This window comes from Triticum dicoccoides, chromosome 1A (assembly GCF_002162155.2).
Source record: "Triticum dicoccoides isolate Atlit2015 ecotype Zavitan chromosome 1A, WEW_v2.0, whole genome shotgun sequence".
NCBI lineage: Eukaryota > Viridiplantae > Streptophyta > Magnoliopsida > Poales > Poaceae > Triticum > Triticum dicoccoides.
Window position 1 is genome coordinate 561,372,004 of NC_041380.1, and position 72,089 is coordinate 561,444,092.

At 47.1% G+C, this 72,089-nt stretch overlaps 2 protein-coding genes across 3 annotated transcripts; both read left to right on the forward strand.

Moving 5' to 3' along the window:
• Positions 1–27,886: 27,886 nt before the first annotated feature.
• On the forward strand, positions 27,887–39,100 carry LOC119330951 (transcription factor MYB3R-4-like). Of its 2 annotated transcripts, XM_037604130.1 has the most exons (5): positions 27,887–28,111; positions 29,004–29,279; positions 35,953–37,133; positions 37,272–37,398; positions 38,161–39,100. In XM_037604130.1, the coding sequence occupies exons 3-5, from the start codon at positions 36,730–36,732 to the stop codon at positions 38,815–38,817; spliced, it is 1,188 nt and encodes a 395-aa protein (XP_037460027.1). In that variant the 5' UTR covers positions 27,887–28,111; positions 29,004–29,279; positions 35,953–36,729; the 3' UTR covers positions 38,818–39,100. The 2 variants fall into 2 exon arrangements, with proteins under 2 accessions (XP_037460027.1, XP_037460102.1); XM_037604205.1 differs by lacking the exons at positions 27,887–28,111; positions 29,004–29,279 and having other exon boundaries at positions 35,714–37,133.
• A 12,027-nt stretch (positions 39,101–51,127) lies between these two features.
• Positions 51,128–53,728, forward strand: LOC119331090 (embryonic protein DC-8-like). Its single transcript, XM_037604296.1, has 2 exons — positions 51,128–53,188; positions 53,284–53,728. The coding sequence occupies exons 1-2, from the start codon at positions 51,224–51,226 to the stop codon at positions 53,482–53,484; spliced, it is 2,166 nt and encodes a 721-aa protein (XP_037460193.1). The 5' UTR covers positions 51,128–51,223; the 3' UTR covers positions 53,485–53,728.
• The last annotated feature ends 18,361 nt before the right edge of the window (positions 53,729–72,089 follow it).

A 72,089-nucleotide genomic window follows, 5' to 3' on the forward strand; every position in this document is an offset into this window, starting at 1 on the left:
CGGACGTCACGAGGAGTTCCGGAATGGTCCGGAGGTAAAGATTTATATATGGGAAGTCCTGTTTCGGGCATCGGGACAAGTTTCGGGGTTATCGGTATTGTACCGGGACCACCGGAAGGGTCCCGGGGGTCCACCGGGTGGGTCCACCTGTCCCGGGAGGGCCACATGGGCTGTAGGGGGTGCGCCTTGGCCTAATGGGCCAAGGGCACCAGCCCCACATAGGCCCATGCGCCTAGGGTTTGAAGGGGGAAGAGTCCTAGGAGGGTAAGGCACCTCCTAGGTGCCTTGAGGGGAGGGAAACCCCCTTGGCCGCCGCACCCCCTAGGAGATTGGATCTCCTTGGGCCGGCCACCCCCCCTTGGGCCTCCTATATATAGTGGGGGAGAGGAGGGACTTCATACCTGAATGCCTTGGCCTTTGGTTGCCTCCTTCTGCCTCCCCAACACCTCCTCCACCTCCATAGTGCTTAGCGAAGCTCTGCCGGAGTACTGCAGCTCCATCAACACCATGCCGTCGTGCTGCTGCTGGTGCCATCTCCCTCAACCTCTCCTCCCTCCCTTGCTGGATCAAGAAGGAGGAGACGTGGCTGTTCCGTACGTGTGTTGAACGCGGAGGTGCCGTCCGTTCGGCGCTGGTCATCGGTGATTTGGATCACGTCGAGTACGACTACATCATCACCGTTCTTTTGAACGCTTCCGCTCGCGATCTACAAAGGTATGTAGATGCATCTAATCACTCGTTGCTAGATGAACTCCTAGATGATCTTGGTGAAACGAGTAGGAAATTTTTTGTTTTCTGCAACGTTCCCCAACAGTGGCATCATGAGCTAGGTCTATGCGTAGTTCTTCTTGCGCGAGTAGAACACAATTTGTTGTGGGCGTAGATTTGTCAACTCTCTTGCCGTTACTAGTCCTTTCTTGCTTCAGCGGTATTGTGGGATGAAGCGGCCCGGACCAACCTTACACGTACGCTTACGTGAGACCGGTTCCACCGACTAACATGCACTAGTTGCATAAGGTGGCTAGCGGGTGTCTGTCTCTCCTACTTTAGTTGGAGCGGAATCGATGAACAGGGTCCTTATGAAGGGTAAATAGAAGTTGACAAATCACGTTGTGGCTTTAACGTAGGTAAGAAAACGTTCTTGCTAGAACCCTAATTCAGCCACGTAAAACTTGCAACAACAATTAGAGGACGTCTAACTTGTTTTTGCGGCAAGTGGTTTGTGATATGATATGGCCAAAGTTGTGATGAATGATGAATGATCTATATGTGATGTATGAGATGTTCATGCTATTGTAATAGGAATCACGACTTGCATGTCGATGAGTATGACAACCGGCAGGAGCCATAGGAGTTGTCTTTATTCTTTTATATGACCTGCGTGTCATCAAGAAACGCCATGTAAATTACTTTACTTTATTGCTAAACGCGTTAGCCATAGTAGTAGAAGTAATAGTTGGCGAGCAACTTCATGGAGACACGATGATGGAGATCATGATGATGGAGATCATGGTGTCAAGCTGGTGACAAGATGATCATGGAGCCCCAAGATGGAGATCAAAGGAGCTATGTGATATTGGCCATATCATGTCACGTTTATTATTTGATTGCATGTGATGTTTATCATGTTTTGCATCTTGTTTACTTAGAACGACGGTAGTAAATAAGATGATCCCTCACAATAAATTCAAGAAGTGTTCCCCCTAACTGTGCACCGTTGCGACAGTTTGCTGTTTCAAAACACCACGTGATGATCGGGTGTTTTATTCAGACGTTCACATACAACGGGTGTAAGACAGATTTACACATGCAAACACTTAGGTTGACTTGACGAGCCTAGCATGTACAGACATGGCCTCGGAACACGGAAGACCGAAAGGTCGAGCATGAGTCGTATAGAAGATACGATCAACATAAAGATGTTCACCGATGTTGACTAGTCCGTCTCACGTGATGATCGGACACGGTCTAGTTTAACTCGGATCATGTAATACTTAGATGACTAGAGGGATGTCTAATCTAAGTGGGAGTTCACTAATAATTTGATTAGTTGAACTTAATTATCATGAACTTAGTCTAAAATCTTTGCAATATGTCTTGTAGATCAAATGGCCAACGTAGTCATCAACTTCAACGCGTTCCTAGAGAAAACTAAGCTGAAAGACGATGGCAGCAACTATACGGACTGGGTCCGGAACCTGAGGATCATCCTCATAGCTGCCAAGAAAGATTATGTCCTACAAGCACCGCTTGGTGACGCACCCGTTCTCCCTGCAGAACAAGATGTTATGAACGCTTGGCAGGCACGTTTCGATGACTACTCCCTCGTTCAGTGCGGCATGCTTTACAGCCTAGAGCCGGGGCTCCAAAAGCGTTTTGAGAGACATGGAGCATATGAGATGTTCGAAGAGCTGAAAATGGTTTTCCAAGCTCATGCCCGGGTCGAGAGATATGAAGTCTCTGACAAATTCTTCAGCTGTAAGATGAAGGAAAACAGTTCTGTCAGTGAGCACATACTCACTATGTCTGGGTTGCATAACCGCTTGACTCAGCTGGGAGTTAATCTCCCGGATGATGCGGTCATTGACAGAATCCTCCAGTCGCTTCCACCAAGCTACAAGAGCTTTGTGATGAACTTCAATATGCAGGGGATGGAAAAGACCATTCCTGAAGTATTTGCTATGCTGAAATCAGCAGAGGTAGAAGTCAGGAAGGAACATCAAGTGTTGATCGTCAATAAAACCACTAAGTTCAAGAAAGGCAAGGGTAAAAAGAACTTCAAGAAGGACGGCAAGGAGGTTGCCGCGCCCGGCAAGCAAGCTGCCGGGAAGAAGCCAAAGAATGGACCCAAGCCCGAGACTGAGTGCTTTTATTGCAAGGGAAGCGGTCACTGGAAGCGGAACTGCCCTAAGTACTTAGCGGATAAGAAGGCCGGCAAAACCAAAGGTATATGTGATATACATGTAATTGATGTGTACCTTACTAGTGCCCGTAGTGGCTCCTGGGTATTTGATACCGGTGCAGTTGCTCACATATGTAACTCAAAGCAGGGGCTGCGGAATAAGCGGAAACTGGCAAAGGACGAGGTGACGATGCGCGTCGGGAATGGTTCCAAGGTCAATGTGATCGTCGTCGGCACGCTACCTCTGCATCTCCCTTCGGGATTAGTTTTAAACCTTAATAATTGTTATTTAGTGCCAGCTTTGAGCATGAACATTGTATCAGGATCTCGTTTAATTCGAGATGGCTACTCTTTTAAATCTGAGAATAATGGTTGTTCCATTTTTATGAGAGATATGTTTTATGGTCATGCTCCTATGGTGAATGGTTTATTCTTTATGAATCTCGAACGTGATGCTACACATGTTCATAATGTGAGTACCAAAAGAAGGAAGGTTGATAATGATAGTCCCACATACTTGTGGCACTGCCGCCTTGGTCACATAGGTGTCAAACGCATGAAGAAGCTCCATGCTGATGGACTTTTAGAGTCTCTTGATTATGAATCATTTGACACGTGCGAACCATGCCTTATGGGTAAAATGACCAAGACTCCATTCTCAGGAACAATGGAGCGAGCAACCGACTTATTGGAAATCATACATACTGATGTGTGCGGTCCGATGAGTGTTGAGGCTCGCGGTGGCTATCGTTATGTTCTCACCCTCACTGATGATTTAAGTAGGTATGGGTATATCTAATTAATGAAACACAAGTCTGAAACCTTTGAAAAGTTCAAGGAATTTCAGAGTGAGGTTGAAAATCAACGTGACAGGAAAATCAAGTTTCTACGATCAGATCGTGGAGGAGAATACTTGAGTCACGAGTTTGGGGCACACTTAAGAAAATGTGGAATAGTTTCACAACTCACGCCGCCTGGAACACCTCAGCGTAATGGTGTGTCCGAACGTCGTAATCGCACTCTATTAGATATGGTGCGATCTATGATGTCTCTTACCGATTTACCGCTTTCTTTTTGGGGCTATGCTTTAGAGACTGCCGCATTCACTTTAAATAGGGCTCCGTCGAAATCCGTTGAGACGACACCGTATGAATTGTGGTTTGGGAAGAAACCTAAGCTGTCGTTTCTAAAAGTTTGGGGATGCGATGCTTATGTCAAGAAACTTCAACCTGAAAAGCTCGAACCCAAATCAGAAAAATGCGTCTTCATAGGGTACCCAAAAGAAACTATTGGGTACACCTTCTACCTCAGATCCGAAGGCAAGATCTTTGTTGCCAAGAATGGGTCCTTTCTGGAGAAAGAGTTTCTCTCGAAAGAAGTAAGTGGGAGGAAAGTAGAGCTTGATGAAGTATTACCTCTTGAACCGGAAAATGGCGCGACTCAAGAAAATGTTCCTGAGGTGCCAGCACCGACTAGAGAGGAAGTTAATGATCAAGATACTTCTGATCAAGCCCCTACTGAAATTCGAAGGTCCACAAGGACACATTCCGCACCAGAGTGGTACGGCAACCCTGTCTTGGAAATCATGCTGTTAGACAACGGTGAACCTTCGAACTATGAAGAAGCGATGGCGGGCCCGGATTCCGACAAATGGCTAGAAGCCATGAAATCCGAGATAGGATCCATGTATGAAAACAAAGTATGGACTTTGACTGACTTGCCCGTTGAGCGGCGAGCCATAGAAAATAAGTGGATCTTTAAGAAGAAGACAGACGCGGATGGTAATGTGACCATCTATAAAGCTCGGCTTGTCGCTAAGGGTTATCGACAAGTTCAAGGGGTTGACTACGATGAGACTTTCTCGCCGGTAGCGAAGCTGAAGTCCGTCCGAATCATGTTAGCAATTGCCGCATTCTATGATTACGAAATATGGCAAATGGACGTCAAAACGGCATTCCTTAATGGTTTCCTTAAGGAAGAATTATATATGATACAGCCGGAAGTTTTTGTTGATCGTAAGAATGCTGACAAAGTGTGGAAGCTCCAACGCTCGATTTATGGGCTGGTGCAAGCATCTCGGAGTTGGAACATTCGCTTTGATGAGATGATCAAAGCGTTTGGGTTTACACAGACTTATGGAGAAGCCTGCGTTTACAAGAAAGTGAGTGGGAGCTCTGTAGCATTTCTCATATTATATGTAGATGACATACTTTTGATGGGAAATGATATAGAACTCTTGGACAGCATCAAGGCCTACTTGAATAAAAGTTTTTCAATGAAGGACCTTGGAGAAGCTGCTTATATATTAGGCATCAAAATCTATAGAGATAGATCAAGACGCCTCATAGGTCTTTCACAAAGCACATACCTTGATAAGATATTGAAGAAGTTCAATATGGATCAATCCAAGAAGGGGTTCTTGCCTGTGTTACAAGGTGTGAAATTGAGCTCAGCTCAATGTCCGACCACGGCAGAAGATATAGAAGAGATGAGCGTCATCCCCTATGCCTCAGCCATAGGTTCTATTATGTATGCCATGCTGTGTACCAGACCTGATGTTAACCTTGCCGTCAGTTTGGTAGGAAGGTACCAAAGTAATCCCGGCAAGGAACACTGGACAGCAGTCAAGAATATCCTGAAGTACCTGAAAAGGACTAAGGAAATGTTTCTCGTTTATGGAGGTGACGAAGAGCTCGTCGTAAAGGGTTACGTCGACGCTAGCTTCGACACAGATCTGGATGACTCTAAGTCACAAACCGGATACGTGTATATTTTGAATGGTGGGGCAGTAAGCTGGTGCAGTTGCAAGCAAAGCGTCGTGGCGGGATCTACATGTGAAGCGGAGTACATGGCAGCCTCGGAGGCAGCACATGAAGCAATATGGGTGAAGGAGTTCATCACCGACCTAGGAGTCATACCCAATGCGTCGGGGCCGATCAAGCTCTTCTGTGACAACACTGGCGCTATTGCACTTGCCAAGGAGCCCAGGTTTCACAAGAAGACAAGGCACATCAAGCGTTGCTTCAACTCCATCCGTGAAAATGTTCAAGATGGAGACATAGAGATTTGTAAAGTACATACGGACCTGAATATAGCAGATCCGTTGACTAAACCTCTCCCTAGAGCAAAACATGATCAACACCAGAATTCCATGGGTGTTCGATTCATCACAATGTAACTAGATTATTGACTCTAGTGCAAGTGGGAGACTGTTGGAAATATGCCCTAGAGGCAATAATAAAAACATTATTATTATATTTCCTTGTTCGTGATAATTGTCTTTATTCATGCTATAATTGTGTTGTCCAGAAATCGTAATACATGTGTGAATAACAGACACCAACATGTCCCTAGTGAGCCTCTAGTTGACTAGCTCGTTGATCAACAGATAGTCATGGTTTCCTGGCTATGGACACTGGATGTCATTGATAACGAGATCACATCATTGGGAGAATGATGTGATGGACAAGACCCAATCCTAAACATAGCACAAGATCGTATAGTTCGTTTGCTAGAGTTTTCCAATGTCAAGTATCTTTTCCTTAGACCATGAGACGTGTAACTCCCGGATACCGTAGGAGTGCTTTGGGTATGCCAAACGTCACAACGTAACTGGGTGACTATAAAGGCAGACTACGGGTATCTCCGAAAGTGTCTGTTGGGTGACATGGATCAAGACTGGGATTTGTCACTCCGTATGACGGAGAGGTATCACTGGGCCCACTCGGTAATGCATCATCATAATGAGCTCAGAGTGACCAAGTGTCTGGTCACGGGATCATGCATTACGGTACAAGTAAAGTGGCTTGCCGGTAACGAGATTGAACGAGGTATTGGGATACCGACGATCGAATCTCGGGCAAGTAACATATCGATAGACAAAGGGAATAGCGTACGGGGTTGATAGAATCCTCGACATCGTGGTTCATCCGATGAGATCATCGTGGAGCATGTGGGAGCCAACATGGGTATCCAGATCCCGCTGTTGGTTATTGACCGGAGAGTCGTCTCGGTCATGTCTGCTTGTCTCCCGAACCCGTAGGGTCTACACACTTAAGGTTCAGTTACGCTAGGGTTGTAGGGATATGTATATGCAGTGACCCGAATGTTGTTCGGAGTCCCGGATGAGATCTCGGACGTCACGAGGAGTTCCGGAATGGTCCGGAGGTAAAGATTTATATATGGGAAGTCCTGTTTCGGGCATCGGGACAAGTTTCGGGGTTATCGGTATTGTACCGGGACCACCGGAAGGGTCCCGGGGGTCCACCGGGTGGGTCCACCTGTCCCGGGGGGGCCACATGGGCTGTAGGGGGTGCGCCTTGGCCTAATGGGCCAAGGGCACCAGCCCCACATAGGCCCATGCGCCTAGGGTTTGAAGGGGGAAGAGTCCTAGGAGGGTAAGGCACCTCCTAGGTGCCTTGGGGGGAGGGAAACCCCCTTGGCCGCCGCACCCCCTAGGAGATTGGATCTCCTAGGGCCGGCCACCCCCCTTGGCCCTCCTATATATAGTGGGGGAGAGGAGGGACTTCATACCTGAACGCCTTGGCCTTTGGTTGCCTCCTTCTCCCTCCCCAACACCTCCTCCACCTCCATAGTGCTTAGCGAAGCTCTGCCGGAGTACTGCAGCTCCATCAACACCACGCCGTCGTGCTGCTGCTGGTGCCATCTCCCTCAACCTCTCCTCCCTCCCTTGCTGGATCAAGAAGGAGGAGACGTGGCTGTTCCGTACGTGTGTTGAACGCGGAGGTGCCATCCGTTCGGCGCTGGTCATCGGTGATTTGGATCACGTCGAGTACGACTACATCATCACCGTTCTTTTGAACGCTTCCGCTCGTGATCTACAAAGGTATGTAGATGCATCTAATCACTCGTTGCTAGATGAACTCCTAGATGATCTTGGTGAAACGAGTAGGAAAATTTTTGTTTTCTGCAACGTTCCCCAACACGGATTGCAAACATGCATCCAGTCCCCGGTGAACAAGCCAGTCCGGCTTGTTAATGTAATCCAAGTTATGCTCGTCCGCCGGATCCTCTCGTGCCAACAATGGGATTTTAATCTGTGGGAGTTCGACCCGGCGCAGCATCAAACCCTCAGCAGGCTCTTCGACACGACGTACGAAGACACCTGGAAGATGCTATTCAAGGGCGCCGAGGCTCCCGCATCCGCTCCCGAGGACCGCAGATACAGCTCGCAGCGGCACGCTAGAGAGGTATGCCATCTACACCTTTACAGGATGTTAAGCTTTTTTTCATAGTTTGACTCTATGCGGGATCTAAACTCCCTTACATTTGACAGGCTTGGCGGGCGATATCCGGACTGATTATCTGTCCGGCTCCGCTGCCCGAAGACCCAGCCCCAGCTCTACTAGCAAAGCTGCTAGTTCCGGCGCCTTATGTGGTGCCGGAGAAGAAGGCCAAGAAGAAGAAGATCACGGGGACTCGAAAGAGTGCCCGAACGTGGTGGTGCCGTACTCGTCATCTGACGAGTCCGAGACGCCCTCCTCCCGCGAAAACGATGAGGAGGAAGAAGAAAACTCTCCCCCCAGCGGAGGGAGGAGAGAAGAGGAAGGCCGCCCCAATGGGGGAGGCCGAGGGGTCTAGGAAAAGGAAGACCCCTCCACCGGACTATGCCCCCAAAGCCTAAGAGGGCAAAGAGGAGTGGCCAAACAGGGCCAAGCGTCCGGCGAAAGCGTAAGTTCGGATATCAAAGTAACTCATGATGTTCCTTTGTTGCACAGCTTTCCCTAATGTCGAATGTAATTATGCAGTCCGCCCCGGGCCGAATTTGATGAATCGTCAGGCGGCTCCCTGGACTCATCGGACATGAACTCAGTTCCGCCCGTTGTCTCCCCCCGCACTGCAGACGATGCCGAAGTGGCGTCACGACAAGCTCCGAGGCAGGAGGAGGTGGTCCCGGAGGAGCCGCAAGGCAACCTCCTGGACTCCGGGAGTGAAGGGGATAAGGCTCCCCAGGGCTCTTAGTCCGGCTTTGTGCCGGACACCGCGCCGGAATCTTCCATAGTTCCGAACCGCGGTAGGCGAACTCCTTCCAAGAGGAGCAAGCCTTCTGAGCCGGCGGCCTCCGTCCAACCGGAGGTGCCGGACAATCTGCTGGAGGTGCTTGACGACGCCTCCATCGACGAGGGGCACCGTACTATTATGAGTACGGTGATCCAGAAGGTTCAGTCCGCCAAGAGCGGACTGACTGAAGCTTGCGCTAGCCTTCTAACAGGCTTCGAGGTACGTAAAAATATGTAAAAATATTACCGCATAGACACTAGCCCCTGATGCTCTGTTTGGCGTTTGGAAAGAAAAGCCGAATAGAGGATCTATTAAATTTCGCAGGAGTCTAAAAAAGAGAGTCAATATGCGTATGCAGGCTTCGCTGCTATCCACCGCCACACTAACTGTGGAGGTGGGTGTCCTGAAGCAGGACCTCGAGCGGATCGAGCAAGAGCTCGGCCTTGCCAAGCGGCGGCTCGAGGAGGAAGAAGGTAAGAAATACCTTACAGGGAAAGTGCCTATAAAAAGGCTTGATTGCAAAAAGAGTAACATGATTGTACTGCTTATTGTAGGGGGCCACGACTGAGGTGGCTACCCTTAAGCAGGCGCTGTCTGAGGCTGAAAAGAATACGGCCGTGGAGCGCACCAAGCGAGACAGACTTGGGACTCAGGTCGGCGAGGTGCAACAAGAGCTTCAGGCTCTCATGAAAAAACATGAGAGTTTGGAGCTGGAGTCGAAGGCGCAAGCATCCGAGCTTGCAACGGCCCTAGAGGCTGCCAAGTCTGCCAAGGCCGAAGCCCAAAAGGCCCTCCAAGAGTTGGAGGAGATGAGGAAGATAGCAGCGGGTAAGGCATTCTTTATGCAAAGCAGAAATATAAAAGTGAACTACCTGTTACTTTCCCGAATCTGGAGCTCTCCAGGGGCATTCGCAGATCTTCCCCGCAACGTATCCGACGCCGCCGCATTCTACCGAGCTGAAGAGGGTAGCTCGACGGAGAAGGTGTTCTGATCTCAGTATTCTAAGGCCGGACACCTCGTGCCCTTGAGCGACCAGCTGAAACAGCTGGTCGAGCTCCACAAGGCGGCCGAGCAGGCCATGAAGGGCTTCATAGTTCGGTTGTGGCCCAGAGAGGCCCTGCCTGGGAGTTATTTTGGGCTGGTGCGGCGGCTGGTGGAGGCCTGTCCGAGGCTTGAGGTCATCAAGCGCTCCGTCTGCATCGAAGGTGCCTGTCGGGCCCTTGCCCGTGCAAAGGTGCACTAGGGTAAGCTGGACGGTGAGAAGCTTGTGAAGGACGGGCCGCCGCCGGGGAAGGAGCATTGCAAGCCCGAGAACTACTACAAGGATGTTCTTGCAGGTGCCCGCCTTGTGGCGGATAAATGTACCAAGGATGTGACATTTGAATGAACTTGCTCGTGTTTATCCTGTGCGCTGAAAACTTGTTCATATGCGCTAAGAAATGCTTATTGAATTTAAAATATTACTTTCTGTGCGGCCGTTTATCAAAAATTGAGAGATGGCCAGTCGTCGGCTTCTGCCCCCGTGCCACTAGTGCTGGGGTGTTCGGGATAAACCTGAGCGTTCTTTTTCCCATAGTTGGGTCCTTCGAGGGAGCCGCTCAGCACAACGAACCAGGCAATAGGACTATAATGCTTGAACACTCTCACTTAGCCATAGAACTCTATAATTTTAAATTTCGGCGAAGCCCCTAGTTCGGAAGACCGAGTTTGGGGCGCTATCCACGCCTTGGCCGGACAAAGCCAGCTCCTCGCTCGAAGCGGCATAAGCCTTTAGGGACTCGAAAAACCTCTCGAACAACGACCGGTCTCTCGCCACATCATGACAGTCAGTTTTAGCTTTCTCCACTGAGGTGCTTAACCCAGCTGAACCGGGGCACAATCGCAGTGGTTCTCCTAGTGCTACCTTAGCCGATAGAGCGGAACGTAAGGCACCAAAACATAGGAGCCGGGCAAACCCAACTATTGACCCAAATCATGATTCGGAGCTGATGCATATAGTGCTATAAGTTCGGGGTGCCGCACTTGTGAAAGTGTACGGACTTCTCACACCATTATGAGGGGTACTGAAGCCCCTGGCGTGTTTGCCGTACCATGGTGTACGGGTGCAATCATGTCATTTAATAAACATAAATGTGAAAAGAAGATAATGCAAAAAATAGACAAGAAGCTAAGCATTGTTTATAGAGAGGCTATTTATCAAAGCCGAACGATACAAATAGTGCGGTAAGCAAAAGATATTGGACTATTCAGTATGTCCTGACCAGGGGCAGGCCGTGGAATTGTATTTAAAACAGGTATACCGCTCGTAACAGAGACCACCTGGGAGTTCCATAATGCGGCATGGCTTGTCTGCCTCCCTGGATCTTGCATCGTTTGTGCGGCAGTCGAATTGCCGAACAGGTTGTCCGAAGTATGGAGTCCTGAAAGTAAGAAAAAATTAAAAAAAGAATCCGGCAGCCCCTAGTACGTTTTAAGCCGTATTTTGGGCGTGCCGTTATTGTGCCCCTTCCCCTGTGCCCATGGTATTTCAAGGGCATAGTTATGTACACGAGGTACTGGTTTCGCTATGTCGCGAAAGCTGGGGTTGGGGCCGCATTGCTACGCTTGCTCAGAGTGTGCCAGGCGGTCCTGCTGTGGGTTACTTCGGGCGCGCTTGGCAGTGTCTGGCTTTTTAATGGCCGGACTGGAGAATTGCCTGAGAAGGCTACTTTGTACCTCCGCTGCGAGAGCCGCCGTATGCTCCTCCGTACGGAGGGAGCGTTCGGTGTTTCCGTTGACCGTAATTACTCCTCGAGGGCCTGGCATCTTGAGCTTGAGATATGCGTAGTGCGGCACCGCATTGAAATTTGCGAATGTGGTTCGTCCGAGCAGGGCGTGATAGCCACTGCGAAACGGGACTATATCGAAGATTAACTCTTCGCTTCGGAAATTGTCCGGGGATCCGAAGACCATGTCAAGTGTTACTGAGCCTGTACAGTTGGCTTCTACACCTGGTATAACGCCTTTAAAGGTCGTTCTCGTGGGCTTAATCCTTGAGGGATCTATGCCCATTTTCCGCACTGTATCCTGATAAAGCAGGTTCAGGCTACTGCCGCCGTCCATGAGGACTCTTGTGAGATGAAATCCGTTGATGATTGGGTCGAGAACCAATGCGGCGAAGCCGCCATGACGGATGCTAGTGGGATGGTCCCTTCGATCAAAAGTGATCGGGCAGGAGGACCATGGGTTGAACTTTGGGGCAACTGGCTCCATCGCATATACGTCCCGTAGCGCACGCTTCCGCTCCCGCTTGGGAATGTGGGTTGCGTATATCATGTTCACCGTCCGCACTTGTGGGGGGAAGCCCTTCTGTCCATTGTTGTATGGCGGCTTGGGCTCCTCGTCGTCGCTATGCAGCCCCTTGTCTCTGTTTTCGGCCCTTAACTTGCCTGCCTGCTTGAACACCCAACAATCCCTGTTAGTGTGATTGGCTGGCCTTTCGGGGGTGCCATGTATCTGGCACAAGCGATCGAGTATTCGGTCCAAACTGGACGGGCCCTGAGTATTCTTTTTGAATGGCTTTTTCCGCTGACCGGATTTATAGCCTTTGAATCCGGCATTGACTGCCATGTCTTCATTGCTGTCGCTGCTAACGCGGCATTTTTGCTTATTCCGACGTGTCCTGCCACTTTTGTCCTTGGTATCCGAATTACCAGGGTTCTTTGATGAGTTGTTACTGTGAGCTAGCCAGCTGTCTTCTCCCACGCAAAAGCGGGTCATGAGTGTCGTGAGGGCTGCCATGGATTTCGGCTTTTCCTGTCCCAGGTGCCGGACAAGCCACTCATCGCGGATGTTATGCTTGAAGGCTGCTAGGGCCTCTGCGTCCGGCAGTCGACTATCTGGTTTTCTTTGTTAGAAATCATGTCCAGAATTGTCTGGCCGATTCCTCTGGCTGCTGAATTATGTGGCTTAAGTCGTCGGCATCCGGTGGTCGCACGTAAGTGCCCTGGAAGTTGTCGAGGAATGCGGCTTCCAGGTCCTCCCAAGAACCGATTGAGTCTGCTGGCAAGCCGTTAAGCCAATGCCGGGCCGGTCCTTTAAGTTTGAGCGGGAAGTATTTGATGGCGTGTAGATCATCGCCGCGTGCCATGTGGATGTGAAGGAGATAATCCTCGATCCATACCGCCCGATCTGTTGTGCCATCGTATGATTCGATGTTTACGGGTTTGAAACCCTCTGGGATTTTATGATCCATTACTTCATTCGTGAAGCATAGCGGGTGTGCGGCGCCTCTGTACTGGGCTATATCACGACGCAACTCGGAAGAGCTATGTCTGTTGTGTTCGGCCCGACCGGATTTGTTGTATCCGGAGTGAAGATCATTGTCACATGCCGTAGGGCGCCTGCGTGATCCGTAGATCGATCTTGTTTGTCTTGCCTTATCCTCCAGTATGTCTCGCAGGTCGGGCGCATTTTCTCGTGCCTTAGTTGAGCGACGTCGGGGCATGGGTTGGGTGGAGGGCCGAGAGGCCTCTCTGTCGCGGCCGCGAGGTGGCCGGTCTACCATGTCATGCGCTGGTGATGTAGGTGCTTCCTCCTCTGATCGGGGTAGCGGCCTGCGCTTCGGGTAACTCTTGGAGGGGCGTTTGAGTTCATACTCTTCGGCCGCAAGGACTTCAGTCCATCTGTCAGCTAGCAAATCTTGGGCAGCTCTAAGCTATTGCTGTTTTTTCTTGAGGCTGCTTGCCGTGGCTAAAAGCCTGTGTTTAAAACTCTCTTGTTCGGCGGGGTCTGATGGTATGACGAATTCGTCGTCATCGAGGCTTGCCTCGTCTTCGGAGGGAGGCGTATAGTTATCATCCTCGACCTCTCGGTCTGCCGTTCTCTCATGAGGGCTGGCTTCTCCATCTTCCTGTGCCGAATCTTGCTGAGGTGGGTGTTCTTCGGCGCTATCCGGGGTAGTATTATCTCCCGTGCCGGAATCACCGTTTTTGCTTTGGCGGGATTTAGAGCGGCGCCGCTAACGCCGGCGCTTTGGCTGTTTCTTGGGGGCGTCATCCCCCACTATTCCATCGCCATCTCCATCTTTTGGAGTATCCACCATATATATGTCATATGACGAGGTGGCCTTCCAGCGCCCTACAGGTGCTGGTTCCTGTTCGTCTCCTACATCGTTGTCCATGCCGTCGATGTCTTCGGAGCCGAAGTCAAGCATGTCGGTTAGATCGTCGACAGTGGCTACAAAGTGGGTGGTGGGTGGTCTTTGAATTTCCTCATCATCCGTATCCCACCCTCGCTGACTGTAGTCCGGCCAGGGCTCTCCTGGTGAAGAGAGAGACTTAAGAGAATTCAGGATGTCGCCAAAAGGCGAATGCTGAAAGATGTCTGCGGCGGTGAACTCCATTATCGGCGCCCAATCGGATTCGATTGGCAGGGGCGCGGGGGGGTTCGGAGTCCGGGGAGGAGTCCGGATCCTCGGAGTCATGGGTCGTGCAGAGTGCGGGGCTAGCGTTCGGCTCGATCGCTTTCGGGATCGCAGCCCCCAAGGTGACGTCCAACCGCTCATCCTCGATTGGCGCAATAGGCTCCGAGTTAGGGGTCGGAACCGATGCGGGTGCGGCCTCCAGGACACTGTCCGGGGGCAGAGCTAGATCATGCCCCTCGAGGTAGTGTGGCGCACTTGGCCGTGGCTCGAACCCGTCGAAGATCAAGTCTCCGCGGATGTCAGCCGTGTAGTTTAAGCTTCCAAACCTGACTTGATGGCCAGGGGCGTAGCCTTCGATCTGCTCCAGGTGGCCGAGCGAATTGGCCCGTAGAGCGAAGCCGCCGAAGACGAAGATCTATCCGGGGAGAAAAATCTCACCCTGGACCGCATCGTTGTTGATGATCAAAGGAGCCATCGGGCCTAAAGGCGACGACACAGAGGAACTCTCAACCGGCGGATCTCAGGTAGTGGGTCCCGAACTGTGCGTCTAGGCCGGATGGTAACAGGAGGCAGGGAACACGATGTTTTACCCAGGTTCGGGCCCTCTTGATGGAGGTAAAACCCTATGTCCTGCTTGATTAATATTGATGATATGGGTAGTACAAGAGTAGATCTACCACGAGATCAAGGAGGCTAAACCCTAGAAGCTAGCCTATGGTATGATTGTTGTATATGGAGTTGATTGCCTACGGACTACAACCCTCCGGTTTATATAGACATCGGATAGGGTTTGGGTTACATAGAGTCGGTTACAATGGTAGGAGATCTTGAATATCCGCATCGCCAAGCTTGCCTTCCACGCCAAGGAAAGTTCCATCCGGACACGGGACGAAGTCTTCAATCTTGTATCTTCATAGTCCAGGAGTCCGGCTGAAGGTATAGTCTGGCTACCCGAACACCCTCTAATCCAGGACTCCCTCAGACTCCTTTGCCTGAGCGGCTCGCTCGTTGCTGCGCAATCGAGGAGGCGGGCTCGGGCTCTCTAGATGGCTTGTCCCCAACACCAAGCTCGTGCCACCAATGTTGACATTTGCCATGCACAACTCTCTTCCCATCACTGAATTGGAAAATGTAACGCCGTCGAAAGAATCCACATGCAATTTGCTCATCTGCATTTGTTGGCAATTGGATCAGGGAACACATAAGACGGGAATATGGTTTACAGTCTCAGTGTAGTTTCGTCAAAATTTCAGAAATGTCATTACTTTTGGTACATACTGAAATTATTGCATTTCGGTCAGAATATTCCAGCAATTTCGGTAGTGCACACAAATTAAAGTAAATTTTAAATTATTTTTGAATTTTCAAAATATATGGTCGGATCTTAGTTAAATTCAATTGAAATTTCGGTCCTTTGGCCAAATTAGAGTGAATGACTGAATCAGCAATAGCGAAACTAAAGTTTAAAACCATCACAAGATACACTTCTGGATCTGAAAAGGAAAAATGGTAACAATCCACCATTCATGGATTCAAATCAAACAGCTTTTTCTTAGCAAAATCAAACACCATGCTTCATCATGATTCTCTCCTCGTCTAATCCAAGGTTTGTTAGTGTTAGCAATCTCCACAGGATAGTGACTTAGCTCACGTCAGTGCAATAGTCTTAAAAAAAATACTAAACAAAGTACCAACGGCACGCTGAGATACTAAATATATCAGCATCTTCTCATAAAAAAACACTGTGTCAGGATCAAAACCGTGAAATGGGATGAATTCCAAACATGATTTTGAAACTTAGAGAAGATTATACCTGCATGCAGAAATATGATTTCTCCATATATTATTTTCGTTTCGACAATGGTTTCCCCATATTGGAACCGGCGATGTCCTCCTCCATGTAATATTCCATCTCACATGACATGAAGCATTTGTATTCTGGCCACCAGGCGGATTTTTCCAGAAGCCCATCTATCTCTGGTGTAACCTCCTGCAGACTCACATGAGGCCTGTTCAGAAGAAAAAACAAAAGAAGTAATGGATTGTTTTGACAAATTCTGTACCTGGAGGCATATAAGGTCTGGGCTGTGGTGCTGAATAATATTTCCAAGAGCAAGAATCCTGTTGTGCAGTTCATAATCCTTCCCGAAACACACATTGTACGTCATGATTTTAATGGCCTTGCTACACAAACTTGTCTCAGGATCTCCTGTGGGAAGATATTCACCATTACACTAGAAGCATACGGAAAATCAGTCACAGTTGAAAGATGAAATCAGATTCTAAGTTGCATAGTTGTAAGTGGCTAAACAGCTGCCGCATTTGCTTTGTTAGCCAGTCAAGTGGGTTGGTCCCACCTTAGGCCTTGTTCGTTCAATCCCGTCCCCGCCGGGATCGGGTCAAAACCCGGCCGAACCGTGTGGTTTTAGCCCCGGCCGGGGTTGGATCCCGACCTCCCTCGTATGCACGTTCGGTTGGACCCGGCCGGGTTCATACCCCGTTCAAATCCACTCCGAACCGCCGGGTTTTCGCCGGGATTTAACCCACGCCTCGTCACGCGCGGAACGAAACCGCTCAGCCGAGCCCGTCGAAACAGAAAAGGAGAAGAAGGCGAGAGCGGCGTAGGCGGCGGCGGGCCTGGACAGCGGAGCAGGGGCCGGAGCTCAGCGGCCACTGCAGCCTACTCCGGTCTTCCTCCCCAACATCAGGCCGGTAAGATCCTCTCTCCCCTTTTGATTTCTAGGGTTCCCATCCCCTTTTCCACCGCTGACCATGGTCGTCTTTCCGACGAAGCTCCACGGCTCATCTCTGCTTGCTGCAACTCCCATGTCCAATTGGTCGATGGATCTATCTCTGGAACTAGTGAATTGAATGATTTGATTCTTTGAAATATTATATTTGCTCCATTGGCAAGACTGCAAGAGGTCTAACCGAATGGCATTCTGTGACAGAGATTTTGGTGTGGGAATGAAGTGGGGATCGGGTGACGGGGTGGGAGTCACCCAATCCCTGGATGGATTGAAGCCACTAGGGGATTGCATCTCCACCAACCGAACAAAGCCTTAGTGAATGTCTCCGGTTCAGGAAATTACCCCTGCTAACAATTAAGAGGCTAGCATATTATCTCGACAAAAATTGACCGAACAAAGTGAAGAGGCTAGCGATAGCATCTCGTTTTGTAGACAAAAATTGACTGAAGAAAGTGAATGCATACTGTGTGAACGAGCACTGCATTTAGGCAGGAACTGCAAACTTTGTGTTGTAATTTTCTTTAGCAGCCTTTATGCCATAATAATTAGCAACCAAGATGAAAACATCAATAAATTTACAAGTATATGTTGGAAATATGAGCAATTTACCAAATAATTTTATTAACAGAAATACTAGACAATGCATGACTAATATAGTAGAGATAAAACAAGTCATGCGTTCTGACAAAGAGAAGGTAAATAGCTTCTGCATATATGAACCGTAGCCTATCATATCTAAAGCAGACAGTATAACAAGTAGCATATATGAAGTAGAACCTATCATGTGTAGGACAAGGACTAGAACAAGGAACTGCAGCAGAACCTTTAACAGGAAAGAGAAGAACACGTACGGGACAGCAGCAGTAGAAGCGCTGGACTTGGGGTCGGTGTCCTCGTCTGCCATGTCGTCGAGGAGGTCGTGGACGTCGAGGAAGAAGTCGTCGGCGACCAGATCGTCCGTGATGAAGCAGCCAGTAGTCGCGCTGAGCGCTCCCCAAAAACCTTATCACCCTTCTCCTGTACAGGACTCAAAAGGTGCGGTTTCGGAGGCCTACTGTCCCGACCTGCGGTGCACGCTGCAAGACGGGATGGGGAAGAACGTAGCAGCAGCACAGTGGTCGGAACTTTGTGGTGAGAGGAAGAGGAGGTTCTGTTGTGTCTCTTTGGAGAGGAGCGACCTCTCTTATATAGGCACAGGAGAAGGACGCGAAGAGGCTGCGGCAGGAGGTGAAGCAACAAAGGGAGACGAAGCGAACAGGCAGCGGTCGAAGAGGCGCGCCGTTCGAATTCAGTGTCCACTACAGAAAACGTTTCAACTCCCACATGACCTTTCGTATACCCGTCGTGCGTGGCAAAAATTTAGATATCGGCTCGGCTCATTCCCGCAACTAGCAGCGCGGCGCGTCGTGATGAGGTGAGGCGTGGCGGGCGGCGGAGGAGGAGCGCGCGTGAATATCCCTCTTGTTCTCATGCTCGTACAAGTGGGGAAAGAACCTCCCTTATAAGGAGGTCCAACTCCCACTAAACTAGCAATGTGGGACTAAAATTTAGTAGTATCCCTTGCCTTGCACAAATGGGCTAAGTGGGCCTCTAGGATTTATTAGGAATTTCTGAAATAGTTATTGGGCTGCCCAAAATAGACTAAATTCCAGCAATCCCCCACCAGATCCCAGAGGCACACAAAAATTTGCCTTTGGTTCCAAAACACTATTTTATATACCGGTACTGCAGTGGAGACTGTTAAGTTAAACTTCCACCAAGAACTCTATGCTACACTAGTAAGTAACTTGAACAGTGGACTGGGCCTTGAACTGCAAGTTTTCTGCGAATCTAGCTTCACATAAAGCCTTGACCGATACGTGGCTACCGTGGATCTTCCCCGCGGGTGGAGCTTATGCGTCATACTCCGTGACCTTTCATGAGTTTACTAGAGAGAACCCTACTCTCATAGATTGCGACGTTTGACAATCAGACTCATATAGGTGTGTTCTTCAAAAGATGTTCTGCAGGATAACATCTCTGCTTAAATAAGCCACTTAGAACACATTAAGATATACATCAACCTGCCATGCAGATTAGGAGAGTATTGCATCTTCATGGAGTGGTATTGTGAATAGTAAGGATACTCTCCTCTCAGTTGACCAACAACTTGTCTTCCACATCTAATTAATGGGATCTCCGATCACAAAGAATAGGTTACCACTGTGAACAACTCATATTGTGGGTCTCATACCCATCTCCCTTGATGCATTATCTATCACATTACGTGATAGACCCTTGGTAAAAGGATCTGCCAGATTTTTAGACGTTTGGATATAATCCAACGCAATAACTCCGGAGTTTTTCATTTTTCTGACAAACTTTAACCTTCTCTGAACGTGTCTTGATGACTTCATGGTATCCTTTGAACTGCTCACTTTCGTGATCACAGTTTGATTGTCGCAGTTCATAAGGACATCTGGTACAGGTTTCTCAACAACCGGCAAGTCATTCAAGAGCCGGCGAAGCCAGTCTGCTTCAACCGTAGCTGTATCTAGTGTTGTGAGTTCTGCTTCCATTGTTGACCTCGTTAAGATGGTCTGCTTGCAAGACTTCCAAGAAACAGCGCCACCTCCATGAGTGAATACATAACCGCTCGTGGCCTTTATCTCATTAGCATATGAGATCCAGTTTGAGTCACTATACCCTTCAAGCACCTTTGGATGCCCGGTGTAGTGAATTCCATAATTTGCAGTGCCTTTCAAATAATGCAAAACTCTTTCTAGAGCTTTCCAATGCACATCTCCTGGTTTTGAAACAAACCGACTCAGTTTGCTAACAGCAAAAGAGATGTCAGGTCTTGTAGCACTGGCTAAGTACATAAGCGAGCCAATAATATGAGAATACTTCAATTGGTCTCTAGCAAATCTTCGATTCTTTCGAAGCAACACACTAGCATCATACGGTGTTGGAGAGGGCTTGCAGTCACTATAGCCAAAGCGACTCAAGATCTTTTCCACATAGTGAGATTGAAGCAATGTAATCCCACCATCATCGTCTCTCAACAACTTGATGTTCAGAATGACATCAGCCACTCCTAAATCCTTCATCTCAAAACAACGAGATTAGGAAATCCTTGACCACCTTAATAACATTCAGATTGGTTCCGAAAATCAGTATGTCATCAACATACAAGCACAGGATAACTCCCTTGCCCCCACCATGACGATAGTACACACATTTGTCAGCTACATTCACAACAAAGCCTGCAGCTGTTAAAGTTCTTTCAAACTTCTCATGCCATTGTTTGGGTGCTTGCTTAAGTCCGTACAAAGACTTCAGCAACTTGCACACTTTCCCTTCCTGACCATCTAGTACAAACCCATCTGGTTGTTCCATATAAATTTCCTCGTCCAACTCTCCATTTAGGAAAGCAGTCTTAACATTCATTTGATGAACGAGAAGACCATGCGAGGCAACTAGTGAAAGTAGAACTCGAATAGTGGTCAGTCGAGCCATGGGTGAGTAAGTATCAAGGAAGTCTTCACCTTCCTTTTGGGTATAACCCTTAGCCACGAGCCGAGCCTTGTACTTTTCAATAGTACCATCAAGCCTAAGCTTCTTCTTAAATACCCATTTGCATCCTATAGGTTTGCACCCATAAGGACGATCAGTTATCTCCCAAGTTTCATTTGCCAAGATGGAATCCATCTCGCTACGAACCGCTTCCTTCCAGTAGTCAGCATCTTCTGATGCATAGGCCTCTGAAATAGAACTGGGAGTGTCATCTATGAGGTAAACAAGAAAATCATCACCAAAGGACTTTGCAGTCCTCTGTCTCTTGCTCCTAATAGGAACTTCATTGTTCTCCTCCACAGGACTTTCAAAGTGTTCCATCAAAATTGTAGGTTCGGTAATTGTAACTGGTTCCTGATTCGATGAACTAGGCATCTCCTGATTAGATGAGGTAGCCATATCCTTCATGGGAAAGATATCTTCAAAGAAAGTCGCATCATTCGACTCCATGATCGTACCGACATGCATGTCAGGTACCTCACATTTTACAACCAAGAATCTATAGCCAATGCTATGAAAAGCATATGCCAGGAAAACACAATCCACGGTCTTTGGTCCAAGCTTCCACTTCTTTGAAATTGGAGCATTGACTTTCGCCAAACAACCCCATGTTCGCAGATAAGAGAGTTTTAACCTTTTTTTCTCCCATTCCTCGAATGGAGTTATCTCTTTGTTCTTTGTGGGGACTCGGTTCAGGACATGACATGCTGTCAATATCGCCTCCCCCCACCATGCCTTGGAGAGACCCGATGTATCTAACATGGCGTTAACCATTTGACTGAGGTGAGTAGGGAGGAGTCCTCTCATGGATTATACCATGTTCCGCACAAAAAGCATCAAACTCATTGGAAAAATACTCTCCACCATGGTCGGACCTAAGCCTCTTGATTTTTCGATCAAGTTGGTTTTCCACTTCAGCTTTATAGATCTTGAAAAAGTTCAAAGCCTCATCCTTAGATTTCAGAAGATACACACAGCAGTATCTAGTGGAGTCATCAATTAACATCATGAAATATTTCTTTCCACCTTTTGTCAACACACCATTCATTTCACATAGATCTGAATGTATGAGCTCTAGTGGTGCAAGATTTCTTATTTCTGCAGTCGTGTGAGACTTACGAGGTTGCTTAGCTTGCACACCCACTTGACACTTAGATCCCTTGACGGTGGTGAAACTAGGGATTAAGTTCAACTTCGCTAGTCGCGACATGCAACCAAAGTTAACATGACAAAGACGTGAATGACACACATTGGATTCACTATTGTTGCAAATATGATTAACAACTTTATTGCAAACGTCTGATAAGGATAAACGAAACAAGCCTCCTGACTCATAGCCTTTACCAACAAAGGTTCCATACTTGGATATTACAAATTTATTCGACTCAAAGACAATCTTGTAGCCATCTCTACACATAAGAGATCCGCTAACAAGATTTTTATTGACGGAGGGGACATAATGCACGTTCTTCAATCGCACGATATTCCCCGAAGTAAACTTCAGATCGACCGTGCCAACACCACGAACAGAAGCACTTGAACCATTGCCCATCAGCACGGTTGAAGTCCCTGCAGTCTGATAAGACGAAAACATGGAAATATCACCGCATACATGCACATTAGCATCCGTGTCAATCAACCAGTCAGGAGAATGACATACTGAAAGAATAGTGGGAAATATACCATACCCAGCATCCTTCATGTCAGTGTCTCCAATGACAACATTAGCGGTCTTTCCGCCTTTCCCACGATGACGCTTGTCATAGCGATTAGGGCAACTAGGAGCCCAATGATCAGAATCCCCACACACATGACAAGCACCTTTCTTCTTGCCATTCTTCTTCTTGAAGTTTGTGTGTTGCACAGCCTTGTTCTTCCCATCAAACTTTGCTTTTCCATCAAACTTGCCCTTGTTCTTGAACTTGTGGGGCTGCAAGTTCTGCTTCTGTACCACATTGGCACTAGATCCTTCCTCAATACCTCGAGCACATGTGTCCTTTGCTCTTGCCTTTTCTTCCACATCAAGAGTGCCAATAAGATCCGGGACGGAAAACTCCTGCCTCTTATGCTTCAGCAAGGTAGCAAAGTTCCTCCATGAAGGAGGAATCTTAGTGACGATACCTCCGGCAACAAACTTGTCCGGTAGCATACAACTGAAGTGCTCAAGTTCTCTAGCAAATGACTGTATCTCATGAGCTTGCTCAATCACGGAGCGCTCTTGAGTCATCCTATAATCATAGAATTGCTCCATGATGTACAGCTCAGTGCCAGCATCCGAGACCCCAAACTTGGCCTCGAGTGCATCCCACATATCTTTTCCATTATCAATTGACGCATAAGCATCAACTATGTTCTCACCAAGAACACTCAAGAGAGCAGCCTTAAACAGAGTATCCATTTTCTGAAAAGCTTGTGCCTGTTGAGCATCAAGCTCTCCTTCAGGTTTGCCGTGAGTGGCGTCATAGCAACTCATGGTTTGAAATCATAAGACTGCTCTCACGCGCCACCTCTTATAGTGGATACCCTCAAACATAGGAGGTCTCATGGAAGCAGAAAATCACTTGGGGTAAATTGCCTATAATAAGGTTTTTAGATTGTTGGAAATATGAGCAATTTACCAAATAATTTTATTAACAGAAATACTAGATAACACATGACTAATATAGTAGAGATAAAACAAGTCATGCGTTGTGACAGAGAGAAGGTAAATAACTTCTGCATATATGAACCGTAGCCTATCATATCTAAAGCAAACAGTATAGCAAGTAGCATATATGAAGTAGAACCTATCATGTGTAGGACAAGGACTAGAACAAGGAACTGCGGCAGAACCTTTAACAGGAAAGACAAGAACACGTACGGGACAGCAGCAGCAGAAGCGCTGGACTTGGGGTCGGTGTCCTCGCCTGCCATGTCGTCGAGGAGGTCGTGGACGTCGGGGAAAAAGTCTTCGTCGGGGAAGTAGTCGTCGGCGACCGGATCGTCCGTGATGAAGCAGCCAGTAGTCGCGCTGAGCGCTCCCCAAAAACCTTATCACCCTTCTCCCGTACAGGACTCAAAATGTGCGGTTTCAGAGGCCTACTGTCCCGACCTGCGGTGCACGCTGCAAGACGGGATGGGGAAGAATGTAGCAGCAGCGCAATGGTCGGAACTTTGTGGCGAGAGGAAGAGGAGCTTCTGTTGTGTCTCTCTGGAGAGGAGCGACCTCTCTTATATAGGCACAGGAGAAGGACGCGAAGAGGCTGCGGCAGGAGGTGAAGCAACGAAGGGAGATGCGACGCGGCGCGGCGCGTCGTGCCGAGGCGGACGGCGGAGGAGGAGCGCGCGTGGATATCCCTCTTATTCTCATGCTCGTACAAGTGGGGAAAGAACCTCCCTTATAAGGAGGTCCAACTCCCATTAAACTAGCAATGTGGGAGTAAACTTTAGTAGTATCCCTTTGATATGGCCAACGCTAAAATTGTTTGTATCGACGACCACCATGATGTACAAGACGCTGGTCTGGGTCAAGTTATGGCAGCTCGGCTTGATAATATGATGTATCCTAGTGAGGAGAATATTAAGGTTGAACCAGAGTCATCAGTTGGTATTGTGCAAAATACAAGGCGTGAGAGTCAAACCAGGCTAGAGACATTTATTTTAGCAGATAAACAAACAAGTACTGATCCTTGTGAGGAAGTTAGATTTTTCACGTACATGCATGGTGGATGGAGATACTATTGCTCTGGGGGCCAATTAATTAAAGTGGAGGATGTGTTTGCTGCACGTATATGGTTCAGACGACGGGGGCTGGTCACAATATTTTTGGTCATATTTTTACCTCTCAAGAAACGTACGAGCAAAGGAAGTTGTGCATGTCGTCAACTCTCCTTGAAGGCTGTTGGCTGGGGCCACCGGCAGCGTATACGGCCATGTGGTTACTAAGGTAGAGTCCAAGTAGATTATGCAGGCAAGTTTAAGTCGGTTTATTAAATTTGGTATATTTGCTGAGATGTAAAAGGCAGATGGATGGGTTGAGTTTGCCACGCAAGTTAGATTGGTCGACCACTATAAAAGGTCATATATGTGCACCATGTAAAGCAGGTTATTTGATAAAATAGACACGATGTGTTTTCAAGGGTAGACATCCGTATCAAGTTTTAGAGGGATCTTTAGAAAACCTCTGTGTTGCGATTTCTTTGTAGAAATTGTTTTTGCGCGTGAGTATCATCGTCGAGATTGATTTTCTCGTGCTGGGCCGTAAGGTTCAAACCCTCTATTTCGTGCATATCGCGTGCGCGGATGAGAGGCTACTGCTGCTGAAGGTGGAGTGTCGTGAAAGGTCGGGCCGCAACAACGGATTGAATCTCGCCATCGAGGTTCGGTCTACATCACCCTTGCCTTACACAAATCGGCTAAGTGGCCCTCTAGAATTTATTAGGAATTTCTGAAATAGTTATTGGGCTGCCTAAAATAAACTAAATTCCATTAGTATATCCATTTTCCTTGGTAGTTCACTGTGTAATGCATCTCTGTCAGTGTAACCCTCACCCGTTAAGTGTTAACACGCGACAGATCCAAATGAAAAGACCGCATCCAACACACGAGCGAAGATACTGAAATACAGTATAATGGAGAAGCAATCCTTGGCATTCATCAACGCTAGAACGAAATTTGGAGAGAGAGAGAGAGAGAGAGAGAGAGAGAGAGAGCGATTAAATCTGAGGATGAACCTTCCTTGGCGGCCGCCTGGTGTGCCCCGTTGGCGCCCACGCCCTTGTCGGCGGGCACCTCGGCGACGTCGGTCGACGCCGCGCGACCCCTTCTCATGCGCAACGGGAGGGACGACGCGCCTGGAGCAGCGGCCAGGCCAGCGTCGCAGGTCCCGGAGTTCTGAGGGTTGGAGTGTGTCCATAGGGCGCGGTGCCGGTGCCACTGCCACTGCGGCGGCGCACTCCATCCCGGCGGCGGAATCCTCGCCGGGAGATCGTGGGGAGGGGAAGACGAGGTCAATGCCGGGGAGAGTAGGGTTTGGGGTTTGAGGAAGCGGAGGAGGCGCCGAGGCGAACGGGAAAGGAGCGTGGCCATTGGCAATGTTTTCTTCTTTCTACGGAAATGTTTGACATCTGGTTCGGTCGGGCTGTAGGTCTTCCATAAATACAACCGGACTCATCCAAACCCTTCTAAACAGCTAGGCAGACTTGCGGTCGTTTACCTAGGCACACTGCTCAGTCACAAAATTATCATCCAACCGGAACCTTCTAAATTCACCCCAAATGTCTGGGCTGTCTAACACTTTTTAACTTCAGCTTATATGTGGAGTGAATATGAGACGCACGGACACATTGTCATCTTAGACCGGCCCACTCCGACCTCAAAATATTCCGTTCCTATCCACAATCTGAACCCCCCTCGAAAGAAAATCCCATCTCGTACCAACCCTAGCCATTTGCCACCTCATTCCATTTTCAGTCCGCTCAGCCTCCCAGTAGCTCTCCGATGATTTCCGGCCTTCTCCAACATAGCAGGCACCAGATCCGAGTCCAACAGCTCCAGATTCATCGACTGGGACCTCATCCCCTGTGGAGATGAGGAGGAGTTAGTCGTCTGAGTGGCTCTCCGTCGGTCCTGGGAGGTAACCCGAGCTCCATTGTTGTAGTTACTCCAGTAGGAATCCACTGCCTCCGTGCAACTGGGCTTGGAAGGCTTGGATCCAACTGCGCCAGTGACACGAGGCGTGTGACCGCGGCGGATCCACAGATGGCGAGCGACTCGAGGTACATGCACGCCCAACCGGACGGGCCCGGACTGGCCGCACAACCCCTGCCATGGCTCCTCGCCCCCATAATGTCAAACTCCAATTGAAGGTGACGATGTACATGAGGCTGAAGATGAAGAGTTTGATCATCTTTCCCTTGATGATCCAATTGGGCAAGCTAGAGTACATACAAGAGCATGAGCATAATCCGTATGTTCGTGCTCAAGACCCCGATGTTGATCGTTGCTTCCGGAATCAGTTTCAACATAGGAAATATGAAGAGATTCTCAAAGTAAAGAAGTTCAAGGTGGCTGCTCATCGCAATTTGTACCTTGATTATGTGTGTTTCCACACTGAGCTGTATCCTGATGTGCACTCACCAAGACGGGGTTGACTCCATTTTTGCAGTTCAACAATACCTATAATGAAGACCTTGTTCTCTAGTTATTTCCCATAGTGTTCTTGAAGACCGATGAGGCTCGCTCATTTTGTTGCATGTTTGGCACTACCCGTATGAGTGCATCTATGGTTGATTTTGTTTGATCAAGACGAGGCTCATGATCTTGATCCCCATCAAGTTGTATGGGCCACCAACGACGGATTCAAATACGACAGATCTCGGGCAGAGGGGTCCAAGCTAAGTGTCTTGACACGATGGTGACATTTTTTCAATGCACATTTAACATTTTTTTAATGCTTTATTAATATTTTTAAATGCAATATAAACATTTTTCGAACACATGGTCAACATTTTTTCCATAAACATTTAACATTTTTCCAAAATGCTTGATTATCATTTTTCAAATACTTGTTCAACATTTTTTTAAATGCTTGATTTACATTTTTTATATACATAAAAAATTCATCATTTTTAAAACATGGTCAACATTTTTTTTATACACATTTAACATTTTTTAAATGCTTGATCAACATTTTTTAGGTACTTGTATATTTTTTTAAAATCTTTATTAATATTTTTATATACATGATAAAAATTCATCATTTTTTAATACATGGTCAACATTTTCTATACACATTTAACATTTTTTAAAATGCTTGATCAGCATTTTTCATATACTCCTTAAAAATTCAAATGGTTGATTAACATTTTAAAATACATTGTAAAAAATTTGTTGGTATACGTGATAAACATTTTCTCTATGCACATTTAACATGTTTTAAATGCTTGGTCAACATTTTTAAATGTTTTTATAGATTTTTTTTGTAATATAGGAGTATATATTTAGAATATGTTAAAGTACAAACAAAAGTAAAAATAAAGAAAAAACGAAAACAGAAAACATAAAGAAAGCAGAAAAAAGAGGCTGTGGCGGCCTGGACACCAAAATAAAGAAAAAATAAAGAAAAAAGAGGCTCCCCTGGATACCAAAATGGCCCAGCCCAGGAGCGTACGATGGAAAACACGATACAGGGGCGCAGCGAGCGTCACATAGGAGGTCCCGAGCTCTTCTAAAAAAAGGAGGTTCCGAGCTCATCGTCCTCGTCTCCGCCCTTTCGCGCAGGTGTGCTCAGCCCGAGCCCCAGATTGGAGCCACGCCACCGGCGGCTGGCCGGCAACCCCCTCCGTAAGGTTCTTCTACATCCATCCGGGATCTCCCTTCTTCGCGCCACCGCGGAGTGGCCGGGCAGGGAGCAGCCTGTCCTGGCGCCCGAGACGGGAGGGGAATTGCCGGCGACCGGAGAGGAGAATGGAGGCGCTCATCGGAGACGGGCCTCTCCGGTAAGTGCGCGCGCGACTGTACGCTACCGTTCCAGATTTTTAGTCCCATTGCCACTTTAGCTGCGATTCCACCGTTTTATAGGGCTATCACCAAGTAGTAGAAGTACTATAGAAGACAAGTAGAGAGTATAGAGTAGAGGTAGTGTGTATGCGGTAGAGCTACAGTATAATGATGTTCGTCCATAAGGAAGAATGTATTATTGATAATATTGTTCTTTTTCTACTCCGATTATACTTTTTATTTGCTTTTAGAAGTCTGTCAGACAGTTATGCAAAACAGAAAAACATCATTGCAGTAAAGCATTACTCGGAGACCATTATCAGATAACTCAAGTGAAACAGTTATGCAAATAAACAACTAAGATTCGTCACCTTTTTCAGAAAATATCTTACAATTGGATTCTCTAGGCTGTGATCAAGTCCCACAGCTTAAAGCCGTAAAATCACTTCGAATGAAGATGCGTATATGACTTAAGTCTTAGATAGCCTACTGAAATCAGATGGAAGAGCAAACTTAGGTAGCGTAAAGTCGCTCTCCCTGGTGCGGCACCATGTTGCTCAGCTCATGGATGGTTGATTTCGCATTATGAAGAGCCTCAGCTCTCTGCGTGTAACTACCCTGCTCCACTACCAACTGCTGCTGCTACTAAAGATGATTTCAGACATAAGTGGTGATACGACAATGTTCTCCTCCAAGTAACTACAGATGCAACACCTACATAGTCTAGCGGCTCAGTGCGTATGTTAGTGTTGTGCAGTTTAGCTATCAATCTGATACTCGCTCCTCATATATACAAGAATGAAAAATCCTGTCAATCAGTAGTTTATAGTCAAGTGCAGAGAGGTCTAGAACGATCTAAGACAAGTGATGTATTTCCTGATTCTGTTGCAGGTCACCATTCTTCAGTATGCTCCTCAAGATGGCGATGGTGGATGTCAGGGGCGACGATGTTAGCTCATGGCTGCAAGCAAGAGCATCTCTGTCTGGGATCAAGTATGGCAGCCCAGGCAGCAGTGGTCGTCACTTTCATGCCCGTCAGAGCTCGTGCGGTGTGCGGAAGGCGATGGCGCCGCTGACGCCGACGACACGCACAGTGAGGTCGTTGCCACTTGCCAAGTTCGCCGGGCAGGAGTGCTCTGTTTTCTTCGAGCTGCTTGCAGACACTCAGTATGATCGTCTTCCTGCTTCTCTTCCCAGTTGAATAATCTGAACCTATGTAGTTGATTGTTCGTTTTTGTTCGCCTTACAAGCATTTGACTTAAAATTATATTTACATGTACAATAAAATTTTGTGCAATTAATTGATCCTACATGCAAATGCATACATAATTACTTTGTTTGCTAAGTAGCTGTGCTTACTTTTGATCACATGGAAAACGAAACCATTAATAGTATCATATGACATGCACTCCAATGCTAATATGTGCATGACCAACATGCTGCAGTGGATGGGGTGTGTCCCACGTTTGGGAGTAATGCATGCTTTATTACTAGTTCTCTTGCATGCAGTAATCTATTTATGATAGTAAATGTTTCATTAACGATGCCAATTTATAAAGCTATAAAACTAGAGATTTTTTACGGTGCATCATACTACCCAAAATAGTGGGTAGTATTTAGTTTTTTTTTTTGAGAAAGACAGTACTTCATAGATTAAGGAACATCAGAATACAGTTCGTCCCGGATGCAATCCGGAGCCACACCACGGTAAAAGCAGTTTACAGCTAGCTCACAGCTCCGTGCTAGTTTATGTGCCGCTACATTCAGTCCACGCTTGACATGTGAGAAAGTACAGTGGGTAAAACTAACAGCCAGAGACTTGATGTCGGAGACAACGGCGCCCACACTCGAACGATCTTGGACAGGAGACCTGATCTTGTTCACCATAGAGAGGCAATCTGACACTAGACTGATATGCATGAAGCCTTCAGCTTGGCAGATGTTCAAAGCGTGCCGAATGGCAAGAGCCTCAGCAAGCTCTGGTTCAGTAATACCAGGAAACACTTTGTTGCAAGCAACAAGACAGTCCCCACTGTGATTTCGAACGACGACACCAATACCCATCCGTCGAGTCGAGGGGAACAAGGCGGCATCAACATTGACAGCAACCGTGCCTGCAAGTGGTGGAGTCCACCGGAGAGTTGAAGAAGAGGACTCACGCCTAGCAACAGGCCCGGGTTTTATGCAGTGTTGTCTCACCATTTCCACATAAGCTCGAATTTTAGCAGCAACTCTCCTAGGCTGCAAAAAAATACCATTGTTACGAGCGTCATTCCTCGCTTCCCAGATGTGCCAAAGGGTAATAGCCATAACTGTAGCATGAAGCTGGGATTCACGGGTGAGGAAATCAAACAGCCATTGACGGGCATTCCGAAGGTCTTTTCTACACAGCCGGAGTCCAAAGCTTTCTTTAACACAGCTCCAGATTGAACAAGCAAAAGGGCACATCAGAAAGAGGTGCTCCACACGCTCAGTTCGGTTGCAGAAAATACAACCGTCATCGGCTGGGATGTGGCGATGCACTAGCTGGTGCCCAGTAGGTAGACAATCATGCGCGACGCGCCACAGAACAATCTTCATTTTGTTTGGGCAAATGACAGCCCAAAGGGCCTTCCAGTTTTTCTCTTGCAACTGTAGGTTGGAAGCCAGCCCCTGGTCCTTTCCACTTTTAGAGGAGAAGAAGATCTCACTTCGAGCCAGATTGTACCCAGATTTGACCGTGAAGATGCCGAGTTTATGATGTGGCCAAGATAAAAAATCCTCTCCACCATGTTGGCTGATCGGGACTTGCAGGATTTGGTCAGCAACAGCGTCCGAAAAGAAACTCCGCACGGTCTCCTCATCCCACGCCATCAAGGAGTCCGTCATAAGGAACTGAACTGTAGTAGTAGCAGTTAAAGGGAGTTTGCTGCTGAAAGTTCCAGAGGGGAAGCCCGGAATCCAGTTGTCTACCATGATCTTGATCCTGGCTCCATTGCCGACACTCCATCGAACCCCTTTCCGAATTAGCTCTCTCCCAAACAGAAGGCTCCGCCATGTGAAAGAGGAAGACCTTGGCTTGGTGGCTTCCCAGAACTCACCACCAGGGAAATAACGCCCCTTCAACACCCTTGAGCACAGAGATCCAGGTTCGGTGAGAAGACGCCAACACTGACGAGCTAACATCGCCTGGTTGAACAACACCAAGTCACGGAAGCCCATACCACCGAGGAACTTCGGAGTTGAGATCCAATCCCACGAACGCCAATGCATCTTCTTATGGCCGTCTTCGACACCCCACCAATGGTTGGCGATGTTGGTCTTCATTTGCTCACAAATGGAGACAGGGAGTTGGAAACAACTCATAACATAGGTTGGAATAGCTTGAGCAACGGATTTCAGCAAAATTTCCTTTCCAGCACGCGACATCGGTCTATCATTGCATCCATTGATCCTCTTCCAGACCCGGTCAGGCAAGAAACTGAAAGAGTTGGTGGCTGCCCGACCAATCTCAGTGGGCATACCGAGGTATGAGTCATGCAGAATTTCATTGTCAACCCCAAGTTACCCCTTCACAGTTCCCTTGACACCATCAGGGCAATGCTTCCCAAAGAAAATTGAAGACTTCTGCAAATTGATCTTTTGCCCAGAAGCATCACAATATTGCTGGAGAGCAGATTTGAGAGCTTCCACACTTCTATTATCACTGCGTGCAAAGAAGATGCTGTCATCTGCAAAAAGCAAGTGGGAAATAGGGGGGCCTTGCATACCATTTCGGATCCCTTCTAGCTCGCCAAGGCTCTCCCTCTTTTGCAGTAAACTAGACAAACCTTCAGTACACAGTAAGAACAGATATTGACTGATGGGGTCTCCTTGACGGATCCCCCGGGACGGCACCACCGCAGATGTAAGCTCTCCGTTGATCTTCACCGCGTATCTTGCCGAGGTAACGCAGCGCATCACAGTTTGTATCCAAACAGGAGCAAAACCCAACTTTTGCAGACACCCATGGAGGTATGACCACTCAATGCGATCGTACGCCTTCATCATATCCACTTTGAGAGCAAAGAAGGGCCTCTTGGCATGTTGCTTTCGAACCGTATGCAAACATTCATACGCCACTAGAACACTGTCCGGGATCAAGCGGCCTGGCACAAATGCACTCTGAAACTCCGAGACAATATCAGTCAAAAAAACCTTCAGCCTATTGGCAAGAACTTTAGATGCAAGTTTGTACAACACGTTGCACAAGCTAATAGGACGGAACTTGGAGAGGTGCTGGGCGTTTTATACCTTAGGGATTAAGACAATGATAGAGTCGCATAGTCCTTCAGGTATAGCCTCACCACTCAAGAAAGAGCGAATAGTATCGCAAATATCATGCTGGAGCAGATCCCAGTGAGTTTGATAGAACATAGCCGGTAGACCATCCGGTCCAGGGGCCTTTGTAGGCCCCATCTGAAAGAGAGCCACTCTGATCTCCTCATTACTATAAGGTTTGCACAGCTCAGCGTTCATGTTGTCATCAACCTTCCTTGGGATAGCATCCAAAACACTCTCCATAGAGAAGCAGTCCTCGGCGGAGAAGAGATTCTTATAAAACTCATGTACCATCTCTTTCATCCCAGCCTGTGAGACACATTTTGACCCGTCCTCCCGCACAAGGGCCTTGATACGATTGGTGCGTCGTCGAGCAGAGGCCCGAGCATGAAAGAATTCCGTATTACGATCTCCCGCCCGGAGCCAGTCGATCCGAGACCGTTGGCGAGCCATGATTTCCTCACGCTCAAACAATTCACATAGCTGACATTCCAGCTCGCGCTCTTCCTTCAGCACAGCCGCATTCACTGGTGACATGCGCAGAGTCTTGAGTCTCCTTTCGGCCCTCTGGATAGCACGACGAACACAGCCAAAGGACACCTTGCTCCATTCCTTCAGAGCACCGGACACATATTTCAAACCAGACCATGTCTCCCGCAGTGAGTGAGCTCCAGTACCTTGAGCCCTCCAAGCGTTCTCCACCACCTCAGTGTAGTCTTCAGCCCGACGCCACATAGCCTCATAGCGGAACCCATGCTGCACAGGAGGCCGGTCCGCCAACACACGTTGGGAGTCGAGGGAGATGGCCACCGCATAGTGGTCAGAGGTCGTAGTAATAATGTTCTCCACTTGATAAAACTCAAACCGTGCAGTAAAATCTCCATTAGCCACGGCGCGATCAAGTCTGACACGCACATTACATTGCGCGTCTTGCCGATTTGTCCAGGTGAATTTCGGTCCAGAAAAACCAAGGTCCACCAGCCCGCAGTCATCAAGACAATTTCGAAAAAGCTCCATCTGAGCATCAGATCGATCACGAGCACCAAAGTGCTCATCATGGCAAAGAGCCTCATTGAAGTCACCGCAGCAAATCCATGGGCCCTTCCACTGCCGGGACAGCCTCCGCATCAAACTCCAAAATTCATGACGGAGCTCACGCTTAGGTTCCCCATAAACAAAGGTCAGCCGCCAAGGAGCCAGGTCGTCCGATGAGACAATCACATCAATACAGTGTGAGTTGAAACCCTTCAGCGAGACTGAATATGGCAAAGACCAAAAAAGAGCCAAGCCTCCACTGAGGCCCTCAGAACTAACAGCAAAGGAACTAGAGTGGCCTAACGACCACATAAAATTCATTGCTTTACGATCCACCATCTTGGTCTCCGACAAGAAGAGGATCGAGGGTCGGTAAGTCTTCACTAACCAGCGAAGCTCGCCTACTGTCGCGTCCGACCCCAAGCCGCGGCAGTTCCAGCACATAAGGCTCATTGCGTCTGGCGGGGCTGCTCCGCAGCCGCCGCCTGATCCGCCGATCGAGAGGGTGTGGGTCTCAGTTTCTTGTTGGTGTCACTGGATTGGTTCTCCCAGGTTTCCAGAGTCCCATCAATTGCTTTGGCTGAGATCACCAAAGCAAGGGCATTATCCACACTAGGCAGCTGCTCATCTGCCCCAGAAGTGGACGGCTGGTCCTTCACCTTCTTTCTTTTCTGCCCAGTCATTCCTTTCTTGGATTTCGGACCTGGAAACAACTCCTTTCCCGGGCCATCAGAACGACCCCTGCCTCGGCCACGATTGGAGCGTCCCCGACCCTGGGTGGACATCCGACCACCTTTGATGGGGGAGGAGACCTCCCCCTCCTCATCCCCCCTAGTGGTCGTACCAAAGTCCTTGGCTTTACTACCAGCCGCAGAAGAACGAGAGCCCCCTGAAGGGACCCTGTGACTAGGAGGCTGGGAATCAAAACCAGCCGACGAGGAGGCATTGCCTGACCTAGCTCCGTTTGATTTCCGTAGCTGGTCATCGATAGCACACAGTTTCTTTGCTGCATAAGGCAGCTCACCATTAGCATCACGCTCCGCGGGGGTAGGACACAAGATTGAGGAGTGCCCGAGCAACCCACACGAGAAACAGTAGAAAGGAAGTCGCTCATACATCACGGCATAAGTTTCAGTTGTCTTGAGCTTAGCTGAAGTTACTGTCACATAGCGCACCAAAGGTTCCTGCACGACCACTTCGGCTCTGACCCGCATAAAAGCACCCCAGCAGCGCCCACCTGAGTCTGCCTCGACCCGGAGGATAGTTCCGATTGGCTTGGCAAACTCCATGCCCAACTTTGAGTTCATCAGTCTTGGTGGGAGTGCCATAATCCTGGCCCAAATGGCCAGCCGGTCAAAATTAACCTGCATCGGCTGCACGTCCGCATTATAATTCTTGAGCAGGACGGCGTGCTTGCCGACCACCCATGGTGAGTTTTCCATCACACGCACACGGTCCTCTCTTGTATCGAATTCTGCAACGAACAGATTGTCCCCTGCGGGGTGGAACAGCAGCCCTTTCGGATTGCCCCAAGCCGGCCTCATCGCCGACGCAATCGTCTGAATGTGAAGAACACCAAGAGAAAGTACCTTCCCCACCAGCGCACAATCGGAGTCAACCAGATCGGCGTCGTCTTCATCGTCCAGCAACACAGGTTGTGCCTCGACTGCTGTCAGCCGCAAGCGCTCCAGCAGATCTTCTACAGGTGCACTGGAGCCGGAACCACCCGTCTCCCGCACCGGTTCAGAGAGCGCCGCAACCTTCCCCAAGCTGGAAAGCAGCGGCCCCGACGGGGCACCGCCGCTGCACGGGGTCAATCTGGCGGCCGCCTCACCACTCTTCCCCTTCTCCTCTGTAGCCCCCGCCATGAGCACGCCGGCAGATCCCAGTCAGCAATGGCCAAGGGTGGGCAGCAATGCAAGGATTGCCCCGAAATCACCCCGAACCACGACCAGCTAGAAATCTAACCGCCGCACCGAACAGCTAAAGAAATAACAGATGGAGATGGGGGAGCAAAGAAGGAGATCGCAGACCATGTGCAATCCCAGGCGGAGATCACCTCCAGGGGGCGCTAATCGCCGGCGCACAGCGACCCGAGGAGAGCCATCAGATCCATCCGCCGCCCAAGCACGAGCGCCGGCGGGGATCGAAGATTCGGCCCCAAAATCGCCTCACAGTACTGTAGCGAGGGGATAGCTCATATCCTCGTGGGGGAGCACTCGGGTAGTATTTAGTTGATCCAACGGTTAGTATGGAGGATATATTGGTAATTCTCTGTCAGGATAGATTTTTTCCTTAATTTTAATCATAATGATTAATCTAATTAACTAAATTAATCTCATCGCATCTAACGCCGCCTGCGTATGTTCTCGAGATCGGATCAGTGTATGTTCTCGACGCGGCCTTGCGATTTGCTTGCATCTCCGGCCGGCGGAATCAGTACGTACATATATGTGTATCAATCAACCTGCTTGTCCTCACTTCGTGTACATGCGTTCTTTGGCAGAAAGAATTTGCCTCGATGAGTAGGGCCTGCGCCAACGCTCAGTTCTTCCCCGGCAACATCGTAAGCTACAGCCAGACGCCGAGCCCATGGAGTTCGCCGCTGACATGCATGCAGACCCTTCTTGGTCGGCCAGGCATGGACGACGGCAACGAGGGCGATCTGTTTTGTATCGAGTTGGGCCTCATCCAGCCAATGAACGTAGACGGCACGGCAGGTCGAGCTTGAGATCGACGCCATGCTATTGTGCGGCCTCCACAGAAGGAGTCCAGCGTGTCCGGCCGGCGACATGCGTGACGTTGACTTCGACTTCAGCTCACCTCAGTCCACATCGTACTAGAACGCGGTAAGCAGTAAGCAGCGGTGCTAATGCCGAGTGTCGATGTTCAGTTCCTCCCAAGGAGCCTCGCCGTGGCCGACGACGTGATGTCGCACGTCAAGGTTGATGATTGTTGGCCATAGAACTGCTACTCGTTGAGGATTGATGAATAGAGTGAACTACCTAAAATGCCCTTAATTGATCAATATACTGCTGAAAATCTGTTGTAGTATTGGCTGATCTGGACCCTCCAATCACAAAAATGAACGGCTCCAATAGACTTGATGCATCGTAAAAGGTCTCTAAAACTAACTTAACTTGTGGTCTTTAAGGGTCATATGTTCTTGTTTAGATATAATGTGACATGCTGCGCCAATGTCTCCTCCTCAGGGAGATGCAGGTAAAGAGGAAGCATCATCCAATCTCTCGCTCCCCCTAGTTAGCTTCTGAAACACCCTCCCATGGGTTTCAGTTGCTTCCAGCTCCATTCAGGGAGCTGTGATGACGTGCCAATTGATTTCCATGTGCAGCAAAATGGCCACTGTGAGCTCCATTCTGTTGATCGCTCATTTGAACCTGCCACTGGATCGATAGTTCCGTTTGCAACCTTCTATCATGAGTCCTATCCACAAGGCATAACCAAGAAAGACGTCGCTGACGGTGCTTCATCGATCATTCATAATCCTGGACCTCACTTGCCTCTCTTGTCGCCAAAACCTGAGATTTCACATCTCATAGGAGGTGGAATGGGATCATACAAGACGTATGATATGAGCGGCAGGTTTATTCCAAGAAGGAAGGCCTCGAGTAAGGCTGTCAAGAAGGCTAATGTTGTCAAAGGGCAATGGACACCGGAAGAAGACAGGTAAATTGGAACAGTTTATGCATGCTTTGTTAAATATTGCCTCCACCAAAAGTTAAAAAATCGTCGCATTACTGTAAGTTATGCTATTAGTTGCTTTCTGCATGTTATCAATCAGTTTGTTCTTGCGAATTTTAACAGGAAGTTAGTAAAGTTAGTGGAGCAGTTTGGACTGAGGAAGTGGTCTCAGATGGCGCAAATGCTGCCTGCAAGAGTAGGAAAGCAATGCAGAGAAAGATGGCACAACCATTTGAGACCTAACATCAAGGTTTGTTCCTCTAAATTCTGTTTGTAGGACCAAATGGTTCCGTAAATAGTTAAATAGAGATAACAATCAACTTTGGAAGAAGCAAAAGGGGTAAAAGTAAGTTATACTAGTCCTGTATCTGCTGTACGCCTGTATCTGTTGATTGGTACGAAGAGGCTCTTTGAGGTCCCTGTCTGAAGTTCCATCTCTTCAGAGTCATTAGTTGCTGCCAATTTGAGCTGCTCCAGTGGTGCCAAAACCTGCTCCCACCAGTTTGGATTCACTCTTCTCTGGACAATACTGTACCATTGCAAGCAATGCCCTTAAAACATGATTGTTAAAACCAGCTTGTGAAGAATTGTTTTGTACACGTAGTACATGGCCAAGGCAGCACCAACTTATGGAAAAGATCCTCATAATTTCTTGTTTAGGTTGTTCATGATTTAAATTGGGTAGATATTTCTTAGCTTAGGCCTTTGCCCATAAGCAAATTAGACAGAAGATATATGATTTGTTATTTTGTTTGGACAGTCAGGTGTCTATGAGAAATTAACTGAGTGAGTACTCTCTGCCCCTATTAACTTAAAAAGTCCACACAAAGTTTAATGGTAAATAACCATAATGGGGAAATTTCATGGCAGAACACAAAAATTGGGCATCAATATTGTCCAAATTCTGAAATAAGTTTTTGTGAAGTCCTTTGTTTTCCTGAAAACACATCATATTGTCTGTGTAGTATTCATGCTTCCACTGAACTTTTTGTGCATGCAACCAAAAATGCAGAAAGATACTTGGAGTGAGGAGGAAGACATGGTTCTGATACAAACACACAAGGAGGTCGGCAACAAATGGGCGGAGATAGCTAAGCGCCTCCCTGGAAGAACAGAAACCATAAAAAATCATTGGAATGCAACAAAGAGAAAGCAATCTGCGCGGAGGCGGGCCCGCAGTAGAGTCAAGAATCCCAAATCAGGGACCCTTCTACAAAACTACATCAAAAGCCTTGGGATTGCCTGTAGCAAGGGCATTGCTCCTCAAGATCCGAAGGAATCTCCATTGTCAGCATCTTCACCAGCACCCCCAACACAAAATCGGGCGCATGTGAATGATAATTGGCCAGAATCCAACCCATCCAACATAATGGTCACCCAAGGAATATTCAGCACAGATGACAGACAGATTCACTCATGTGAAGAAATTCTAGTTCCCACATCTGATGACTTTTCTGTCGACATGTTTGATGGTTTATTTAACGCAGAGGAGGTGCAATACCAGGCTTACAACATAGATGATGATGTTGACATGGACTATATCATCAACCATACTGATTATGCTATTAAGATTGACAATCATATTGATTATGCTATTAAGATTGACCATGAGATAGATATGAATATGACATGGGATGACGATGCGCTCGTAAACATTGAATCTGGATGATCGCCATTGGTGATGCCGACAGGCCCACCAGAAATCAAAACCGTGTATATGAAGGAGGAGGAGATGGATCTAGTTGAGTTGGTCACACATCCACAAACTTGCAGCTAGTGGACAAGAAAATAACCAGTGATATTATTACATATGTGTGCTATTTATACGGAATATGACGAACTTCTGGATGTACTATGGGACATCCTATTTATAGATGATATGACGACCTTCTGAATGCTTTCTACAGGCAATAGAATGACCTATGAATGTATTATGAGAATCCATATTGAGAACAGACGGTGGTAAATAAGACCATGTGTATGTACATGGGCTAAAAATAAAGTGTTTGATTACATATTGAGTCAGTGTTCTAAACTTGTTTCTCATTTTATTATGGTACATTTGTCTATGTAATCTTGATTTTCTATTTCAATTTCGTGCTTGTAAGCAAAACAATTTCTAAACATCAAAAGACAAGAGAACCTAAGCAGAATATTACCGTAAAATTGAGTTAAAAGGAAAACATTACCACTCAATATATAATGTCAAGCAAGCAGAGGATATGCCCAAAAGAACATGCCTATGTTTTCAGACATCTCGACATATTCAGACGACAGGCCACATGTACACACAGGCTTTCTGCTATTTCATACTCCCTTCGTTTCAAAATAGATGATCCAACTTTGTACTAACTTTGGAACGGAGGGAGTAGAAGCGAGCTCACGGTACAGGGAGCTAGCAGCTGCTACCAGTTATCACTCAAAAAAAGAGTTGCTACCATTTTATTTTTGAGGAAACACCGGGGAGCGAGCAGCCCCACCTGAATATATATTTTTCAAAGCTGCAAAATACAGCGAGCCCACGGTGCAGGGAGACCATAAAGAGATTGGAGGACCTGATTACAGGAGAATCACGGGGAAAGAGCCATCAAATACGGGGCCCAGGCTAGCAAGGCAAGGCGTGTCTATCTTCAGGTTTGAGCTTGTACGCCCACAACTTCAGATTGTCAGCCGCTGCACGCACGGCCCGGCTGATGGCTGGACGCTTTTCAGCGAAACACGACGCCGTGGCGGTGGTTCCAGACACACCAGAGAAGCAGGAGCCTGACTCTGTTCCAGTGCTTGTCCGGGGCCGGCGCTGGGGGCTTGAAGTTCGAGATTGGGCGGCAGTCTTCGCTACCAGTTACAGTACTAAAAAGTACTCTCTTCAGTGTTAAAAATGCTTTCATAGTACAACTTCAATTTATCTTCGCAAGTTTGAGCGGCAGGATGCATGTCAGATTGTTTTTTAGAAAAGGAGAATGTACCCTGGCTCTGCATCTTAACGATGCATGCAGCCATATTATTAATTATTCAAAAAGATCATATAAGATGATACATCAATAAGTCTGAAGCCACCATCTTGAAAACACAGTTGTATTCCTATCCCTTTGATAAAGACGTGCCGAATGTCTGTGCCTAATATCAAACAGAGATCGCACTAAAGCTTAACATCTAAAGCCGGGTGTCCTCTCCAAGCCACTACCTCGATTGGATCCCACACCGGTCAGGCACACTCCCAGTGAGCACCGCACGCTGCAAGGGCTGTCACCTCCATCATCCCTCGGTCCATCCTCAGAGAAAAACTGTTGCACCGACCTTGCCAGGCCTCTCTGCCATCAATGCTACCATGACGCCAGACAATTTCCTCCTCTTGCGCGAGTCCATCTCCAAACGCGCCCTTCACCGAACCTCCGCGGCGCCATGCCACGAGGATCCACTGTTGGCCTCGCGGTAGAAGTAACACCGCTCCTTCTCTTGTCCCCTCCAGCCAGCGCGTGCTCCAAAACGATGCCCCCAGTAGGGACAACGACATCGAAGGTGCCATCATCGTCCGATCCGGTAGACCCAAATCTAGGGTTTCCTTCGGAGCTCACACCGTCGCCGCTGCTGGATCCACGCGGCGCCCACCACCCATAGCATCTCTCGCTTGACCATCTGAGCCTCCCAAGACGGTGCCTCCATGGAGGTTACGACGCGCGGGGCGTTGCCGCCGCCCAATCCAGATTGAATTTCTGACTTTCGTCCAGAGGGATTCTGATGTGGATAGGAGGGACCTCGGCTTCACCTTCAGGGATGGTAACGGCGTCGACGGACGCCGCCGATGCCGGGCCAGACCAGCCGGCCAAAGTTTCCTCCGGTCCCCAACCTATACCACCAAACCTCTGACAGTTCCAGATCCGACAGCGAGACGAACGGAGACCAGCAGAGATACAAGTGCCATGGGGCTGAACCAACTAGGAAGGAGGATCGAGAAGGACAGCCGCCGCGATCCGGCGAGGACAGCGGCGTAGACCACCACCCTGCGCCGGCCGACAACATCCAAGCGCCAGATCCAGATGGATCCGGCCTGAACATGGCGGCGCCCGCGACCAGCCGATCTGAACCACGCAACCACCACCTCACTGTGGAGTTGCACCCAAGTCGCAGCTATCGCGCCGCGTCGCCGGCGCCGCAACGCGCTGCCGCCAAGATGCTCGCCTGCCGCGCCGCTAGACCCCGCGCTAGCCCGACACCTCTTCACGATCTGGTCGTTCCACGCCGCCCAAGACGCTCCAAGGGGGAGAGATGCCCCGCCGCCGCCCAGCCGGCCAAGCTTTGCCGAGCTACGCTGCGGACGGCGACGAGGAGAGGTGGAGGCGGAGGAGGACAGAGAGGACGACAACTAGGGTTCCCCCTGGGTCGCCCGCGTGGGCGACACGAGGGGGACGAGACGGGCAAATCATTCATGTATTATACGTCCGCATGTCAAATTGTTGAGGAAGGGTTTCACTGAAAGTCCTTATTTGGAGCAAAGAACACACTTACAAAAAAAATTGCCGTACTCAAAAGATCGAGTCACCAGGAGAACAAACAGCCCCAATATGTTCATCCATGTAAAACAATAGGCTTTGGGGGGGACCGGCACAACCCTCTAGGGGTGGCCTATCACATATATATATATAATGAGGTGGTATACAACGTTACAATATACACATGCAAATACAGTCTAACACCCTCCCTCAATCTTAGCCACTTTCTAATGAATCTAGAAGGGTAAGATTGCGCCTGCAAGTCTCAAACTGTGGCAAAGGCAATGGCTTGGTGAAGATGTCAGCAAGTTGATCCTTGGAAGAAATAAACTTGATCTGTAGTTGCTTCTGAGAGACACGTTCACGCACAAAGTGATAGTCAACTTCAATGTGTTTCGTTCGGGCATGGAATACCGGATTTGCAGAAAGGTATGTAGCACCGATGTTATCACACCAAAGAACAGGAGGCTGTGATTGGGGTATACTTAACTCCTGAAGCAAGGACTGTACCCAGATGATCTCTGATGTGGCATTGGCCACAGCCTTATACTCAGCCTCAGTACTGCTACGCGAGACAGTAGCCTGTTTCCGAGCACTCCAGGCAATCATGTTAGAGCCAAAGAAGACAGCATAACCCCCCGTGGATCGCCTGTCATCCGGATTGCCAGCCCAGTCTGCATCAGAATATGCTGAAAGACAACCAGAGTCAGACGGCCGAATATGCAAACCATGAGCCACCGTGAAACGAATATAGCGCAAAATCCGCTTAACAGCAGACCAATGAGTGTCACGGGGTGACTGCAGATACTGGCAGACTCGGTTAACAGCATAGGAAATGTCTGGTCGCGTGATCGTCAAGTACTGGAGCCCACCAACAATACTCCTGTACTCTGTCGCATCAGAAGAAGAAAGAAGCACACCATCAACAGCATTGAGCTTATCAGTGGTAGACATGGGTGTAGTCGTCGGTTTGCACTTAAGCATCCCAGCTCGCTGCAACAAATCAAGAGAGTACTTCTTCTGCGTCATAACAAGGCCAGCAACACGAGAAGTAACCTCCACACCAAGAAAGTAATGAAGCTTCCCAAGGTCCTTGACCGCAAAATCAGCACCAAGTGAGCGAACAAGCGCAGTAGCAGCCGACTGAGAGGAGCTGACCAAAATGATATCATCTACATAGACCAACAAGTACATAGTAACCTCAGGCCTTTGAAGAAGAAACAATGAGGAGTCAGCAGTTGATGATGCAAAACCATGAGCACGAAGAGCCATTGCAAGACGAGCATGCCAAGCACGAGGAGCCTGCTTCAGACCATAAATTGCCTTAGACAGACGACAGAGATGATCAGGGCGATCCGGATCAGAGAAACCCGGAGGCTGGCGCATGTAAACCTCCTCCGCCAAGACACCATGAAGAAAAGCATTTTGAACATCAAGCTGACGAAGAAACCAACCTTGAGTAACAGCCAGAGAGAGAAGAAGTCTGATGGTAGTAGGCTTGACCACTGGACTGAAGGTGTCTTCATAGTCAAGTCCAAAACGCTGTCGAAAACCACGAGCAACCAGACGAGCCTTATAGCGCTCAATGGACCCATCAGAATGCCTCTTCACTTTGAAAACCCATTTGGAATCAATGACATTTACCCGTGATTGTGGAGGAACAAGAGTCCATGTCTGATTGCGAAGAAGCGCTTGATACTCCTGCTCCATGGCCTCTCTCCAATGAGGAATGCACATAGCAGCTTGATACGTGCGTGGCTCAGAGGATGGATCTGCGAGAGCAGCAGACATGCATGCCGCTAACCAAGCAACTGTGCCATCGTGACGTTGCTTAGGCTGAAAAATGCCACTCCGACTGCGCGTATGTGGACGTAGAGCAGCAGCAGGAGTCGGCGGAGGCGAAGGTGACGGAGACGTGACGGTCGCCGGAGATGCAGGAATCACCTCAGGCGAGCTCGGGACAGACGACTCCGGGCTGCATGGCGAAGACTGGCCCGACGACAGGGGCTCAGAGGCCATGGGCGAACCGAGAGTGGGCGAGGCCAGCTCCGGTGACACCGGCCCAGACGGCCTTGGCGAGGCGAGAGCAGGCGAGGCCGGCCCTGGCGAGAAGGGCCCAGACACCCTGGGCGAGGCAGGGGCGGGCGAGGCCAGGCCTGGTGATGACTGCCCCGACACCCTGGGCGAGACGGGGACCGAGGAGGCCGGCCCAGTCGGCGGGGTTGCAGGGCGCGACGATGGCGAAGGCAGCCCAGAAGCCAGAGGCGACCGGGCCAGGACGTCGATCGGCCGTGCATGAGCACGGAAACCGAGGCCATGCAGGGGCGCCATGTGCTCCTCATGCACAACAGAAGGTGCCGAGGATGAAGGTGATGGCGACGAAGAGGAAGAGGGCACTTCCAGAATCTCCAAACGAGCCCCACGACCAGTGCCTGCACCATGGTTAGGCAACAATAGAGGAGAATATGCAACATCATCAAATTGGTCAGAAGCAACAGAGGATGAATGCATGACAGGTGGCTCGGTAGTGGACACAGGGAGTTTGGCAAAGGGAAAAACATGCTCATCAAACACAACATCCCGAGAGATGTAGACACGATTAGTGGGCACATGAAGACATTTGTATCCTTTATGAAGAGAGCTATAACCAAGAAAAACACACTTCTTGGAACGAAACTCGAGCTTACGCTTGTTATATGGACGGAGATGGGGCCAGCAAGCACACCCAAACACCTTGAGAAAGGTGTAGTCCGGTTGTTCATTAATGAGAACTTCAATGGGAGTCTTCATATTCAAAACACGAGTGGGATTACGATTGATGAGAAAACATGCAGTGGTGAAAGCATCACTCCAAAAACGAAACGGAACAGATGCATGGGCCAAAAGAGTCAGACCAGCTTCAACAATGTAACGATGCCTACGTTCTACTGAACCATTCTGCTGATGTGTATGTGGACATGCTAAACGGTGAGTGATCCCAAGCGACTGAAAGAAGGAGTTGAGGTTGCGATACTCGCCACCCCAGTCCGACTGAACATGAACAATTTTGTGCTTGAGAAGGCGTTCAACATGTTTTTGGAACTGAACAAAAATGTCAAACACATCAGATTTACGTTTGATAAGATAAAGCCAGGTAAAGCGGTTGTAAGCATCAACAAAACTGATATAGTAATTATGACCACTAACAGAAGTCTGAGCAGGACCCCATACATCTGAAAACACAAGTTCTAAAGGATGTTTCACCTCACGACTGGACTCCGAAAAAGGAAGTTGATGACTCTTCCCCTGCTGACAAGCATCACACACTGCTACATCTTTATTACTAGACACACTAGGAAGCTCATGACGACGCAAAACATGCCGAACAATAGGTGTGGCCGGGTGACCAAGACGAGCATGCCACTGTGACGGAGATACCCGAACTCCACTGAAGACGCGAGCGACGCTAGGATGCTCCAGACGATAGAGACCTTGGCAGAGACGCCCACTAAGAAGAATGTCCCTCGTGCCCCGATCCTTAATAAAAAGATCAAAAGGATGAAATTCACAAATCACATTATTATCACGAGTGAGTTTAGGAACTGAAAGAAGATTACGTGTCACAGATGGAACTCGAAGAACATTGCGAAGTTGAAGACTCCTATTGGCATGTCTAGTGAGAAGTGATGCTTGACCAATATGAGAGATGTGCATACCTGCTCCATTGGCGGTGTGGATCTTGTCGGAGCCATGGTAGGGTTCACGAGTGTGAAGCTTCCCCATCTCACTGGTCAGGTGCTCTGTCGCCCCAGAGTCCATGTACCAGTGGGGATCAATGGAGTAGGACTGAGTGTGTCCCTGTGGCTTCTGCGGCGGCGGACGATCAGCCATGGCGACCTGACGAGCAAAGTTGCGTGTATCCTTCCTGTCATTGCCGAGACCAAGAAAACCCCGCTGGAAGCGCTTGTGACACTTCGAGGCCCAGTGCCCATCGCGACCACAAAGCTGGCACACACGTGGACCGCCAGCCCCTGGTAGCGTCGCAGTAGGAGGAGGGGCCGAGGCGGGTGGTGGTGACTGCCCCGAAGGAGCCCTGGATGAAGCAGAGGAGCGACCACCCTTGGTGGCGGCGTTTGCCGAGAGGGCGCCGTTGCCCCTGGATCGGCGCGTCTCGACTCGTTGCTCAGTAAGCAGGAGGCGTGAAAAGACCTCGTGTGCTGGCATGGGCGTGGAGTTGCCCCTCTCATTGATGATCTCGACTAGGGCGTCATACTCCTCATCAAGACCATTGACAATAAACGAGTTGAACTCGGAGTCGGTGAGGGGCTGTCCAATGGAGGCCAGCGTGTCGGCGAGACTCTTGACTTTGTTGTAGAACTCAGTAACGGTGGAGTCAAGCTTCTGACACTCCCCAAGTTGGCGACGGAGCCCAGATACACGAGCCTGCGACTGTGCCGCAAACGAGCGCTTAAGAATAGTCCATGCCTCGTGGGACGTCTTGGCGAAGACAACAAGCCCAGCAACGGCCGGAGAGAGCGACCCCTGGATGGAGGAGAGGTTCGCCTGATCCTGCCCTGTCCAGACACGGTGAGCCGGATTATAGACCGGACCGTGCACACTGTCAACCAGCGCAGGAGGGCAAGGGAGAGAGCCGTTGACATAGCCAAGCAGATAGTGACTCCCAAGAAGCGGAAGAACCTGCGCGCGCCAGAAGATGTAATTGTCCGACGACAACTTGATGGTGATGAGATGGCCGAAGTGAAACGGCGGCGGCGGCTGCGATCCCATCGAGGAGACTGGCTGAGGTGAGACCACCGTGGAGACAGTCAGAGGGGCAGCCGGCGCGGTGACAGAGGGCGCGATGGCCGCGGTTGACGCCGCGAAGCCTGCCAGCGCGACGTCCTCCGCCACCAGCGGCGCAGTGGCCGAGGGCGCGACAGCCGCGGTTGACGGGGCGGCGGCGGTGTGGGCCACAAGCGCCTGCCCGGGCGAAGTAGCAGCCGGCGGGAGCGCGAAGAGGGAGCCGACGCTCCGTGTCCCGATCGGCGCCTGAAGGGAGGCGGCATCCAGCGGCCTCGAGAGAAGTGCCGCGAGGGAGGCCGGCAGAAAACCGGTGGCGGTGGAGTCGGACGCAGCGGCGGACGTCATTGCAGTCGGGCGACGGCGACGGCGGGCGCGGCGGCGGTGGCGGCGGCGGCGGCTTAGGGTTTTTAGGCGGAAGCGGACGTAACCTAGCGTGATACCATGTAAAACAATAGGCTTTGGGGGGAACCGGCACAACCCTCTAGGGGTGGCCTATCACATATATATATAATGAGGTGGTATATAATGTTACAATATACACATGCAAATACAGTCTAACAATCCATATGTAAAAGCTTGAATCTCTAGCTCGGCGTACGTGGAGGGTAGCCGCTTGTCAGATGATCCGTTCCCTCTGTTTTTGACCCATAGGTCGACTGTAAGCCGGTTTTCTTCGATTCTTCCTCTCTCTCTCCCCCAACCCACCGACTATAAGCAATTCCCATGGAGGCAAGCACACTCCCTTCTCGTGCCGGCCTATGGAGGCAGCCAAGAATTCCACGACGGTATCAATGGTGGCAACACTACAATGCCACTTGCAGATGTGTCAAACACCGCCCGTGCACACTCCATCCCAAGATGGTACGCCTGAACCGTAGGTTTGGAGACATTCCATTCCCAGGCCAGAGGGTTATTCTGTTCAGGGAGTAAATGCGCGCCCTCTCCTCCATTGCTCGATGTCACGTCCCTCTTCGCCTTGGCGTCCTGTGATTCAAGAGGAGGCCGGACACGCGGTGGTTTCCTTGGAAGGGAACTCCTAGTGTATAGCTAGTCTCCAAAAGTGACTCTAGCGTTTCCCAGGGCAGCTCTAGCTCTTTGCTAGTTTTCGGAGGCAACTCTATAGCGTGGAGCTACTTTCCAATGGAAACTCTTGTGCTAGTTTCCAATGGCCACTCAGCTATAATTTCTTATCATGATCAAAAGGTGGTGTACACCTCCACAGTACGATTGCATGCTAATTAGGTTCAAAGAAGTGTTCAACCAAAATATTTCAAATATGACAAGTGTTCAAATATATTGTTAGGTCCAAAGAAGGGTTTAAGGAAATGTTGCAAGTTTTCTCTTTTGTTTACCACCATTCGGCAAGAGATCAACGGAGGGAGATCCTCACTCCACTTCAATTGCTTCACCTCATGGCGTCAGCACGAACAAAGCCACAACGAATGTGTCAGTGACCACATATGCAAAGCCGAGCCTAGAGAAATAGGGAACGGCATAGTGCCTTTTAGCCCATATCTCTATCTCTACTACTATAATGTGTCAGTTTAAAATTTGGATTTACCACGTCTGTCTTGGCTTTCCTGCCAAAACAGCACTCGAGTGATTGCAGCCGTTGATTTGCCAAGATGGACTAACAGCGACCGTTCATCCATCATCAAAGCTAAGAATCCAACGGCTAGCGTGCACTGGATTCGCCAGTCCTGTCACACACATCTGCCCCCGCAACACGTTGCGTGCCTGGGAGCTACGCGACATTTCTAGAGCCCTGTCCGTTTGAGGACTTGTCACTTGTGGGCCGAGTGAATTTTTTGCCTGGCCCAGCCGGAGTGGATGTATCACTGCAACCAAGATTACATAGCAATATACCTCTAAAAAAGATTACGTACCAATATACCCAACCAAACCCCAAGCAACGTAGAAGAAAACTAAATCTGAAGCTTCACATTCTATTGCACACCATCTTTGCATTTTATATGATGAACGTTTCTTTAGTCCACTAAAGCATTTATTTTTAACTGGAGTTTACAAGTAAAACCAACTAATAGGAAAGTGCAATAACAAAAAACGTCAATAGTTGAGAGGTTAATTTGTCTAAACTGCACCATCAATGAACATTTCCATTCTTAAAGAAAACTGTACCATTCCATCAATGAATATCTTAGTTCTGAAACACATGTTGAGACATCAAAAAGAAAATAACTTGTGTCTATATCAAACTCATTTAGCTTGACCTAGAACATGTTTTCCAGAAAAATCAATAGAGTAGATTCTGTTATCACAATTTCAGATTTCTTATGTACATATAATTTTATTGGTATTGGACATTTGGCAATTGGAATAGTCTGGAACTATTCAAGCTGTTTTTATTTGCATTTTCCAAAATTTATACAACAGTCATATTAATACCAAAATTTCACAAGAATATGCCAATTGTAAAGTTTATGAAAAAAACTTATGCCTGATTTGAAAATAACATTACTTCAGAATAAATTATTTGCTTGACCGTCTTATCTTTATATCTTACTATATAAGCATATTCAATTTCTGATAACAGTCGTATTACTCCCTCCCTTCTGGTTTAAAAGGTCCAATTCAAAAAACTCTCAAACCAAGGTAGATGGTGGGTGATGTAATAAACTTCATATTTTGTGAAAGTACTCAATTAGCATACTCATTTTCCTCAAGAATGGAGTTCATCGACACGTTAATTTGAATTAATTGCAATGCATGCATGTGTGACCACTAAATGGCCAGAGACTTCTACATACATTTGTGAGTTTTCTTTTAATTCTTGCATGCAACGATTTAACGTGACTCGAAATCTAAAAAGGTGACCGAGAACAATAAAGCAAGACTTACAAAGCAAAAAAGGAAAAAAGTGAGATAGACTTTTGAAACCGAATGAATGGAATATGTTTTTATATGCCTCTCAACGTGCAGAGCACGGGCTACTTACTAGTCTAACATAATACCCTGGAATAACCCCCTCAACTCTGTTCATGCCCCTTTAGGCAAATCTATAATCCTATTGAAGCACGGCCGTCATAGAGAAGCTAGGTAGGGGTAGAGAGACTCACTAATCTCAGTATCTCTATCATTGTTGTTTACGAATGCAAACATATCTATGTGGTAAATTATCTTAGTGGCTAAAATTGCATGAATGGCAAAAAAGTAAAATGAACATGAGGTATTTATATGAAACCCTATATATCTAATAGATTGATCCCCACTATTTCTACCTATCTTAACATGTGTGTTTTCACATCATCGGAATTGTTGTAGTTGTTAAATTTACTAGTTTGATCTACTAGCATCCGCAGATCTACACATGAGAATCTTTGTGATGCAACATGCCTTTGCATGCTAAAAGGGTTTTAAATCACATTTGCATTTATTTGTGATATACACAACCTTTCATATTAAGATATTCCGCTAACATCCGTGTGATCTATGCATGAGAATCATCTACCATGCAACATGCATTAGTGCATTCTAAATGGGTTTATTTTATTTAACTGTGACATGCACAACTTTTCATATTAAGATTTGCTTATGTAGAAATTTTTCACATAGTGAAAAGTGCAAGGACAGATATTCTATAGAATATTTAAAAACTATATATCCAATTATGTGCAATGGCCGAGACATCCCTTGCTTGGCCGACAATTAGGAGAAAAATAGATCCCTACAAATATATAAATACAGACTAGTTAGGCATATTTTATAATCTTGTCTAGCTTGTTCAGTTATATTTTTCTTTCTAACATAGTTTTGATCTCAGGTTTAGATCAAAACTAACTTCACATTTTTTGCAGGGTTTTATTAAACTTCACATATTTTATTGTAACTTTTAGATCAAAACAAGGCCCAAAACTAAGTTAAGAAAATGCTAGGAGTGCTCATGTGATTCATCTAGATCTATATAGCCACACGAACACACGAGCGTGAGTACACCTTCAAGTTTCTTCTCCCATGTTTAAATGCATCCTTTTTTGCGTGTTTAAATGCATCCTTGTGATAGTAAAATTAAAAAATAGCTATTTTAAAAAAAATTCTGAACTGTTTACGTATGTCTAAATTTCTGTGAAGAATAACAGGTAGATGCTCCAAAAAGATTTTCTGAAAAGCATTTTTAATGGCAATTTTTAAAAGTGTTTATTTTGTTAGTTTTGCCCATACCTCCACAAACGTCATTTCTTTACTAAAATTTGTACGCTGACAAAAACTAAGCAACATTTTTTGTAAAAAAAAAGAATCTGATTTTGTATTTTATTTCTATTTCCCCCTAGTTTAATATTGAGCATTTGAGGTCGAAATTGGAAGAACCATTTCGCTAAAAAATAGACGCACTGTTCGTGCTGCCATATCCGCATGGCCACCGACCTAGGTTGTCCTTGGGTTCGGCCACGTACCCTGATCCGTGGCAGAGCGCTCGGGTGCCTTAGCCATGGCGGCTTGGCACGTGGACTCGATCTCACGTGAGCCGCCCTCGTGTCCTCTCGCCGCTCAGTGCCTTCGCCCCCGATGAGACCCCGCCGCTCCGCGCAGTTCTCTATATCCTCTCTGCTCCGCACGTGTCGCCCTGTCATGCTCCGTACGCCGCGTCGACCTCGACCGACCCCCGACAAGCCGCCGCTCAGCGGCACCATTTTAAGCGGACCTCGCCACGGTCGTCTGCCGATCATCAGGAAAGAACTGACAAAGCCACTCACTCACCAGACAGCAGTCACCACGTCCAGCTCCACACACCAGCGTCCGAGCTAGCACGCACTCGATCGCGTCTGTCTCGCTGAGCCACTGACAATGGCGTCGCAGCAGCAGAGCAGGAAGGAGGCCGCCTCGAAGCGGGAGGAAGGCGGCCAGGGCGGCGTCAGCCTGGAGGAGATCGGCAAGTTCCGCGCGGAGGCGCAGCAGAACTCGGCGGACGCCATCCGCGCCGCCCAGGAGCGGTACAACCAGAACCTGCAGCACGGCGGCGGCAGCGCCGCTAGGGGGGCGGTGACCGTCACCCAGGCGCCCGGCGCCACGGTCGTCTCCTACCAGGAGCACAAGGCCCTTCCCGAGGGCGCCCAGCAGGGCCGCGCCCCTGCCGCGGCGCAGGGTCACGGCACCAACGCGCCGGCAGGGGGCACGATGGCTTCGTCTCGGGGCACCGAGAAGCAGCACGCCACGAAGCAGGAGGAGGGCCGTGGCCATGGCACGGCCCACAAGGAGCACAAGGGCTCGGCGGCGGTCAGCCGTGCCGCCGAGGGCGGCCACGACAAGCAGGGCAGAGAGAGCGCCGCGCGCGGCACCAACGCGCCGGCAGGCGCTACGGTGGCGTCATCTCGGGGCGCTGAGAAGCAGCACCACACGAAGCAGGAGGAGGGCCGTGGGCATGGCGCGGGCCACAAGGAGCAGAAGGGCTCGGCGGCGGTCACCCACGCCACCGAGGACAGGGGCAAAGAGGGCGACTCCGCGCGCAGCGCCAAGGACGCGGCCATGCAAGCGCGCGGAATCACGGGAGACCAAACTGTGGCCAAGGGCGCCGGAACCAAGGACGCCGGTGCGCATGGCGCGCAGGTCCGTGGGCATGACACGGGCCACAAGGATCAGAAGGGCTCAGACACGGCCGCGCGCAAGCTCGGCTCCACTGGAGACTACGCTGCGGCCAAGGGAGCCCAGGCCAAGGACGCCGGCGCGCATGGCGCGCAGGTCACCGCGGAAGGCACGGAGGAGGCCACGGCTACCGCCGCCGAGTACGCCAAACAGGCTGCAGCAAAGGCGAAGGAGGTCACGCTCACCACGGGCGAGATGACGGCGGAGTACGCGAAGCAGGCCGCCGTGAAGGCCAAGGACGTCACGGTGAGCACCGGCGGGACGGCAGCGGAGTACGCCAAGACGGCCGCCGAGAAGGCGAGGGAGGCGGCGCTGGCGGCTGGCAAGACGACGGCCGAGTACACGCAGCAGGCGGCGGTGAAGGGCAAGGACGTCACGGTCTCCACCGGCGGGACGGCCGCGGAGTACGCCAAGACAGCCGCCGAGAAGGCCAAGGACACCGCGCTGGCGGCCGGCAAGACGACGGCAGATTACACTCAGCAGGCGGCGGTGAAAACCAAGGACGTGACGCTGTCGACCGCCGCGCAAGCGGCGCAGAAGGCCAAGGAGGTGACCGCGGTCACGGCGCAGAAGGTGGCGGAGTACACGAAGGAGATGGCAGAGCAAGGGAAGAACGCTGCCGCCCAGGCCGAGGAGAAGGCGAAGGAGGCCGCAGCCCGCGCCGCCGACAAGGCGGAGGAGCCGAGCTTCGACACGAGCACGCAGACCAAGCGCTCGGCCGCAGGGGCAGCGGACAAGACCCGCGACATGACCGAACAAACCATGAACAAGGCCAAGGACACGACCGGAGCCATGGCGCAGAAGGCCACTGACACGGCTGCGTACGTCAAGGACTCGGTGATGGGCGCAGCAGGAGGCACGGCGGACAAGACCCGCGACACCACTGAACAAACAATGGGCAGGGCCAAGGAGGCTACCGGAGACGCAGGGAATAGGACCGGGAGCATGGCCGCCCAGGTGAAGGACGCGACCGGAGCCATGGCGCAGAAGGCCGGCCACACGGCCGCGTACATCAAGGACTCGGTGATGGGCGCGGCCGGAGGCGCCGTGGACAAGACCCGGGACGCCACGTCGCAGGTCGCGCAGAAGACAGGGGAGGCGACGAACAGAGTGGTGGAGACCGGCAAAAGCGCCACCGGCGGCGGCATGACCAGGACGGCCAAGGCGAAGGTACGTGCACCGTCGTGTCCCTCCACGAGTATCTGATTCTACGGTAAGTGTGATGTATCCATAGTTGATGGCTCAGCTATGACGTGTGCATGCAGGGTGAAGGCACAGAAGACACCAAGATCGTGGAAGACGTGCTGGAGGTGGTGGGCGCGGGCATGGAGGCGGTGGGCGCGACGGTGTACGGGATAGCGCAGCACACCAAGGGGATCGTCGCCGGCGAAGAAGAGCTCATCCCGGTCGAAGGGGAGGCCGGGAAGGTCGCCGGAGCCGGCGAGGGCAGGAAGAAATCCGAGTGAGCAGACCCACGCGTACGTCGCACCAAAAATGTTAAGAGAATGTTGGTTGTGCAGTCACTTTGATCAGACACGTTTAAAGCGGTGTTGTATATAGTTGTAGTAATAATAAGTAGTGCACTATATGGAGTGCTCAGGTGAGCTGAATAATGGTCGTTTATAGTTAAGAGGGACTATATGTCCAGATGTTGAATCTGCTGCTACTAGTACGTTTGGAAGCGCTCAGCTAGTAGAATGCTCAAATCTTATGGAACTAGGTAAATGTTCGTGTAAATCTGAAGTGATACTTGTCCACTTCAATATTAGAATCATCAAGCTCTATAGGGGGAAACATATCACCTTGGGCTTAAGAGCATCTCTAGCTCTAAAACAGTAACAGTTCCGAGCAGTTTTACGCCTCCTTTGGTTCTAACTAGGAAATATGCCCGTTGCAAAAAAAAGTATCACACAGTTCTAACTAGGAAATATGCCGCTGCCTCTTTAGTTCTAACTAGGAAATATGCCCGTGCGTTGCAAAAAAAAAAATATCACACACCTTCCCACGGGTCTACAGCTGCCTCTATTTCAAAGTGACATCTTTTTTTAAAGTAGTAGCTAATCTAAAGTAATTTATTCAGATACTAACTCATTAGTTCCTCCTAAAAAATTAGGATATTAGTTCTATTTCTATCTTCTTCTGCCTAACTTCTACCCATTCGCTAGTATCGTGATACTAAAATAATGACAAAACTATCAAGCTACTGGATGAGTTGAATTATCAGAAAATCTAGGAAGAACTATTCCAATGAAGCTATTCTCGTTGTTTATTCTCAACTCAGATACCAAAACAGCAAAAACTCTACAGAAGAATGTAAGACTATGTCTTCTTTTGATTACAGATATCCTACTAAATAGCAGATTAAATTATCGTGACCGTCTTCTTCTCTCCTCGGTCGCCTCGCGGCGCCCCTGCTCGACCGACCTCGGCCCGCTGTTGCGCCCCGCTTCACCGTCCATGCATCCGAGCAAGTTTTCTTCCTTCATGTGATTTCTTCACATCGATAGCAATCTGCGTATGTACGTCCGTTCTCTTGTAGGAATCATCTTGCAGCCAGCTTCTGATATGTGCAAGTTTTGCACGTATATTAACTGGTGTGGTTTGATAGAAGAAGTCGAGGTGGGACTATTTGAAGATTAGGAAACCCTCTGTCAAAGCATGAATAAATCCTAGCTGCACGTATATTAACTGGTGTGGTTTGATAGAAGAAGTCGAGATGGGACTATTCAAGATTAGGAAACCCTCTTTCAAAGCACGAACAAATCCTAGCTCTGCTGGTTGCAGCGAATTAGGTTCGTGCCAGAGGTTGTGAGTTGGATCCTGCTTTCTGCCATCTATTTTTTGCGTTCTTTCATATAGTAGATGGACCGGCAAAGTTGAGCCACAGTGACGACGGACGAAAATCTGGCCCACAGCGGATAGCCTGGCTCAGACAACGGATGAAAATCATCGTAAATATGGGCAGGGATATATAGATAGATTATAGTACCACCTCACCTATATGTTTTAAATTTAAACTGAAATTGTAAATTCACGTGAAGAAGCGTGTTGTGACGGTGAACCCGACAAAGTTAATCCGTGCTTTATTATTAGGGATAGATTCATAGGAATTACTAGCCTATTTGCGCGCGGCGGCACGCCACGCCTGTGAGAGTGAAAGCGCGTTTAAAGATGCATTAGTTTCTCTTTTTGAAATTTGAGAGAAAGTATGGTTAATTTTGGTACATCTTGTCGTGTGTTGATTTCAGCAGCGACGTAGAAAAAACAGAACTTGCATTTGCCTCATAAAGTACACAAAGGTTACAATGTCAAGGAGGTATTTATTCCTCATAGTGCTAGCATGAAAATGTGTTGCCAACACCTCATTAAGATGCACTCAAAGTACCAACTCGGAAACGGTGGATTCTTTGGTATACAACTTTTTTAGTACATGCCAAAATAGTTACATCATACAACTACCCACTAAGAAAGCAAAAGGTGATATGCATACTGAAACAAAAGAGTAAGACGTCCTACAGACGACAAATTATTTCTTTGTAAACTACATTCCTGGTTTCAGAAGTGGAACAACCATTACCATCCTCTATAAGAAACTTAAGTCCATTCCGAGAGGTAACACGGGACCATGACAAAAAACGGGCTCTCGAAGATAGACACAAACTTTCGATGGTGTTTGACCTTGGCTCTTGTTGATTGTCATCACATAACACAATCGAACTGGAAATTGACACCTTCTCAATGTGAATGGCCATTTGCACCCTGCCGAATTAAGAACTATCCGCGGAATGCACACACGTTGACCCTTGTTTATACCAGTAATAATTTCTCCTTCCAATACTTTGTCACCTAATCGGGTGATAATCAACCGCGTACCATTACACATGCCCGATGACTGGTTAATATTCCGAAGAAGCATGACAGGAGCACCAACTTTAAGTCCAATTTTGTGTCGTGGAAAATTGTTGATAACTATAGAATTCAATAATTCAGGCGGATAAAATAACTCCATTTCATCGATAGGATCTGTAGATTTTGATATTGAATCACAACTTAAATAATCAGTGCAATCTCCTGGAACACGGACGAAAACTACATCGTTTAGTTCATCCACAACATTATTGGTGGGACATACAATAGCACGTTGTGATAAATAATCACCATTATCATGATTCAAGTGGAAATCATCATATATATTGTTAACAACAGCATGCATATGATCTCCCATGGGGTTTAACACCAAATCCTCAGAAATGGAAATCCAAGACGGTGTAGTCTCATCATTCTTGCAATGCATAGCAATGGAGCCATTACCAATATTTTGCACCCAATCAGAAAAACCTGCTAACTCAGCATGTTCATCTCAGCACAAATTAGGATTTGATAGCCGCATATTGATATGCAACTTGAAAACTTTCATATGAGCCCATAACGGCGAGCTCATCAATGAGGCACCTATAATGTCGTCTCTTGTTCCACCTTAAACGACTTGGTAAAATTTGTCTAAAATCACCGCCGAATAAAAATGTCTTTCCTCCGAATGGTAACAACCGATTTTCTTCATTCTCAGCTGAAAGAACATCCCTCAATGTTCTATCCAAAGCTTCAAAACAACAACGATGAGTCATTGGAGCTTCTTCCCATAGAATAAGACATGCCCTCTGGCATAACCTGGCCAACATAGAACTTCTTGATATACCACATTGACTTTGTTCATGAACGTCAAGTGGAATTTTAAACCTTGAGTGTCCAGTTCGGCCACCTGGTAATAGAAGAGATGCCACTCCAGATGAGGCAACGGCGAGCACTATTTGCTTTTCAGACCTAAGGGCAGCAATAATTGAATTCCAAAGGAAAGTTTTCCCAGTGCCACCATGTCCAGAAACAAAAAATACTCCTCCTTTTTTGCATGAACAACACCTAGTATTTCAAAGTATATATTTCTTTGTTCATCATTCAATTTTTGATACAGTGATTCTAATTCGATAGCCAACTTAGCTGCATCATAGCTTAACTCTTCAAGAATCAACCTGTTTAAGCATTCATTCTTGATAGGTATCTTGCGCGAGGTTAAGTTGAAAGAAGCAAGGTACGATCCATTTTTAATAAACATAGAAGATAACTCACAAAGGAGTTCATCTTGTAGATAATCTTCCGGCACTTTATACCTAGGATTATCCAAAGTTCTGGACAACCTAAATGATATATCTTTGGCTATACTTGGTCAAAACCAATCGAAAAGAGCATGACCATTTCCAACTTCACAGTGAAGAAGAATGGTCATAAAAAGATGCGTCAACTGAAATGCACTTGCCCATACGATAGCTTCATCAAATAACTTAAACCATTCGTTATCGTCACCTACTAATCCTCTGGATTGACATGCTTCCTTAAAAGTATCATAAAGTCGACCATTGTGTGTTCTAAAATCCTCATAGCAAGTAGCACCAGGAACAACCATGAGCAACATCCAAAGAAAGAACAATTCGCCAATACCAGGATGTACATGATAAATATGACCTATCTTGCTGCCAAGCTTTTTGTTGTTGTTTTCTCTTTGTCCATAGCTTGTCGCTAGCATTCCAAACCCATTGAGTTGGAAATTCCAAATACGTAAGCGATCTAGCAGACCTGTGCTTATGATTTGCAACAAACCATTCAGTCAGCATTGTCTTCAAAGCAGATGGATTATTTAATACTCCATCAAGATTGGCTTCCTCACTGAAAATAACTCTGTTCATATTAGGAAGATGAACAACTAATCTCTCAACTGAAGGTTGTCGTCCATGAATATCATAGGCAAACATTCTCCAAAGAGCTTCACATGCAGATAGGTACCTTGGCACAAGAGTAACAAAAACAATTTTAACAACTCAATATACATAAAATAAAAAAGCACAAATAAAAGAAAAAATAACAAAATTTAATTGCACAAAAAAGTAAAATATCAATACGAACCTGCATTTGATGTAATCGGCAATCTCATTTCTACCAATAGGAAATGGAACAATAAAAACACCTCTTCGTTCATTGATGGTTTCAATACGCATTCGTACAACATCATGCCCCTTTGTAAGATACTTGAACAAATATTTTAAAAGATTTGTTTTGTTGCACCATTCAACATTTATATGAGCTTCAAAACGTTTAAGCAGCTTCATATTATAGGGAACAACCCACTCATTTCCAAGCTGTAGAGTGCCCTTCTTTCTGAGCACATAACGACCATCGTGGCGACGAGGGTAAACAGGAAATCCGACGTCATCAACCATTGTTTCATCACTAGAAGGTTTTGGAAACCTTTTGGAACAACTATTATTCTTCATGCATGCACATTTATCATTGTGCACTCCACATGGACCATGTACCATAAATTCGTCCACAAGAGCATATCCAAGAGGATCCACCAAAGGGTCTGGTAATTCAGCACAAATCAGCTCATTGATAAAAGATGGAGAAGGATCCTTGGTACTGGCCTTCAACCAAACTAATGTATGAGTATGAGGAAGACCTCTCTTCTGAAATTCTACAACATACAAATCTACATGAAACAAAATAAATGTATCAAATATTTTGCTGAAAAAACAGAATCCAAGTCATGAAGCTAGACTGGATGGCATTAAATATCAAAATAAATAAGTAAAAAAGTAAGATTTTAAAAATTAGCATGGAAATGTATCTTACATGCTTGAATAGGACCGAAAAGCAAACCATTTTTCACATCAGTTAGAAATTCAGCAAACTTCATGTTGAAAACACATGTAACAATATCAAGTCGATCAGCAGGAACGTGTCCAGGCTCGGAAGAAAGAGCGTCAACAATTTCTTGCCACTTTGGATTACATGCATATTCACGACAAATAGCCATTCCATCATGATAATTTAAAACCATATACCGACCATATACCGGCGCTCACCAGTAAAACTTCCATGCAGTATAAATTGCACACCAACATTCTTTCCAGTAGAACTACCTTCTCCAATTGCATCAGATATTCCCTGGTAAGTCTCGGATCGTAAATTGTCCTGATTCCAAAAATGATACTCCAAACGGTCCGACTCAACACAAGAATAAGCATTGACAGCCACCTGTTGACTGAGTCGCCCACAACTGGTATAAGGATTTGGTTCCCCCTCACGATAATGAAGATAATAACCATAATATTCCAACATAGAAACTTGGCTCCGTGGCACTTTAGAACGCAGAGGCACAATAGCACCAGTATCAGGTGTCTCTTCAAACAGAACACCACGTGCATTCACATTGGAAGAATCATCATCATTGTTGACATATTTAATACCCAAATGATAACTTTTGTCCCCATATGGGAAAAGCAAGGGGTACTGTAGAGCCATAAGGTTAGAATTGAGAGAAGACAAATTTTGGCGAGCAATTCTATATTTGTGTACCAAATGATGATGCCTATTCAACATATATATCAATGAGGCTCGCTACTATCTCTTGATCAGGCTCAAGAGAACTATCGCCTTCACGATCGAACACATTAATTCTACTTTTGACTTCATCAGCTGAATCAACAATATATAGCTGTGCAAACTTAGGGCTTTCATCTTCAGAAGGAAGAAGAGGACCGATCCTGTGATAAACGACCCCGTTCATTTTAAATACATATGGACCACCCCCAACGTTAACACTGTGATCAATTTGAGCATCAAGAGATGTGAAACAAAACATAGAATTATGATGTCTAATCAAGTGCATGAAACAGGCACAAACAGGGCCACCATTGAAACGAAGTAAATCCTTCAACGGATAGGGCCAATCAGCAAACTTTGGCAAAGAAATCTTGCCATCTCGGCAGCAACCGGTATAAATAGGCTGTCGAGGATTATCATCCTTATGACGTGTGGACCCTTCATGAAACCAATAAAATGCCCCACATTTCTGACAGGTAAAACCTGGCGCACCATAATAAGACCTCCCCCGTGAAACAGCTGGCAAAAGTTATAAATTAGTACATTTAATAAATTAGAACAACCGAGGAGACCCATATAAAAAAAGTGAAGCAAACACAAAATATTACCTTTAAGTAAACAAATATACTCCTTAGGAAAAGGCGGCTGCATCGGTCGAACAGTAATAAAAAACATAAGCATGCGAAAACCATAAAGTAATTAAACATCGTTTACAGATCAGTAGTAGAGAACATTGTAGCAGTAAATGGATACCTTTTTTTCTTCCTGATCGAAAATCACAAATCAACTTGCGTTTGCACCGATTGTACAAAGTATCCAAGCGATCCAAAATAGGTGTGCCTAGGACTAAATATAACAAAAGTATCACTAATGAATCACATGAACAGATAGCAAAAATATTAAAAAAACACAAACACCATTATATAATGAAACAAACCTAAAGGGGTTGGCCTGTCATGAGGACCCATGCTCAACAATGGGACAACACGTGGAGGAACAACTATCAACTACCAACTCACAGAACTGGCGCACATGCATGAATCCCACACATGCACGTATGCACATCATGAATGGAAAACACAAAACCCACCCAAAGAAGCTACACCTTCATATCCCCAGATTTACACGTGTCGTCCATTGATTTATCAGTTGATATCTGCCCAAATATCCCCAAAAAACATGAAAAAAGATCTTGGCTGACAAATAGACAAGTTAGTATATAGGAGGATCTTCAAAGACATTTTTTCTTTGAAGCCCTTTGGTTTATAACAGGAACCAATCTTTTGAAGGAATGGATTTCTACTGTGTAGGATAGGAACCGATCTTTTAAAGGAACAACATTAGCTAAGACTCAATTAGGAACCAATCTTTTGAAGGAAAAACATTAGCTAAGACTCAATGGAAAAATTTCTATCCTATACATCAAAGGAATTGAAATGCAGGTCATCTCACTTCTTACAATTTTCTTATTCCTATACCATTTCTATCCTATAAAACCAAGGGAGGCTAACATGCTCCCTCTTACCTTATCTTTTCACATGAAGATAAGAGTATATAATAGATCTGAGTCATTTATCTCATTAATTAGTGGTCTTCCTCTAATGCAATGTCGCAATATTGGTGGGGTGACGAGGAGAACCAAAAGAGGATGCACTGGTTTGCTTGATGGAAAATGTGTGTGCCAAAAGAGAGAGGTGGAATGGGATTCCGAGATGTTCATAGTTTTAACTTGGCAATGCTAGCGAAGCAATGTTCGAGGTTGATTGAGAACTACGAATCACTTTGTGCACGTGTGTTGAGAGCGAGGTATTATCCCAGCGGAGACTTATTGAATTGTGAGTTGAAAAAAGGGTCCTCTTATGTGTGGTAAAGTATTTGGGCTGGTATCCAAACCTTCAAGAAAGGATGTATCTGGAGAGTGGGAAATGGTTCAAAGAGTGGGAAATGGAACTCGGAGGTGCCGTAGTTTCGGTGCTTGATCGGTCGGGCCGTGAAGACGTACGACTACATCAACCGCGTTATCATAACGCTTCCGCTGTCGGTCTACGAGGGTACGTAGACAACACTCTCCCCTCTCGTTGCTATACATCACCATGATCTTGCGTGTGCGTAGATTTTTTTTTGAAATTACTACGTTCCCCAACAGTGGTATCAGAGCCTAGGTTTTATGTGTTGATGTTATATGCACGAGTAGAACACAAGTGAGTTGTGGGTGATATAAGCCATACTGCTTACCAGCATGTCATACTTTGGTTCGGCGGTATTGTTGGATGAAGCGGCCCGGACCGAAATTACGCGTACGCTTACGCGAGACTGGTTCTACTGACATGCTTTGCACATAGGTGGCTGGTGGGTGTCAGTTTCTTCAACTTTAGTTAAACCAAGTGTGGCTACGCCCGGTCCTTACGAAGGTTAAAACAGCACCAACTTGACAAACTATCGTTGTGGTTTTGATGCGTAGGTAAGATTGGTTCTTGCTTAAGCCCGTAGCAGCCACGTAAAACTTGCAACAAACAAAGTAGAGGACGTCTAACTTGTTTTTGTAGGGCATGTTGTGATGTGATATGGTCAAGACATGATGCTAAATTTTATATGAGATGATCATGTTTTGTAACCGAGTTATCGGCAACTGACAGGAGCCATATGATTGTCGCTTTATTGTATGCAATGCAATCGCGCTGTAATGCTCTACTTTATCACTAAATGGTAGCGATAGTCGTGGAAGCATAAGATTGGCGATACGACAACGATGCAACAATGGAGATCAAGGTGTCGCGCCGGTGACGATGATGATCATGACGGTACTTCGGAGATGGAGATCACAAGTACAAGATGATGATGGCCATATCATATCACTTATATTGATTGCATGTGATGTTTATCTTTTATGCATCTTATCTTACTTTGATTGACGGTAGCATTATAAGATGATCTCTCACTAAATTTCAAGATAAAAGTGTTCTCCCTGATTATGCACCGTTGCCAAAGTTCGTCGTGCCCAGACACCACGTGATGATCGGGTGTGATAAGCTCTACGTCCATCTACAATGGGTGCAAGCCAGTTTTTGCACACGCAGAATACTCAGGTTAAACTTGACGAGCCTAGCATATGCAGATATGGCCTCGGAACACTGAGACCGAAAGGTCGAGCGTGAATCATATAGTAGATATGATCAACATAGCAATGTTCACCATTGAAAACTACTCCATTTCACGTGATGATCAGTTATGGTTTAGTTGATATGGATCACGTGATCACTTAGAAGATTAGAGGGATGTCTATCTAAGTGGGAGTTCTTAAGTAATATGATAATTGAACTTAAATTTATTATGAACTTAGTCCTGGTAGTATTTTGCAAATTATGTTGTAGATCAATAGCTCGCGTTGTTGCTTTCATATGTTTATTTTGATATGTTCCTAGAGAAAATTGTGTTGAAAGATGTTAATAGCAATGATGCGGATTGGATCCGTGATCTGAGGTTTATCCTCATTGCTGCACAGAAGAATTATGTTCTTGATGCACTGCTAGGTGACAGACCTATTGCAGGAGCATATGCAGACGTCACTACTAGAAATCCCCACATTTCCGACGGTGAAATATAATAGCCGACGGGCCGTCGGCCTTTACAATAATAACCGACGGTGGTGGTAGTGGCCGACGGTTTTTGTCAACTCACATACATGGCTGCTAATAACCGACGGTGCACTATATTTCCCAACGGGGAAAATCCAACCCTCGGATATCCAATATAATGCCCGACGGTTTATTGTAATATTCGACAGTTATGGCTATACCCTCAGGGATTACATGTGATACCCGACGGTGAAATTTAATAGCCTAAGGTCGAATCAAAACTCTCGGCTATGAGGAGAAATGGCCGACGGGTAATACTAATAACCGACGGTGTATTTTCACCCTCGGTGATATGTTTCAATAGACGACAACAATAAACATGTAGAATGGCCGATTGTTATATTGCAGATAATTTATGTACAAGTAAATTTCCAACAATTAGGTTCTAGCACTGCTATTTGTAAGTGCATTACTGTTTTTCATTAATTGGATGGTTAAACACTGAGCTGAAACAATACAAATATGATGGTTTTTCAAACTGACATGTGTGAAAATATGCACTTACAAAGTATCATTAGGTAGAGCCCATTGAGAGTTGAGAAGTTGTCGTCCCTAGCCCGATCCCTGGTTTTCTCTGAACAACAGAGAAGTCAAAGATACACTCATCGAAGTCTTGTATGCACAATGTTTATGTTTAGGTTTCATTGTCACCGTGTGGTACATGGCGTCGGAGTGTATTGTCGTCGTGATGACACATGGCATCTCGACAAAGTGGAGTGTGTTGCTGTCGTATCCGAGGAGTGGCCAGTGGCTCACGGATGCTCGTCGTACTAGTTGCTAGTTGCTGGCCAGCTACTTCAAACTATATCATCGATGGAATCTCCTTAGCCACCAAGGGATAGGGAGGGCGAGAGAAACCCTAGATGTGTATTAAACTGTGATAATTCACCGTCGCTCTCGCTACATGACTAGGTTGTAAGACTAGATATTGACCAAGTTGATGATGAAAGCTAGTCAACCTTGACCCAAATTAATGGTGCTTGTAGAACAACAAATATATTCTTAATGCACTAATGGAATCTAATAGGGGTAATTAATATATTTTTAATATTGTTTTGAATTAATGTATGAATTAAAGAAAATATAAGTATAGAATAAGCATTAGAAAAGTGAGAATTTCAGATCCACGGTAGCGGAAGTCCAAGATCCGATCGGCCTGAATGTTTTACTTTCACAACGGTTATACTCCATGTTTGATGGGGTCCTTCACGCAGTCGCCTCCTCCCCAAACAAATTTAGGGTTTCTCCGCCTTCCGCTGACGCTGCCATCATTCCACATCGTCTCCGGTGGCCTTATTGCCATGGCAACATGGTGGATCCCGACACTTGCCGATGTAGGGCTTCATTTTTATATGTTTCTTCGAATTTTGTTAGGGTTTGTGCACGACTCAAGAAGACGAGATGGTGACGGCTCTCTGAAGATTGAATAAGGTTCTCGCCGTCTAGCCCCCGTCCCGGTTGTGCATCTAGTATGGTCGGTGGGCGTATGGAGGTGTGTCTCCAGCGGATCTGTCATTGGTGGATTTGCTCGGATCTGTTCGTAGTTCGTATACGTTCGTGTCTTCAGGTTGGATCCTTACGGTCAACCCTACTCTTCAACGGTGGCGATTGCTGTTGTGGCGCATTGGTCCTCTGGGGTCTTAGCACGACGACTTCCCAAACAAGCTTTGCCTGGCTCCGGTGAGGGAGGGGCGATGACGAGGGCGCACCTTCGGCTCGCTTCAGTGCTCGTAGTCGTCGCTAGATGGTCTATGGATTTAGACATAGTTTTTTTTGTGTTCGTTATACCACCATGATTGAAAAGGAATAAATCAGAAGTTTTCCCGCAGACGAAAATATAAGCCTTAAAAAAGGTATGTTTCTCACTGGATTGCATTATTTTCTTTTTCTGTTAATTTCGCACAAAGAAAAAAAGTGAATAACTCATCCGTATAAATGTTTTGAATATTTTCCCCCTAAAAAAGGACTTCACCACAACGGAAGTCAAAATGTTAGGAAAGCGCGCGGGCATTCCAGATTTTCCCGCGAAAAAGAAAAATAAAATTTCGGAGTCCAGCGGGTTCTTCCTTTTGGCCAACCGCACCCTGCACCTTGTCCGGTCACTCCCCACCACCTCGTCCTCTCTTGTCAAAGGAAGAAAAAAAACTCCTCCTCAACCCTCCCGGCCGGCACGGCGGCACCGGCTCTCCTAGATCCACCTCCGCCTTGACCTGCCATCCCCTCGAAACAGCACCGCCGCTCCTCTCGCCTATCTTCGTTGCCTTCCTCCTCTCTCCTCCAGCCGCTCTAGAACCACCTCTCCTAGATCCCTGCACCACCTTCCCTGATTCAAGTCTCTGAATCCCACCTCCGAGCGCCTCCACTACCCTCTACCCTCGACCAAAGTTTTAAATAGCGCGCTAAGCATCTTAGCGCCGGACCTCTTTCAAATGCTATAGCGTGCTATAGCGGAGCTATAGCGCGCTATTTAAAATGTTTGTTCATTTGTTTGGACCAAAGTCTCTTAGCGCAAGACCTTTTGTAAACGCTATAGCGTGCTATAGCGGAGCTATAGCGGGCTATTTGAAACAGTGCCCTCGACTCCTCCGACGTGCGTCTCACTCTCAGCTTCATCGATCGATATGTATTGTAGCTCATCTAGTTATTGTCGGCAATGCATAATTTCTATTTTTGTTCTTGCATGTATAATTGTCATGACGACATTCGTTGATCTCTGTATTTATTCTCAAATCATCTAGCTTTATGAATTTTCTAAAATTTGGGCCTAATTTTGAGTATCGTCCCGGGGCCCCAAATGTCTGAAGACGGCCCTGCTCGTTGCGCAGAGCGGGTTCTTCACCGCCAAGCACTCAGACCGCTGGTCCAATCAGCTGTGGACATTGTCTCACATCAACCAGATATCTGACTGCAACAACGTGGAGGTATACGTCGATACTATGTGCCTCATACGCTGCAAGGATCTCACAGGAGGCTGATGAGGAATGTACGACCCATTCATTTTCCTTTAGCAGATAGACACGGCGGCGGCTCCGTCCCCTGCTCGACACCTTGCTGGTGCTGACAGGCGCACTCTGTGTCGCTGCAGCAGAGCGGTGCCATACACAATTCCCCACCTTGGCCGCCCTCACTCTGCTTAACGCCCCCCTGCTTTTGCAATGTACAGCAACAACAGGTGGACTAAATTGCTTGACATTTAATGCAGCGAGTTGATACCATCCACGTTTGATACAGGTAGATGTATATCAGCTATAACTTCTCTTGCCAATTTAGTAAACAAATCTATTATTTTGTATACTCTCTTGAGCACTGCATTGCAGAATCGTGGGAGAGTTTAGGTTTGAAGCATCCCCTCAATCGTACTGTATCTATATCATGAAGATCACGGGTGTGTTCTCTCTAATATACTTCCGTGTATATGCAAGTTTGTGAATTTCTAAGAGATACACTTGGTCTACAATATTACCAGATGTAGTAGGAGACCATTTTAAAGTGTCAATGTCATGATGCACTAATTAGTGACAGAATGGTTGCATTTTCCACCAATTTCCTGATAATAGTTTATTTGATTATTCTTTTTTCAGCAGAACTAATGTAGATGTGTTGAAGTAATCTTACGTTGCCTGTTATAGATTATCCATTTTGGTTATCTTGACTACGAAGCATCGAGTACTGTTACATGATTCCAAAATTCATACTTTATGCAAAGAGGAAATGTTCCAATTCCTTGTGGAACAAAGGCAGTTGTGGAGAAAGTAGCTTTTCCAATTTGTCTTGAAACCTCATAATAATTACTAGATTATTAGTATTCACTTATAGTATTCATGCAGGTAAGGGTGCCATTGCCTGAGATTAACTGATGGTTGTGCCACTTAACTATTCTTCAGGTTATTGATATATCTACGGTTCACGACTCCTGTATGCCCAGTGAAGGACATGATAAGTGCAGTGCTTAGTGTTTGCTTTCATTTTGTCTTTGGATTTGTGGAGTTTATTCGCCGTGTTGAACATTTCAATATGCGGCTTGATGTCTTGGTTTTATGTAACAGACCATTGTCTTGGTCCTTTCTACTACTTCACAACGTCAACGTCATTGTCCAAATAATGAAAACCACGACTGAAATTAGCAAGCAATTGACTTCAGACATGCACTAAGACACACCTTTAAGACTAGTACCATGAGAACTGGCACTGCTGTTTTGTGTGAATAGTGTGCTCCAATTTAGTCGTTAAACATTTATTTAGTACTCCTTAAGAATAACATGAAACTGTGTACTCTTATATGTTCAATATTGTGTCAGGACAAGCCTCTGTCTGCTGAGGTAATGGCATACACTTGTTTGTTTGTTTTTTTCGAAAGAACATACACTTGTTAACAGTATGTGTTCAACCTGAACTTGTGTACAGGTGATGACACAACAATTACTTTATTTTTGTTCCAGTGACCAGAAAAGATGGCTTAAAAATGAGATATCATTACGTGCACAGGTATGCATCTTTTGCTTATCTAGGTATGCCCTTTTCTAAATAGATTTTCTTAATCGTGGTAACTAAACAGTGTGCTATTCTATGTTTAGGATTCTTGTTTCCTTAAGATATGTTGCCACTTTTTATGCCTTAGCATTCTTCTGTGTGTACTGCAGATTGTCTGTTAAGTAAAACCAGCGGTTTAGAACAAAAACAGAACATTAACATTTAACTAAGCAATGCTATCTCTTTTTAGTTTCATGCGTCCCTTCAAATGATGTCCAGTCATTATATACATAAAAAGATCACTGTACTTTCTTCTTTCCATGTCACAAATTTCATATGTAATTTTTGCCTGTCCCAGTTTCATATCAGATTAGGAGACATCTGATATAATTAAAGACATCTATATCCTATTTTGCCTCGAGAAGTTGCACTTGTTGAATACTTAAGTGCATCTCATTCATATTATAATCTGCTGGTGTTGTGGTGTACTCCTAACTTCTGTGCTGTGTGAATCTCTGTCAAAATCAAAGTCGAGTGGCAATGGTACTTCTATCTGTTGTCATTATTACAATGATATATTTTCATTTGCATACTTGTCTGACTTGTGTTGTCATCACCTTCTGATTATTTTCATTGGTCGTACCTTGTGATCCCTGTTTTCATGTATCTCACAACTAGTTTGATGACTTGTATAGAGTGACACAATGCTGGAGGTAGCCACAATGGTGGGAGGTATATCTATGGTGATCAGCATAATATGAGTGACACAAATGAGTGAAGGTGTCAAGCCAAGATGTTGATGGTGTTTGATGTTTTTGGACCATTAATCTTTAGAAAAATGTTAAGAACAGTCTGTTCTAGTTACTATTTCCTATTTTTTGAAGGATCATCAAAGTTAAAATGTGATTTGGATGCAACTCTTGTTGTGCTTGTGATATATTACGAGTTTGTGCAAAATATAATTCATCTTTTGTCATTTGGGTTGAATGCAAGCAATTCTGAAGTAATCTTGTGATTGTGAGATTTGCAGCTTGTGAAATAATTTTGAAATGCAAGTTTTATAATCTGGACTTGTAAGTCCAGCATGACTAAATTAGATAACCGGCGATTGTCAAACTATCAGTAATTATACTAATTGACGGTCTTGGTTGATCACATAGCTATAAAAATGTCCGACGGTGTATGCACACGGTAACCCATTATTAATTGTGATGGTGATAGGCACCCTCTCAACTATAACTCTATCCGATGGGGGAGGTCGACTGTCGGGCATTGTCAAAGCCGACGGGCGTGAAAAGCCGTCGAGAAATGCATAGACGACGGTGAACAATCGGCTATAAGTGTCGTCGAGTAATGGTAAGGCGTCCCTTGACCAAGAAATGGCCGACAGGTCACCGTCGGCTTCGCACCGTTGGCGAAATTGATAACCGAGAGTACCATCGGCTATGGTAGTAATGGCCGACCAAGCATCACCGACGGGAGATTGCTGACGGTCTACCGTCGGCTATAGTCTTAGCCGAGGGTGAACTTCAATATCCGACAGGGATTCAACCCTCGGCTATATTGGGATATCTAGTAGTGCGTTATAAACGTTTGACTAGCTCAATATGATGACTACTTGATAGTTTAGTGCACCATGCTTAATGACTTAGAATCGGGACTTCAAAGATGTTTTGAACGTCATGGACCATATGAGATGTTTCAGGAGTTGAAGTTAATATTTCAAGCAAATACCCGAGTTGAGAGATATGAATTCTCCAACAAGTTCTATAGCTAAAGATGGAGGAGAATCGCTCAACTAGTGAGCATGTGCTCAGATTGTCTGGGTACTACAATCGCTTGAATTAAGTGGGAGTTAATCTTCCAGATAAAATAGTGATTGACAGAATTCTCTAGTCACCATCACCAAGTTAGTAGAACTTCGTGATGAACTATAATATGCAAGGGATAACGGAAACGATTCCCAAGCTCTTCGTGATGCTAAAATCGACGAAGGTAGAAATCAAGAAAAACATCAAGTGTTGATGGTAGACAAGACCACTAGTTTCAAGAAAAGGGCAAAAGGAAGAAGGGGAACTTCAAGAAGAACGACAAGCAAGTTGCTGCTCAAGTGAAGAAACCTAAGTCTGGTCCTAAGCCTGAGACTAAGTGCTTCTACTGCAAAGGGACTGGTCACTGGAAGCGGAACTACCCCAAGTGATTGGCGGATAAGGATGGCAAAGTGAACATAAGTATATTTGATATACATGTAATTGATGTGTGCTTTACTAGTGTTTATAGCAACCCCTCGGTATTTTATACTAGTTCAGTTGCTAAGATTAGTAACTCGAAACGGGAGTTGCAGAATAAATAAAGACTAGTTAAGGATGAAGTGACGATGTGTGTTGGAAGTGGTTCCAAGATTGATATGATCATCATCGCACACTCCCTATACTTTCGGGATTAGTGTTGAACCTAAATAAGTGTTATTTGGTGTTTGCATTGAGCATGAATATGATTTGATCATGTTTATTGTAATACGGTGTCAGGACCCCGCTCCTAAGTCACACTGATCTAGCATGTAACACATCATATCACTTTGCGGCCTCACGCACGGTATTCCCACGGGTGCCACCTTACCTGGCCCGGGACCGTTTGCGCCTTTTGGCTCACGTATATGATAGTGTCGCTAGCATCCATATGACAAAGAACCCGGTCCGACATGGCTAGTCGTGAACCCAAAGCGGCACTAACCCATGGGGACATGCATACATGAATCAACCTCGAGCATGTCGGTCAACAGCGTGTGAATCCAGGCTGTATCACTAGGCTAACAGGACTCTGGTAACCCGGGCTGTAGCAGGCTAGGCAGGACTCCGGATGTCACCGCGTGACATTTCCCTGAAGGGACAGACACAGGAACGAAGTGAAACACAGGCCGGCCAGTCAAGTGTCCTGAGCAGTAGTGCTGGGCTAGCAGGACTCTGGTGAACCGGGCTGTAGCGGACTACTATGGCTCATGGAAGCACAAGACTACATTTCCCCATAAGAGAGGCTACCAAGGATAAACAACCAGGTTGTTGGATCCCACACATACCAAGCATTTCAATCATACACACAATATGCTTGATATGTGTAATTACAACATGGCATCACAACATAACTCTACGACTCAAGTATTTATTCATTAAGCTCCGAGGAGTGAGATATTACAAACATGGGTCTCATGACCCAACATACAGAGCATACAAGCAACAAGCACATGCGGAAGCTTAACTTGTCCGAGTACAGACAACTACAAATGAAGAAGGTTGAGAAGCCTGACTATCTACAAGATCCTGCTGAGGGCACAAGATCGTAGCTGAGGTAACATGCTAAACGTCGAAGTCCACGTGGAACTAGTAGCGAGACTGAAATCTCTCTGCAAAACATAAAATAAGCAAACGTGAGTACAAATGTACCCAGCAAGACTTACATCAGAACTAGCTACATATGCATCGGTCTCAATAAAGGGGGTGGTGGAGTTTAACTGCAGCAAGCCAGCTTTGACTCGGTGGCTATCCTGAACTACGACTGCTAGTAACTCTTTTGAGGTGGCGCACACGAGTCCACATATTCACCATATCAATACACCACTATGGATCCGCTCCCGTCTTCCTACGAGAACGCCATCCATAGCACTCACGCTTATCTTGCGCATTTTAGAGTATCCACTTTCACTTGTCTATGAACTATGCAAGGGGTCCAAGTTTCCATATCCGAGGAATCCGGCTATTCGAATAGATAATGATAACCCTGCAGGGGTGTACTTCTTCACACACGCTCTCGCCACTTACCACCATGTACACGTTGTGTATCTCGGCAACCTTCAAGCGGAAGCCTGGCGAGGGAGTCGGCCACGACCTGACTAACCAACAAGTCTCTAGTCCAGGTTTATCGCCTATTCGGGTTCCATCTACAAGGAGATCCGGCCGGGGTGTCGCTCACGGCCCCAAACGATGTGTGCAGGGTTCCCAAGACCACCATCTGGGTGCCACTTGGTACACCGTGCCACTGTGCCTAGTCTGTCCCAAGCCCACCTATACCGGGTGCCACTTGGTAGACTACTAACACTACCTACCAACACCAGAAACTAGTTGCAACTCCTGGACAGAGGTCAAGTTAATTAATAAGTCGAGAGGGGTCGAGTTACCGGAACCCAATGTGTGGTAGTAACTGTTCATGGATCACAAACACAGAACTCAGTTCCTGAGGACGGCTGTAATGAGACAACCCTCCATGTACTCCTACATGGCCTCTCACCGCTACCTTTATCAAATCGTGTTCACACACTTAGCTCACACATAGTAGGACATGTTCAACACGTTCCAATTCATTCCCGATGAATCAGACCAGACTCAACTCTAAGCAGTAGCAGGCATGACAAACAAGCATGAATGAGTAGGCACATCAGGGCTCAAACAATTCCTACTCATGCTAGTGGGTTTCATCTATTTACTGTGGCAATGACAGGTCATGCAGAGGAAAGGGGTTCCGCTACCGCAGTATGTAAC

Bases quoted from the DNA above. Each gene is read 5' to 3' on its own strand.
- LOC119330951 (XM_037604130.1), top strand. From the start codon at position 36,730: ATGGGTTTCAGTTGCTTCCAGCTCCATTCAGGGAGCTGTGATGACGTG. The intron at 37,134-37,271 runs GTAAATTGGAAC...GAATTTTAACAG, and splicing joins TGGACACCGGAAGAAGACAG to GAAGTTAGTAAAGTTAGTGG. The intron at 37,399-38,160 runs GTTTGTTCCTCT...CCAAAAATGCAG, and splicing joins ATTTGAGACCTAACATCAAG to AAAGATACTTGGAGTGAGGA.
- LOC119331090 (XM_037604296.1), top strand. From the start codon at position 51,224: ATGGCGTCGCAGCAGCAGAGCAGGAAGGAGGCCGCCTCGAAGCGGGAG. The intron at 53,189-53,283 runs GTACGTGCACCG...GTGTGCATGCAG, and splicing joins CCAGGACGGCCAAGGCGAAG to GGTGAAGGCACAGAAGACAC.